This window comes from Ambystoma mexicanum, chromosome 12, assembly GCF_040938575.1.
Source record: "Ambystoma mexicanum isolate Mex_15411 chromosome 12, UKY_AmexF1_1, whole genome shotgun sequence".
NCBI classification, from domain to species: Eukaryota; Metazoa; Chordata; class Amphibia; order Caudata; family Ambystomatidae; genus Ambystoma; species Ambystoma mexicanum.
This window is the reverse complement of record NC_090936.1, coordinates 704595925-704668013: the sequence shown is the minus strand read 5'-3', so window position 1 is coordinate 704668013 and position 72089 is coordinate 704595925.

Sequence of the window (72089 nt, the reverse complement as noted above, 5' to 3'; positions counted from 1 at the left end):
AATTTGCATGTGCATATCACCCGCAGGTCAACGGGCTATGTGAACACCTGAATGGCCTATTGAAAGAAGAAATAGCAAAAATCCAGCAAACCACCAAGAAGAGCTGGTTGTACTGTCTTCGGCTAGCTCTATTTGAGCTAAGGAATAGGCCAGGGTCTGAACACCACCGCACTCCTCACAAGGTGGTGACAGGACGTCAAATGCGCCTTCCTCTAACGCCTACATCAAGAGCATTCACAGACCATGAAAACACTGCAACTGTTCTTGGTGACGAAATGTATCAATATGTGTCTTCTTTGATTACTAGTGTAGCGTTTGTATCTCAACAGCTCGAGCGCACGCGGGGCGGGTCGAAGAGTTCTCAACAAGAAGACACCAACAAGGAACTGGGAAAGGAAGGACTATGCAATATTGCTAAATGTGACCATGTGCTACTCCGCAACTTTAATAGAAAGTGGAATGGCTCACGCTTTACTGGTCCTCATTTGGTAGAGGAGGTAGCTACCAGAGCGGTGAAATTGCAGGATAAGCGTGCCTGGAATCACCTACATGACGTGAATATCTACAAACTCCTGACTCTCCCTAGCGTTAACGACAGGGCCATTGGAAGAGCAACGACAGCAACTGCATCGGCTGCAGAGAAGGAGACGTCGACCAAAGTTGATGACAGTAGTGTCACTACACCTGATCACCCCCCAGATTCCCCAGAGGCAACTACTGAAATAGACATTGGATGCTTGCCCACAGCCCATCCCATGGTCACGAGATCACAAAGTAAACAAACTTCCGCCAATTGAGCCCCAGCCCCCTCCCCTCTAAGGTCACCCCCGATTGAAGGACGCTGTATAACAAACTTGGGTATTGCACACACACACATATAAAACACTTGTATGTTTTCTATTTTTCTTCTCTCGCACATGCAGGTACCGTGTATAATTGTATTGTTAAGAAAATAAGTAACTAACAGTGTACTCGGCCCAGGAGTAGATGCTGCCCACGGATGATAACACCCTTGAAGCCCTATCACACCAATTTGTATATCATATAAGAAGGCCAAAGTACCTAAAAAGAAGGAGGGTAAGCGTATATTACACCGCAATTGTTTTGGCCATAGAACAATTATTTCCCCATCTTCATGAGCACTTACCGGCTCTAAGTGATAGATCACTAAGATTAGTGTGGGAACAGCTCTTTGCCTGGGCACTCAACGATTACTTGATAGGGAGAGCTTAATAACAACGACTAACAATAATAACAAGCGTATTGAGGATTTTGAGGCGGGCACCTTTAACGTCGCAAGAATAAGCTGCCGGACTGCAGCACGGTAAGAGCAAAATGCTGGTGAGACTAGCTCTTGTAATAAAAATGATAGGAGTATTGGTCATCACTGGTCAGTTGGCTGCCTCTGTATGGCAGAAAAGTTATGCTATCAATATTATGGCTGCACCCAAAACTAACATGCCCCCTCCCACGGCTGCAACAGGTATGACGTCAGGTGGTACTAGCAACCCTACGCATAAGGGAAGTAGAGCTAAACGCAGAACATATACAGATAACAAGGGTATTGATAATTACATAACAGATTCAGCACACGTCTCAAACAACATGTGGTACCAGCACATGACCCAAATTGGTAAGCAGACAACAGAAGATAGCTGTTATGTGTGCTCAATGATCCCATACGCCATGAGCGCTTCAAGAACATTCGTTGCCACAGAAATACAAGAAAAGACAGCGCGATGTATAGTATATCTGGCACTATTTCAAACGAGAGGACGATTTCAAGGAACGGTGGTGAGAATGCAGTGGGAAACAAGAGACACATACCCATACGAAAACAATTTCCTCAAGTCATATTTGAGTTACCATAAGAGCAGTTTACACGCTGAAGCATTTAGATACATGACGAGTGGCCCTGAAAAGGGAGAAACAAAGAAAGTAACACTACAATACCTACCATGTGATTGGTACGCCACTGAAGTTCCTGGTATACAAGGATGTTGGGAAAGGCCACTGATAACAATAACAGGGAAGATATACATGAACAATGAATGGGAAATAGGAGTGGTCGGTAGCAACATGATAACAAGAGAAAATATTACCACCATACAGGAACACAACGGCAGATGTTGGATGACATGGGGCAAATACGTACCCATGCTGACATGGATGGAGAAGGATGAAGACCCAATAAGCATACTACCGCTGACCGCGCCCAAGTTATGCTACCAACACAGAGGAGATGTGGAGGTGGAATACAACACCAACTGTGGAAGTGTGTTAGAATGACCAGAGGGGGGTGCTGGAACGGCAGTGATAATGGATCACTATTGGGCCTGCGGAAATAAGGCATATCACACCCTGCCCCCGTTGTGGAATGGTATATGCACAATTGTACACATCAACGTACCATCACTAGTGGTGCCCCAAAAACATGTCAACATGGCCAACTTCCCCAAAATGGATGAAGGGAACAAGAGGAAGAAGAGATCCGTACAATCACAGGGGGAGAGAACAACAACAACAATAATGTCCTAACAAGAACAAGGAGACAAGGAGAACCCCTGACAGTAAACTACCTGTGGGGAAGGTCGGAAACAGCACTCACTTCTATTCCACCAGAACATAGATTATTCAGCAGGGCTGCAATGTTCTTCTCGTCAATAATACACCCTGGACTGCAAGCTTATGCAAGCGCTAAATTGCTCCACATCACCCGATGGGAACTAATGATGACGATTAATTCAACAGTAAACGAATTCAATGCCAATAAAAGAGGAACTGCGAGCGGTAAGAATGGTAGCACTACAGAACAGATATGTACTGGATCTTCTCACAGCGATGGACGGAGGAGTTTGTGCAAAAATAGGACAATCATGCTGCACATTCATTCCTGCTAACGATGCAGATAATGGTACACTTACCGAAGCAGTATCACAACTGGTCCAGATGCACTCCAAGATGATGGAAGAAAGTAAAGGAGTAAAGAAGGATGATAGCTGTTTTTCATTGTTATGGTCATGGATGCCATCATGGCTGTCGGACGGGCTGAAGATAATAGTTGGATGCATAATACTGGCTGCAGCTGTATTGATTGTAATAAGGTTTTGGAAAGCCAGGAAGGCACGCACTACAGACGAAATGATCGAAATGGTTGGCATGCACCGCTTGAGGCCAACTGACGATGACCAGCACACCGACATGATAATAAAGGAAATAGAGAAACTGCACAAACAGATCATCACCAATCACTTAGACCCACCATCCGTAAAGCTTGAGAACCGGAGAAACCCGAGGAGCTATATCGGAAGATGGGTATACTGCAAACCGGGAGGGAGCTGTGTATATATGTACTGGTCATTTGAAGACCATGTCAACCACTATGGACACTTGGGAGGAGTGACCAAAATATGGAGGGTAAGAGGAGATAAAGAAAAAGATATGTTTGTGGTCGACAAGTCGGCCAGAGGGGGGACTGAAGTGGGAGAATGGGAGAAAAAGCTCCCCCCAATCTCCTCGTGACCATGGCCTAGAGGATCGCAGCCCAGACACCCACCACGAGATGAATTTGTCTATCTACCAGATGACCAAATACCCTGGTCAAGAACATAAGGATATGCCCACCAGCCTGCCCTACTCAAGCCGACACCTGCGGCATGGATGAACTCGACTAAGACCACAACAACAAGCTCCCACATCGTTAGAGATGCCATGACGACCTAGCCAACTGCCAAGAACACACGTGCCACCATGCACACTGGACACTCACGCACCAACCCACACAAGGACTATATTCAGTGCTATGATGTAGGTGACGGATGCACCCACTGACGCGCATCTTTTGTTATTTTTCACATAGGTTTTTCCGTAATGCAGAAATGCAAGACGCATAAAGCACCCGTGTATACGCTTGCTGACGCTTCTCCCACCCCTCACATCGTGATGAGAATATAACTAAGACGTAATACTGCCTATGAAGCCATGTCAAACCGCAACACAGGTGCCGTGCATTATACATCCCCACCCATGAACCAGGCCCAAGTAGGCCGCAAGCAAGAACCGCCATGAACACTGAATGAGCGAGAGTACAAGTGCTGATCCCGCAGAACGAGCCCAGCGAGAGCTCACAGCCAAGGGGGCAATGTTGCAACTCGCATGCTACCAGCCGGCGCCAAGGTCACACCTGTAAGCAAAGCCAAGCACACAGAAGCAAAATACAACTTTAAATGTGCAGAATTCTGCCCCAGCCACGGTCTCTCCACACGTGACCATGCCAACCTGATAAGGTGCCAGAGCCACGAGGGAGAAGTCGCCTGGGTCCCACGTCTGGGACACAGGTTGGAACAATGAAATGACCCGATGGACACCTACAGTGATGGGAATGGTCTGCTCTCAAGCCTATGAGCAAATCCGCACATTGTCTGCACGAACACATAGTTACACATTGTTGCTAGTGACAGGTACACCGCGAGCTGGGAACAACGATGGTCCCAGACTGGTGGGCTCGCGGGTGGACCAATCAGAACATGGGGGCACTCATCACTGACGCCACTAACATTAGCCAATCATCAGGGGTCTTCGTGTAACAATTTTCAACTATCTAATAGAAGGGACAACCCAAGTATACCACCTGACTCATCCTCAACCACTAATATTGCTCTCTATATGTATGCTATACTAACCCTACCACTCGAGGAACCAAGCCGGAGTGGCAATAGGTTTTTCGCTAAGTTTCCCAGGTGACGCAAGTAGCACGTCATACTGAGGCAAAAAGGGCCTGCGAGCCCCACGAATTTTGAGAGTCTGGACGGACACGTACAATCCTAGACCCACCACTGCCGTTGTTTTAATAAACAGCAGAACCGCCTTGCTTCTTGTGTGTGTCTCATACTCATTTTTGGGGAACACGGGAGGAGTTGGGGCCTCCCAGCCCGGAGGTCCGCAGACGGCTCAGCCGACCCCGGGATAATCACCCCGACATCCTCATGGATTATGCAGACGAGTACTATGTGGAGCTCTACCCTTCAACTTGCTGTACCCCTACTCCAGCTCAGAGGCAGAGGAAGTGGCAGGAGGTCACAGACCACATCAATGCCTGTGGAATGCAGAGTCACTGCATCAGGTGAGTGTCATGTGTGCTTTCCATAAGAAATTACATTTTTGCATGATATTCTCACATATGTTAGGGTAGAGTTGGCTGAAGTTGGCAGCCATACATGGGCACTGCAGAAATGTTGCCATGTATGCTTCCATCACATGATCTGCATTCAGGGAGGTGGTTATGTGGTGCCTGTGTGCGGTTCACATTGATCTCAAATTACACCTCACTGTATAGAGGATTACACTGCTGTGCCAATACACTGTGTGTGGCAATGGCATGTGGGACACATCTAATTAGACACATTCACAGTAAAATGCATGAGCACCGTTGATTGTGAATGCAAATCGTGGCTCATAAGGTTTAACAGCAACCAGTGGATGAAATCACAACTATCCATTCTCTGGCCCTGCCTACTGGTGTACATGGATGAGCAACAATGTAGGTGCAAAGTTGCATGTGGCAGTCTTCCAGACAGAAGTAGATGTGGATGGCCAATAGATGTTTTAGTGCAGTGCATTTCACATTTTGAGTGGCAATGTAGCAGTGTCCATGCAAGTGTGCACTGGTCATTTCCATGTCACACTGTCCTCGCATGTGGTTGAGGTGCATGTGATTTTGACTAACGACGTATCTGTCCGAGGGAAATGTGGTGATGGGGGTTAGGGAGAAGATGGCAACACATAAGCCTGCATACAATGTTGGGTCAGCAGATGTACAGGTCATACCTCAACATGTTGCAATAAGACAAGGTCAGAGTAGAATAGGGGTTCACTCATGATGCACAGACCTCCATCCATCCTCTGACGGGAATCCCTACAATCATGTCTGTGTGTATGTATGTTGTCCTTATCTTACATACCATGCCATGTCATACGACTTAATATGCCCTGACATGATTGCACAGGTCATCAAATGCCATTTATTTATTTATTTATTTATTTATTTATTTATTTATTGCATGTATTGACAGCACACAAACCCCTAAGTATCACAGCACTGGTACAACTTAGTGAAAGGTCTGTGTACAAGCAAATATCAGTTAATCACTATAAGGCAGATAAATGTAGTCATTTATGATCAGCTCATCGTATTTGTCAAAAAGCAAAGTTGTGAGTCTTTTTCTGAAGATAAGATAGGTTGGTTCTTCTTGGATGTCGGGGGGTTCCATAGGGAGGGGGCTATGACGGTGAAGCTGGCTCCCACTGCTCTTTTCCTGGAGAATCTTGGGATGGGTAATGGCTTGGTGGTAGAGGAGCGCAGACATCTGCCATTGTATTTCATGGTGATGTGTTAACTGAGGAAGGCCAGGGCAATGTTATGGATGCATGTGTGTGTTATGGAGAGGATCTTAAACTCAATGCAGGCTTTGATTGGCAGCCAGTGGGCTTCCTGTCTGGCATGGGATACCTGATTCGAGCATTTTAGACCCCAGACAGTGCGGAAGGTCTTGTTTTGAATCAGATGAAGTTTGGTGATATTTTTTGAGGAGGTGCCTGAGAGTAATACATTACAACAAGCCAATTTGCTTCCATTTATGACCCTGGCAAGGTTGAGACAGTTGTCAGTAGAGAGAAATGTTCTGCTGAAGTTGATGAGTTTGGTGGTATATGTTGCTGTGTAGGCAAGGGACTTTGCATGTTTGTGAATAGTTAGTTCTGTGTCTTGGCAGAGCATCAACGTTTTCACGTGGCCATAGACAACAGTGTGATTAGCGTTGATGAGGAATGAGACAAAGTCATCTGTTTTTACAGGTCACAGTGTGCTCAGTTACAATGTGTGATGTGTGTGGTTTGAGACTGACATGGTGTCAAGAGAGACACAGACTCAAAAGGGTTTGTTTGAAAACTTTATTTACCAAGGTTCCTGGGTTGGTGTAATGCGTGACTTGCCCTATCCTCTAAAAGGGTAATTCCCTTAACTGAGTTTTCTAAAGGCCATCTAATGTGATTTGAAATCTTTTCAAAATAAATAAAAAATAGTGGTTCAACAAAAATGGAAATCAGAGTTGGTTTCAGGTGGTCTTCTTACCAGGTGCTGCTTGGTCAGTATCACACAAATAAGTTAAATCCACAGGGTTACTTGTAAGACCTTCTCCACAGATCCATTGTAGTTATCCGAACTACATTCAGTGTCGATGATTTCCTGGGGGTTCCCTTCCCCAAGCTTCAGCTTAATCAAGTTCCAAAAACAGCATGACAAATTGTAACAAGCTTGCCTGGGTTCCCTTCCCCTCGCTTCAATACTTTATTTATTTAATGTATTTATTTATTACATTTGTTACACACCCAGACCCTGAGGTATCACGGCGTAGTTACAGAATCTTTAGCATAAACAATAGTTACTTACAAATTATCGGTTGGATATTTATTTATTTATTACATTTGTTACACGCCCAGACCCCAAGGTATCACGGGTATCACTTTCAACAGTACAACAAAAACTATCAAGTATCTTAACTTGGCTAAGTCTCTTAGGGTTCTCTTCCCAAAGCCCAGGCCCCTTTCAGTCTTTTAACACAATATCTCTGTTATGAGTATGCTTTCTTTGTTAGGCCTCTCAGGGCTCCTTTTTGTCCCCCAACATATAATTCAGTTTGTTCAAGAGTTCACAGGGTGCCCTTCCCCAGGTTTAGGCCCCTCAAGTCACAACACAAATTGGTCTGGAAATTAGTCTGGATGTCCCTTTTTTATCTTTTCCACATACCATCATTTCCAGGGTAGAATCAGAGGCTTTAGAAAACACCATGCTCTTTGCTTTTCCTAGGCCCGACCACCCTGACCCTTTTGCCCCTCTCTTTGTTTTTATGATCACACTTTTCTAACACTCCTTTATTAAATTTGGATGCCTATTGTATCCCTTTTCTTCTGCTTTTATTCCATGCACACTTGCACTGTCTGCTTCCCTTTCCATACACATTTGTGCCCTCTTTAGCGTGCCCCTAGCATCTTTCTTTGCCTTTTCATCTGTGCCCCTCTCTTTTTACAGGCCACTCGCTGTTTCTTTTCACTTCTCTCGATTTATACAGCTTGTGGCCACATTTTTCACCTAAACTCCCACCCCTGCAGAGTGCACACAGGTCTGGTGACAATCGATGATGACAGTCAACTGTCACAACCCTAACACTCTGAGAATGTTGCCACAGAGTGCAACATTGTGTGCATCCCTAGCTACTTAAACATAACCAATCCTGTGTGACCAAAAGAAACACATGGACGGTGTATATCACACCACCCCCCCAACAAAACATTGTGAACATATGTGAACATTGGCCATGTGTACACCCCAGTATGACAAAACCACAACAATCCCTTGACACCTGAAAAGTAAACACAACACAAGAACAGCCATTGACCAGCAGAACACATCATGTACATATTACCCCACAATGACAATGTCAGAGAGTGCCCAAACACTGTAGCCCAAGGGTACTGTCCGACAACAAAAGGCCCTCCCTCATTTACTCATCACCATGACCTTCAGAAGAACTGTGCCTGGGGTCTGTTGGCTTCTTCCTTCTAGTCTACCTCGCTTCAAGATCCCCCTAGCCCTTGGTTTCCTTGTTCCACCTTTCGTGAAAATAGGGTCCAGCCCCCTCAGAGGCCACCTTGACTGGTAAAAATACCAAATCACAGAGAACTCCAAGGAGCCAAACCCCCAAACCTGGGAAAAAAGCTTGTAGCCACAAAAAAACCATGGAAGAGTCTCCAGTAGATGACTTGAAGTCGCTGAATATTGCCAAGCACATGTCCAAGCAGAACGATAGAATAACTACCAAGGTAGCACAGTTGAACAATGGTTCAACAGGATGGGGGGCTATTTCAGTACACAACAATCAATGAGGATGCAACAACTGATGGGTAGTGTCACAGCTCTGGTTTCCAGTTGCAGGAGTGGCATGAACCAACCAACCCCTCCGCAGTTTGGGTGCTTGCAAGGTAAAACTCACATAGGCCTCCGAGACCCCAGCAGGGAAAGAGGTTTAGGGATCTGTTGGTTGGATAGGCATAGGTATTTAGGATAACCGGAAAGAGGGTCAGGAGAGGAGAGGTGGATGGGCAAGGGAAATTAGTGAAAATACAAAATACAACTATTGACAATTACACATACTCAGAGAAACCATGTACTTCATGCACATTGTACAAAATGGCTCAAAGGCGAGCCAAAGAGAGACTTATGCCTGCGCACTCTCAAGTCCGGTAACAGGAGCAGTTCAATGCTGCAAAGGGAGCGTGAGTTACTATTCTGTGTGTGTTTCCCCACACACACACAACACCATTCATGCCTCGAACTTTGTGACTCCTCCCCAAACAAGCAGTCTTGTCTGCTGCTTTGTTCATATACTTTTGCTTGTCCCCGTAATTGTTCATACACTGTTAATGCGGTAAGGCAGCCACATGTGGCTCCATGGTAAATGGAAGACCATGTGTTAAGAAACACACATGACAGAATGGGCCTTGGGTGAGCTGCTAGACGCGTGTGGCGAGGTGCGACTTCAGTACAAGTTCTGCCAGCCGTGGATTCCTATAGGTAGCGCATGTGGCAATTTGCCTATGCTAATGATATGCACTGCACTCGGGTTTGTGCGTCATTGGGTTCCCACCCTTGCGCTATTTTTTTTCAAATTTCTTTATTGGCATTTATATAAGAGACAGTTGCATCGTACCATTGTGCGATCACATTGGTATAATTCAGGATTAAACAAAATAGGCCAAATAGAGATTAACAATTAAACAGAAACATCAAAACGTAAACAACATTAACAAGTCTCCGTATGGTCAGTGGAGTAAGCAACGTGGGGCGATCCGGCAACAAATAAGTTCAGGTTAGGGACAGCACAAATATTCCGTGTCAGATAGCATGTATCAATAGGGGCAAGTTACTCAAGGGGGTTTATCGTCATTGGGGGGGTTAAGTAAGGCCCAGGTGAGAGTTTTCCAGGCAGAAAGTGCCAAGCTCGTGTCTTCGGGGGATGTGGTAACACCATCCTCCCAAGCAGAGGTTTCTGCCCCTATCCAGCGCTCCAGTTCGTTACGCCATACCTAGTATCGTGGGCCTCCAGGTCGCTTCCAGGCCATAGCAATGGTCCTTTTGACCAGAATGCATACTAGGTCCATGAGCTTAACTGAGTGTTTGAACTTGGCCAGTCTGGGATACGTTCCAAGAAGGCACTCCTTTGGGGTCCACTCATATCTGGTCATGCCTGCCTCGCTACAGAGGAGTTCCACTCTCGCCCAGAGTTGCCGGACCTGGACGCATCCCCAGAACATGTGTAAGAGATTTGCTTCATCTCTGCCGCACCAAGGGCAGTTATGTTGGGGTAGCTCATATATTTTGGCTATTCTAAGTGGTGTCAGGTACGAGCGATATAACATATTAAGCTGAATCAATTTAAATCTAGAGTTTCTAGATACCGCGTTGGGAAACGCTAGTGCTCTGCCCCATTCTGCTTCAGACAATTCATGTCCCAAGTCTCCTTCCCATTTGAGTTTGAGATCCCGACTGCGGGGATTGGGCCTATCGATTAGGTGGCTGTATATACGGGACACAGGCCTCCATCCATCTCCCAAACTATATAGGAGTGTTATGAAGGGGTCAGTTTCAGGTTCTTCTGGCCACGCGTCCCATTTGGTCCGAGCAAATTTACGGATCTTTAAGTACCAAAGGAATTGGCCAGCCGGGACGCCATCGACTGACTGCAAGGAGGAGAAATCCCGGAAGGAGCCCTCGTTATATAGATCCCCCCAAGTGTACACTCCCAGCCTTTCCCAGTATCTAATGGAAGCAAGGTCTACAGAGTTCTGACACAGGTCGGCAAGGAGCGGTGTGTCCGGAGTATATCTATGTTTCAAGTGGAGAAGCATTTTAACCCTTTGCCATATCTGACGACCCAGGGTAGCTAAATGTGGAATCCCATTCACAAGACATTGAGGGGCCCAGATGAGTTCGTTTAGCCGGATCGGAGCAATTGAGCGTTGTAAAAGCATTGTTTCGGGGGTGTCATCATCGGCTAGCCATTTAGCCACGAAGCTTAGTTGGGCAGCCAGGTAGTATCGTTCCAGATCAGGGAGCCGAATGCCTCCCTGCTCATAGGGTAGGGTCAGCGTGGATAATGCAAATTTGTGCCTACTAATTCCCCACAGGAAGTCTTTAAGTATCTTCCCCAAAAGGCGAAAGAAGGGTGTCCTAATATAATAAAAAATGTTTTGGAAACCATAAAGAAATCTGGGGAGAACAATCATCTTGATGATGGAAGCCCTACCCATCATGGATAGGGGGAGGCGAGACCAAAACCTAATCGACTTGCGCAAGGGAGGCAGCGCCGCTGCCGTGTTATTGACGTGCATAAGTTCGGGCGTATGATAGATATTAATGCCCAGATAGCGGAACGTGATGGGGCGCCAACTTATACCCAGCAAGGGGAGGTCATCGACGTGTGTGTTTTGGAGGGCACCCAACGGAAACAGACAAGACTTATGTCTGCTGAAGTGTATGCCTGATACCTTGGCAAAGTTGCCGAGGACCTCCAGCATGGTTGGGACATTCAACTGCGGGTCCCTCACATAAAGGAGGACATCATCTGCATACAGGGAAATTATGTGGTCCACCCCGTCTAGCCTTATACCAGCATCGAAGAACTGTTTCCTAAAAAAAATGGCGATGGGTTCGAGCCCAAGTATATATAGCATAGGGGAGAGCGGGCAGCCCTGCCTTGTGCCCCTTTGTATGTCCCATGCCGTGGAGATGAGCCGGCCAGATTTTACTCGTGCTCGTGGTTTAGTGTAGAGAACTGTGATCCATCTAACGAATCGTTCTCCAAAGCCAAACTCCCGAAGCACCGCAATTAGCCATTCCCAGAAAATAGAATCGAACGCTTTGATGGCGTCCAAAGAGAGCAAAGCATAAGATTCCCCTACATGAGTAGAATGTGATAATACATGTTGTAGCCTACGAAGATTGGCAGTGGTGTTGCGGCCCGGCACAAAGCCGCTCTGGTCGGGGTGCACCACTCCTCCGATCACCCTGGACAGCCGCTTAGCCAGAATGGTTGTAAGAATTTTAACATCATAATTGAGCATCGCAAGAGGGCGATAGGAGTCACAGTCATCTGCAGGTTTACCTGGCTTGAGGAGCGGAACCACCAAAGTCTCGCGCATGCTCCCAGGCAGGATACCCGACTCATAGGCTTCTAGGAACACCTCGTGCAGCAGCGGAGTCAATTCCGGCTCGTAGGTTTTGTAAAATTCGGCAGGTAGCCCATCACTGCCCGGGGCCTTGCAAGTGGCCAGAGACTTGATGGCATCGGTTATATCATCTATGGTGATATCAGCATCCAAAGCCTCCTTATGTGACAGCGGGAGTAGGGCAGGGACGTCATTTGGGGGTCGCCAGGGGTCGCAACTGCGACCTCTGTGGTGTCCCTTGCGACCTCTGTGGTGTCCCTTGCGACCTCTACTAAAAAAAAAAATACTTTTTTTTTTTTTTTTAAGTTATGCAAGCTCCTGGGCTGTGGCTCTTTACTTCTGGGGTGGCTGGCTTTCTTGTTCAGGCCCCTTAAAAAAAAAGACTTGAGGCACTTGTTCTTATTTTTCTTCTAACACTTTCAGCACTGACCCTAAATAAGAAAGGATAGGAATACCAAATAATGTGTCTTTCTGGAATTCTATACAGTAATTGCTGGCCTCATTAAATGTTTATTTCAGGCACACTTCAGGGGGTGAGTCACTGATTTAGTCTGTTCTTAAACGCCTCACTAAGCCTAAGCCGTTCATCCTTCTGAGGTCGATAAATGAGTACCAACACAGGTTGGGTGATATTGGGTGTATATTTTTTCTATATAAAGCGCTTAATGATGTGTTATTATATAGCACTTACGCTTATCATTTGGTCATGGACGTCTGCTTGCATACACAGTCATTTGGTAATACGGGCCAATAAACACTGAACTTAATGATACATATGGCGATCCATTCTGGTATGAATGTACATCATATAGTGATATCATAACTATATTTTTCATAGTGTACAATGCTATGTGATGCCACTTCCTGTTTTGTTAACGGGTGAAATGTCGTGTTCCATCGCTACCCGCTATATCACTTTGGGGCGGGGTCTAATGACATCACTTCCTGTGATGTCATCAGAGGGTCAAGGGTCGGGTGATGTCACTTCCGCTACCCCTGGCATTTTGGTGAAATGACGTCCCTGGAGTAGGGGCAGGCCAATTTCATCCAAGGTGTTTGAAATTTCCTCAGCGGGCACCACGTCATTATGGGAGTATAGTTGGGCATAAAACTGCCCGAAAGTGTCGTTAATCCCATGTTGGGTCCGATGTAGCGTGCCATCAGCATCTCTTAAGGCTGTAGTCGAATGTTTAGGGTGTTCTTTCCTACACAGCCAGGCGAGCAGTCTACCAGGTTTATCAGCGTGGGCGTGCGCTTTATTGGTTCTGGTGATGTAATCAAATTTGGCCAGTCTGTCCCAAGCTTCCTTGCAGGTGGCCCTAGTACTGGCAAGCCTGTCTTCCTGCGGTTGGGGGTCCAGGGTGTTGGATTCTAGCTGTTCTATTTCAGTTTCTAGTAATTCAAGTTCAGTTCTTAGGCGTTTCCTCATTCCTCCAGCCTTTGCTATGACCTCTCCCCTTACAACCACTTTGAGAGCATCCCAGACTGTGCTTAGGTGGTCAACACTGTCTTTATTCTCACGAATGTAGTTCTCTAGGGATTCCCTGAGATCTTCCCTGAACTCCGAATCTTTAAGTGCCTCGGTGGGCATCCTCCATGTAGGTATAGGAGGTCTGGGGCCAGTGATGTTCCATTCAATTACCAGGGGAGAGTGATCAGAGATGGTGCGGCCCAAATAATTGGAAGAAACAATCTGGGGAAAGCTTTCTCTGCCGGTAAAGAGGTAGTCAATTCTGGTGTGAAGATTATGTGGCGAGCAGTAGAAGGAATAGCCTCGATCCCCTGGGTGTTGTTCCCGCCAGATGTCTACCAGGTCTAGGCGGTTCAGCATGACATTCATAGCGGTGGTAGCGGTCGACGGGCCCCCCAAGGGAGGAGCAGATCTGTCAAGCACTGAGTCACTGACGCAATTAAAATCGCCTCCCCAGATAAAGAATGTGTCTCTATACAGTGTAATCTTTGTGTACGACATAGCGAGGTGCGCAGGGATATTGTTGTTGGGGAGGTATGAATTGACGATGCATATCTCTGTTTGTTCGATGTGGCCCCAGAGTATCACGTACCTTCCTTCCGGGTCCTGTTCAGCTTTTTTAAGCTGGAAGGGGATGTGAGGGCTGATCCAAGTGAACACCCCTCTTGCGAATTTAGAATAGGCGGACCCGAACCCCTGTCCACCCCAGTATGATTGGAGCGTCGCAGTGGATTCTTTGGTTGAGTGGGTTTCTTGTAATAGGGCCAGCCCTATCTTCTTCCTGTGTAGATAGGATTTAACTCTGTTGCGGCGTAAGTAGGTACCCAAACCCCTCACATTCCAAGTGGCGATCTTAAGGCGTGTAGACATGATGGTGGCAGAGGAGTTGGAGCGCTGAACTCATGGCAGTCTCGACCGTCTTCAAGCCGGCTTCGTGTGCTGAGCAAATGCCCCCTGGGTCGGCCGTCAGCAATGCGCATTGTGATCTTCCTGTTGACCATGATTGTTGTGATGATATATTAAACGGAGACATATGAACAAATTTAACTTCCACTCGAACAGGTGGATCGAATATGAAAGATAACTGTGTGTTGCCCCCAGCAGCCGTTCTGGGAGGACAACGCTCGGGGGCTTCCGCTACCCATTGGCCGATCCGGGTCGTGAGGTGCGGATGTGGTGTTGGCCATAGGTCAGCCATGCTTGGGGTGGGGTGGGTTGTGACAATGTCCGTGGGTAGACCATACAGCTCCCGTCCTTGAAAGAACTAATTGATCATTACAGCAAAGAGATCTGTTTGTGATCAGCCGTTGGGCGTCAGGGCGTGATCTTCTCCCTCAGCCAAATTATTGTGCTCCATCCACATAGTGGCTGCTGCCGGAGTCTCCATGAAGACAGCTTTGCCTTTGTATAGTATCTTAAGGCGCGAGGGGTACAGTAGCATGTATTTAAGATCAAGCTTCCGCAGTTGGGCTTTGATAGGTATAAATGAGTTCCTGGCGCGCTGCACTTGCGGGGTATAATCTGGGTAGATAACGATCTTGGAGCCATTGCGTCTGATCTCGCCTCCGTCCCTCGAGAATTTGAGGATCGTCTCTCTATCGCGAAAGTTTAAGATCTTGGCTATCATCGGGCGTGGGTGTGATCCCGGTGGGGGTCGTTTCTGTAGGGAGCGGTGGGCTCTCTCGACGGAGAATCCCTGTGTAAGCTTGCCAGCTCCAACCTCTTGCATTAATAGGGACTCAATAAATTCCGTGGGGTCAGTACCTTCCATCCCTTCCGGAACGCCAAGGACTCGGATGTTACTGCGGCGGGCCCTTCCCTCTGCTTCCTCAGACCTCGCCTCGAGATGAGCCACTTGTTTCTCAAGTGCGATAACTTTGTGCTTTAAGTCCTTGGCAGTGTCTGTGGTGTCCTGCAGTTTTATTTCCACCGTGTTTATTCTTTCCGCTAGGTTGCGGGCATCTTGGCGGATGAGCTGCATGTCCACCTTAAGTTCATCTATCCTGGTCTCCATGCACGTTTGGAGTGTAGCAATGGCCTGCAGCACTTGGGCTTTGCTGGGGTCATCAACTGTTGCAGGGGGTTCCGTCTGTGTGGGGATCTCATATTGGCTGGGCTGTTTAGGTTTAGCCCCTGAGAACGAGTCCATGATTGTTGCACCCCTGTTTTTGTTTCGTGAAGTAGACATTAGTCCCTCCTAGTGTTGTGGAGGCAGATATGAGCCCCTAGACAGTGAGTAACAAGGCGAGCGTTATGCAGTGATGCACAGTGATAGTCAGTGATGGCACCGGAGAACACAGGGGGGTGCAATTAAGTATACGCTCCTGCGCAGGGTATTCTCCCGGTTGGGCAATGGAGTGCTCTGCGATCTCTCAGCACGCTGGGCCACTGTCCTGTAACCCTGCTGGGCCCTGCTGTCTGCGGCACGGGCGAGTTCCTGCTCCCCGGTGTTGGGTTAGGGTCTACAAGTCTTCCGGTTCGTCAGAGCGTGGACTGTTCCCCTTTCAACCGCGCGGTTGCCTGTTCAGGGAGGGAGGAGGGCCCCGTGCAGTACGCTGTAACAACAGCGGCAAGGGTCCGCTAACTCTGCTGCCTCTCCGGCTCACGGAGCACCACCGCACTCGCGGCTGGTAGTTCACCGACGGGTCTCCCTCGAAATGGCAGCGGTCCGCTCACCCCCTGTGTCTCCTCTGCAGCGGTCCCAGGGCCTCGGGTGTAGTTCCGTTCGCTCCCCTGGGTAATGCGGAGGCTCTCCTGTGCGCTCGGGGGATTCTGGGGGGGAGGGAGATCCAAGGGCGGCCGGCCCCGCGCTTGGTTTCCACTGGGGTCTTTCCGCTCTACACGCGACGAAGGAGGCAGCGCCCGTTGGACCTTCTCCTCGCTGCCGGCTTAAACTGCTCTTCCGTCAGGCCTCGGCGCCGTCCGCCATCTTGTTTCTCCCGGGGGTATCAGTTCGGATGCTTCATTTTCAGGGACGCCGGCTCCGTTTCTCTTCGTTCCTGCGCTGAGCAGGGCCAGAATCGCTTCCCCCACCGGAGTATGGGTTTGGATCTTGTTCAGGTCAAAAATATCGATCGAATTAAGGATCTAGGCCAGGATCGAGACGGGAGCTCCTCACAGACACGTCTTTACACCATCGGCGCTGGCCACGCCCCCCCTCCCACCCTTGCGCTATATCAGTTTGTGGCTAGGAATGCTACTGTGCTAATAACTTAGCTTCTATGGAGCAGGGTGGACTCCAGGATATGGGCGACACCCCCTGCGTGTGCCCCTGACAACTTGGAAAGCTTCTTGGCATTTGCTCCTCAGCGCATCTTAGCTGTACTGTGCGCATCTTCCCCAACGCCTGGCTAAGGTCCCCAGCACTGACGCTACTTAGCTTGCATGTGTGAGGGGCCTGGAGGAATGTCGGCTGGGGCGAGGCCGCTCATGATGCTCACCTTGCTCGGTGCTCCTTGAAACACATCTGCTTCTGTCGGACGTCTGAGCATAAGCCCCGTGCTACAGCTCGCGCAGGCATGCGCACGTGCGCCCCACCCAACGTGGCAAGGGTTTTGTAGTTCTTGGCCAGGTATCTGCTGGGAAATGTAGTATGGAGGTTCCTTTTCCTGCAGAAAGGGCATACATGCCTTTAATAAGGCAGGGCAGTTTTCTGTGTGTGTGTCTTCATGCTGCTTCTTACTGAGCCATGTCTGAGACCTACATCTGACCTCCTCCCACTCAACTCCAGGTTCTGTACCCTGACAGGTAGAGCTGGAACTTGAGAAGAAAATAACCAAGGAGGCTGGCACAACTGGATGGTTGAGCTGAAACACAATCAATCCTTGATAGCGTGAAGAAATAAAGGCAGAGACAGCACGAGTCTGGAAGGGCACAGAGAATGCGAGATAGTCGGAAACTGCTGACAGCAAGTTAAGAGCCACAACTGTTGAATAGCATTGGTAAAAGCCAACAGTCAACATAAAAGCATGGTTGTAATACATGAAAGACAGGAGGAGCGACAGAGAGATGCAGTTGAACAGAAGTGTACTGAGGCAAATCGAGGCAGTGTAAAAGTACGTGGAAATAACTGCCCGAGAGACGGCGGACAGATCTGCAACAAGGACAGTAGCATGAAGAAGAACAGGGACTAAAGGCACCAGAGTGTGGAAACCAAGTAAAAGTGCTGTAGTCCAGTAGGAAAACTGTACCATCAGGCAGCATCTGAGTCGTAGAGGAACACAGACACAACGTGCCATCCAAACAGAGCAGAGTGTATTAGTAGTATAGGCGGACATCTCAGGTGAGGACTGGACCATGAGTTGTGCCTCTTGGGTCACATTCCTAATGCATCCTCCTTTGCCACAATCCCCAGGGGCTGTACTCAACACGTACCAACTTCACATTGTCATCACCCCGCCCCCTCCCACCATCAGTGTGACTTTGACAGCCACCGTCTACAGCATGAAGTGAATCAAGCATGTACACAGGCAAGAAATGAATATACATCCCAATCAACATGGACAGTTCAATAATGTACTCACCAAAATTGATTGCAGACATGCGTGGAGAAAAAATACATAATCCCCACTAGGGGTGTTAACACAAGTAGTACAGCAGCAGAGAGGCCACTGATATGACGAAAGTCCAATGCCCTTGTGTAAATGGTTGTCACACTGAACCATCCTTGTGAGCCCATGGATAGAGGAAGCAGGAGTGGCATATGTGAGTCTGGACCCCAAGCTGCAAACACATAAATGAGGCAAGCTTGAATGGGCCCAGCTGGAACAGACAGTGGATGCTTTCAAAAGCCACAAAGCACCACACCATCACATGAATGCATAGACAAACAATTTTAAACTATATTAACTAATTAAACTAACTATAAAAATAAAAAATGGCCACATACAACCTGGGGAGTGCACCCAGGAGGGGGAGGTACAGGGTGCACCTCAACACCCACATGCGATGATGTTGAGATAAAAAAAAAACTCCATGGGCTAAACGCCTGGATGGCTCGACCTGTGTGGGAGACAAGTTGTCGTCGGAGTCACCCTCTGGATGGAAAGCAGAAGGTGGACGTGGCAAAGTACCCTGACCACTCCTATGCACAGCTTGCTCCTCATCGGCAGCAAGTCTGCAGGACTGGTAAGACTGGTCCTGTGCGGTGATGACACGTAGGTCAGCATGCAGCACCTCACGTGATACGTGTGCTTCCTCTTGCAAGGTAGCATGTGTAACACTGAGTTCTTCCTACATGGCCTGGCATGACATTTGCAGCACCTCCCAGCAAGCACACAGCTCAGCCGAGATGGTATTCTCAAGCTGCTCCAACCTCTACTCTGTCCGCTGTCTCTGGGACATGTTGAGCACACCCATAGTAGATCTGAGGGATTCATTGTCATCCCTCAGGGCCTCCCTGTGTGCCTCTGTGTGAGCAGCAAGTGCTTGACACAGAGACACCATTTCAGCCCGGCGTGCCCTCTCTGAGGATGCCATGCCCAGCCTGAGCGAGCGCGCCATGGACTGTGCTGCCCGCTGCTGGAGATCCACCTGCCGAGCAGGGGGGGAGCATGGATTGGGCCACACGTTCCATGCTCTGAGCGAACTTATCAATTGCTGACCGCTGTTGTTTGGAATTGGCAACCAAGGTTTGCTCCTACTCAGTATACCCCGGTGGCGCACGGCCACCACGTTGCTGGTCTTGACACCCACAGGGCCCAAGGAGCCGCAGTCCTCGTTGGGTTGGCACCACCCTCGGCTGCAGGACTACATCCCTCCGTTGATGTGATGCCACAGGCACATCAGCAACTGGTGTGGAGTGTGACCGTGTGTCCCGATCCACCACAGGTGGAGGTTCCAACACCATCAGGCCCCTCAGTGCAGGTGTCACGGAAAAAGGATCGTCCACACCAGAATCACTCACCATCGACGAATGAACATGAGGCGCATCCAACTCAACATTGTTGTCCGAGTGATCATCCGAGCTAGACCCATTGCAAGCCCTGGATACTATGGTCTACGGCACAAGTGGGTTCTCGTGGCCTACCACCGCACGACTCCCACTTCTACTGGGTTGCCGATGTAATAGCTACCCCGTGTCAGGATTGACATCACCATCCTCTGGCTCCATTGCGTCACCATCTGTAATGTTGAAAAAACAAACATGTGTACACATGTCAGATGCACATAACACACACACACACAGACATCACATCAACAGCCAACACATGAAGCAGACATGTCACACACAAATGAATTTCTGGCATGTATCCAGTGGCATCGATATGCAAACACATCCCAAAAGCAGAAATGGATGTGTGTAAATAGCGAAGCCTACACATGTACTGAATGTAGTATATCACCTCCATCACACACCACCTCTGTCAGGCACATGTCACAGGCAGAAATGACAGATGGCAACAAAGAGATGGCACATACCATAAGCATGTCTGAACTGCCAAATGGCCACAGCTGCAAGTGAATCTAAACACACCATGACTCACGTAATATCCATGTACACATGCATCACTAAATTATCATCACCAATATTGCTTCATCCATCTACAGCTCGGCCCGTATCGGGTGTCATGGGCCATGTAGACATAGTGCATGTCCCGAGCAAAGCGAGGGCCTGCAAACAGGCATGAGGGACCATAACGCCCAGTATGGTCCGAGCTGCCATCCATGAAGCCTCCAGAATAACCCTCAGGGCCTGATTGAGCGCATTGTGCTATAAATGTATAAATGTGCCCTGTTCGCTAAGTGGGTCCGGGCATACACATACTGCACAACAGTGCACCTTCAGGATTGTGCCCGTTGAACATAAATCTCACCAGAATTAACGTCAATCAACTACATATCAGTCAGTCAACAAAAAAGCTGCAGAAGACACATGTGTAAATTAACACTTTCACACACACATAAGTGAGTAGCCGCAATGTTGCACTACACAACGTTAAAGCTGCTTGCATATGTACATGTGGAAGTGTTCCAAAACACCAGTTTCCATATACACCTCTATTGTGAACATGAACAGCAACCAATACAGCAAAGCAAGCAGCTACAATGCTGCTTGCTTTGATGTATGTGAAAGTGTACACATACACATGTGCAGACAGCTCCACAGTCATTACAACCCGATTGTCAGGCTACAGTCAATCTGCGGCCTATACCGGTTAGTATAGGCCGCAGATTGACATATCAACTTTGCTAAACACCCACTTCCAATACTGAGTAAATGTGTCACAGGATGCACCTGTGTCTGTGCCTTTCATGACAGTGAAGGGATGACAATCTGACCAAACATGCCAGGTCACTTTGACATTGCATCAGTGAGTAGGCATGTAGAATGGTGTAACATAGCTCAGAAGTGGGTTGGTGCAGTGCAGAGCATGTGCATGTTACCGACTATCTACATCAACAAGTATATTATGATGTCTAACAATAAACAAGAAGGCAGTGTAAGTGCAAGATTAGGCATCACGTGCAATGTGCATGCAAGGGGTTGCATGGATAAAGCCCCCCTCCTTAGTGAAAATGCAGGGAGGCATTGCATGGAAGTGAAAGGCTGACCAGATAACTGTGTATTGGCAGACAGTGTTGAGTAGTGTCAATTGCATCATCTGAGTCAACTGACAACACAGCCGATGAGAATGGGACAGTGAGCAAGACACATGATGTACCCTCTGTAGTACAGGGGGAAACAGAAACGTGATGGCTGGAAGGTTTTGAGAGAATCATAACCACGGGCAAAGCTCTGGGCAACCCTCCAGACCATCGTTTTTCAGCCTGCCAAGCCATTACAGAAGGGGAAAATCTGTGGGGTGGGGCCAAGCCTGATTTGCATATGGTCTTTCCCGTTCTGTAATGGCTTGGCAGGCGAAGAACGATGGTCTGGAGGGTTGCCCCGAGCAATGCCAGTGGTTAAGATTCAGTCTAAACCTTCCAGCCATCAACTCTTTGTTTTTGCTTTGTCACCCCAAGTGGGACGGGTATGCCCAGACGTGGGTCCCGTGCCTGCTGGGCCTAGAGACCCAAGCTACTCCTCACTGATGAGCCCCAACAAGGGTGAAACATGTTTGGGGATGCTTGTGGTCTCGTGCAGAAGGGATGTGACCTAGCAGTTCGGGCTGGACTTCCCCTTTTGGGGTGGGGCCAAGCCTGATTTGCATATGGTCTTTCCCCTTCTGTAATGGCTTGGCAGGCGAAGAACGATGGTCTGGAGGGTTGCCCCGAGCAATGCCAGTGGTTAAGATTCAGTCTAAACCTTCCAGCCATCACCTCTTTGTTTTTGCTTTGTCACCCAGAGTGGGACGGGTATGCCCAGATGTGGGTCCCGTGCCTGCTGGGTCTAGAGACCCAAGCTACTCCTCACTGATGAGCCCCAACAAGGGTGAAACATGTTTGGGGATGCTTGTGGTCTCGTGCAGAAGGGATGTGACCTAGCAGTTCGGGCTGGACTTCCCCTTTTGGGGTGGGGCCAAGCCTGATTTGCATATGGCCTTTCCCCTTCTGTAATGGCTTGGCAGGCGAAGAACGATGGTCTGGAGGGTTGCCCCGAGCAATGCCAGTGGTTAAGATTCAGTCTAAACCTTCCAGCCATCACCTCTTTGTTTTTGCTTTGTCACCCTGAGTGGGACGGGTATGCCCAGACGTGGGTCCCGTGCCTGCTGGGCCTAGAGACCCAAGCTACTCCTCACTGATGAGCCCCAACAAGGGTGAAACATGTTTGGGGATGCTTGTGGTCTCGTGCAGAAGGGATGTGACCTAGCAGTTCAGGCTGGACTTCCCCTTTTGGGGAAAAACCGTGCACGCAACCCCCGGGAGCCCACGTGGGTGGAATTAACCTCCCGCAGTACACAATGGCACCCAGGGACATGAAAAACATGTACACGTGGGACACACAGGCTACTATGACCTCAAAAATGGGTATGCAATACACAGGGGGACCCACAGTGGGAAAAATAGCATGTGTGACTTGCCGTCTGACTAGCGTGGTAATGAAAATCATGCATAGCAAATACCCCTGCCAAAAGAAGAGATCCGCTGTGAAGTAGTGATGGTGCGTGAATGTAACGCTCACCTGATTCCCACGGAGGCGCCGGTCTTGGCAGGATGGTGTCTGTGACTCGAAAAGTGAAGTGCAGGACTCGATTGGCTTCCGGGGCTGAGCCTCTTCGCACTGTGTGTCTAACTCGAAGAGTGAGATATCTGCAGGTGAAAGAATATGGGGTTAATGATCTGGGGTTGTCGGGTATCTCTCTCCCTTTCCCTTCCTCGCTTTTCCGTGGAGCCCCAAGGTCAACGTGCTCACCTTAGAAAGGTGAATGCTGGACTCTCCATCTGCGTCTGGTGCAGGGTGCCGTTGCCAGTTCCTTCACTGGGTGAAACGTAGGCCTCTTGACATCAGAGGATTGCTACCGTCGTTAACTGCACGAACGGTGAGTTTCCGGACACCTTTTAAGTCCTTACAGTCTTTAGGTGCGTGGGCACGTTAATGTGGAACAGGGCTCTGTATAATGCTTTTTCTATTTATCTTGCAGGGCTCTTGAGGTAGAAGATGGTGTGAAGAAAGCCGAAGTTCGAGCCAGAGTCTTGGAATGAAGCGCTTGGAAATGCGTAAGTAAATGCCGGTTGCCTGCTTTTCAAAAGCTCTCTAACTGTCTCTTTTCCCTTGCAGTTGTGAGTTCGGGTGTTGAAGAGACGCTGGAAACGCCGGAGTACTTGCAGGCGCCCTATTGTGGCGGGCGCGATGGCGCGTAAGTAAAATACCTGTCTAATGTCTCTTCTTTTGTCTTTCAGGTGCAGGATTTCAGTGTTGAAGAAAACTGGAATTCGCGGAGTGCTGGTAAGTAATTCCACACAGGAATAACTATGCTTTTGTCTTCACAGGCGGAGGAGCAGCGTGAAGAGATGGTAGCTGCCGACGGATCAGGTGAGGAAAGCGCTGCGCGTGAAGGTTGCCGTGCTAACCTGTTGTTTCTTGTCTTTGCAGGTGCTACTGAATGCTGGATACAGGAATGGTAAGGGTTTGTTCTTGCAGGTTCATGATCGGATAGAAGAAAACTGGAACAGACACGGTGAGCGTTCTGCTGCAGATGCAGAATAACGCGAAGCACGTTTCATCAATCGGGTGTGGTTTAAATAGCCTTGGAGTGATGAGGCGTCTTCCTCCACGGCCTCGCCTAGGTAAGAAAAGAGTTCCTGTTCCAGAAGAGTTCCAGTGTTGTATCCAGGGAGTGGAGCTTGCCCCACCCAGGTAAGAAAGTAGTCCCGGCTGACAGTGGATTCCTATGTGGCTGGTAAGTAAGCAGCATGGTCTGCTGCAGGTAAGTCCACCCAAGCATCTTCATACAAATTATGAGCCCGGCGCTTCCAGTGCCGGGACCAGTGACTTTGATGAGCCTGGTGCCACCGGCGCCAGGACAAGGTCCAAAAGGTCCCAGTGGGGACCGGCTGGTGCCTAGAATGAAGGTTAGGGGCCTGCTTCCAAGGACGTTGGGCTGGTCCTAGCTCCTTGGAAGCAGTGATCATGACAGTGAAACAGCCATAAGTAGCAACACACGCGTCGGTCTTCACGAAAAGCACGTAAAGTGAACTGCTGGCCCTGCTCACCTTTAATCCGTGCTGAGGGAAACGCCTGCGCACGTCACGTCACTTACGTGCTTAGGCCGTTTCCTGGAATTACACGCATTAACACGCGGACGTGCAGTTTTTCATGTGCTGAATCACTATGCACATGTGGGAGGAAAACGCCCACGCGCGTTACGTCACATACGCGCTTACATAGTGTGGGCCTTTCTCGAATTACACGCTGATGTGCTGTTTTTTCAAATGCCAAATCACTCCATATCAAGCTGGCCACGTGACAACACACGTAAGACCATGCTCCTGCCCAGAATGCCATTTTCTGGCCCCCCAGAGCCCCGAACCAACTCCCATGAGCCATCAGCTGCTGCCTGCATGCCTGCTGGCCATGTGCCATGCTATTTGGTGCCTGCATGTCAGCCATCTGCATGGGTCCAGTTGCTGTGAACACCCCTGATGGAACTGAAGACTCCCGACTGCAGTTCCATCGCTCCACAGCCCAGCACCAGGACCTAGTTGCCCACCCACACCTGCCTCAGGGGTTGTCATGTCGAGGGAAACACCATCAGAGACCACTGGCAAACCCCAGCCAGAGAGGCAGAGGGCTGCCAGCTTCACAGCAGGAGAGGTTGGCACCCTGGTGGAGCAAGTCCTGGTGCATTATCATCCCCTGTTCGGAAGAAAATGCGCCGACAAGGATGGACGGAGAAGGATCTGGATGGACATTGTGGTTGCCATCAACGTGGAGGGGGTGGCAACCTGCAACCTACCACACGTCGTAAGTGCTGGGAGGACTTCAGGTCCAGGACCCTCAGGAAGGCCCTGCACCTGTTGGACGCAGTGGATGCAGAGGGGTGCCAGGTCCACCTTACACGACCAGATGAGGGTGCTGGAACGCATATGCCCAGCGCTTCACCTCCAGGTCCTTGAGAGGCAGACCCGTCCGGAGTCAAGCGGTAAGTGTACATGTGTACTGATTGGACGCAGTGCATGATGAGGTGTGCCAGGAGTGTGCAGCATGGACATATGTCTGGAAAGGGCCATGTATGGATGTCTATGTGCAGGGACATGAGCCTGTGGCATGTGAGTCCAGTCATGTGTGATGCACATCAATGGTGTATGCGTTCCAAAGCATGATGCACAAATGCATGTGGAGACGCACACGTGTTAGCATTTCTGTGTATGTACTATGCCATGGTTGAGGTGTGACACATGGATGCTGGTTCCACCTTCATGCACGTGCACGGTGTACATGTGCCTGTGTGTGTGTTTGACATGTGTGTGACTGTGATACACCATGGATGCATGTGACACAGACATGTAGTGAGCCGATTGGCAGATGTGACATAGTTGCCGGTGATTGCACTGTGACAGGTGGTGGAGGTGTACAGATGCATATCTGTCTGGTGGCGTATGTGCATGTGTTTGGCACTCCCCGTGTTGCTTGTGATATCAAACTGACCTTTTTGATGTTCATGCTGTTGTGTGTGTATGGATGCTGCTGCCTGATGCACCATTCCTGTCAATTTGTGCATGTGTGTGGGTCCAAATGATATGTGTGTTGGGGAGTGTTATTCTGTCTATGAAGTTTGACACTGCCACTCATGTGGAACTGTCATGTGCATATACGAGCATTGTACAGTGCCCTGATGCCTGTGTTTCTTCTCTCCCTGTCTGCAGCATCAACTGATGAAGAGGACGGAGACAGTGTTGTGGAGCACAGCGGCAGGGAACCCACCGCCAGCCGGAGACGCAGGGCCCAGCTCCCCTCCTGGGTAGTCATCTCTTTGGGGAGTGAGGAGTCTGGTACCACGTCCAAGGCCGCAGCTGCCAAGGATACGTCCAAGAGGCTGCGTTTGGAGGTGGACTCCTCGGCAGCAGTAGGGGCAGCTGAGCCCACACAGGGGCCTATGGAGGAAGATGGAACGGAGTCATCCAGGTTGGTAGGGGATTTGGTTGAGGAGGAGGCTGCAGAAGGCCCATGCACGGGGCCTGGAGGGGGGATTCCAATGGTGCTAGTGTGGCAGTCCAGTGGCAGGAACAGGAGGCAGCACAGGTCACCGCGGAGGTGCCTGTGTGTAATCCTGTCCCTGACCCTGTGACTGCATCATCTGTCTCCGTCCAGACCCGTTTTCAATGAGGGGGTGCGCATACAACAACTGGCCTTCCTCTCCCTGCAGACGTTGCAATCTGTGACCGTATTGAGCCTGTCCTAGTTGGGGTGGCGTTGCACCAACGTGGGATTCGGGATGACATGCAGGGTTCTCGTCAGGACAATGCATGTCATTTTGGATCCCTCATTGGCCCCGTCGACCTACTAGGACAGGTCATCAGCACTGCGTTCATCCATGTGCTGGAACTCCTTGCGACCCCCTCCTCAACTGAACACCCTATGCGCCAGTCGTCCTCTGTGCCATCTTCCCGCCCAAGTATCACATGCATCCCCTGTGGAGCTGCCCCTGAGCCAGCAGCCAGGCTGGTGGAGGACACATCCCTGCCACAGTCGGGAGTCGGAGGTCCAGCAGGTGTGGCCACCCCACCAACTGGACCCCAGCAGATGGAGGACGTACAGACATCATCAAGCAGGACACGTGCACGGCGGCCCCAGAGGATTCCATCAGCCTGGGGGCCGTTGTGGTGCCAGAGGCATTTGCATTGGAGGCAGCAGCAGGCTCAGCGTGGGAGCGATCAATGCTCGGGGCCTTCAACATCCCAGGGGCAAGCATCGGCCAGAGGGCAGGAGGACCCAGGATTGGGAGTGTCTTCCGTGTGGCAGTGGTTGGGCCAGCAGATAGATGCAGAGCGGCATTTGGCAGAGGAGGCATGGCTCACAATGTTCAGGGTGGAGAACTCAATGTGCCGGGCGTTGAGGCGGGCTGAGTGCCTCGAGGCAACTCACAGGGAGTTGGAAGAGGCCATGGCTGCATCCCTGCGAGACCTCGAGGCTAGGGAAGAGGCCAGCCTCAGGAACATCGATGTGGATTTCGATGATGCCCTGGCCCAGAACATCAGAGAGTGAGCCGTTGGACTAGCCTGCCGCCTTTGTACATAGTTCTTTAGACTTAGGTTTCCTTTGTTTTATATTTATTTTGGAGTTCATGGATTTTTCTCCACTTTATGTATGTAGTCGATTATTGATAGGATTTTTGGTAGGTTTGCTTTTGTTTTGGGATCATGGACCCTTTGGACTTGCATTGTAAATAGTTTAAGATTTGTACATGCTTTCGTTATTTCAACTTCCCATGGATCAATGGTTTTTTATTTTATTTTTTTTATTTCCTTTATATCGACATTGGCGATGGACCACTTTTCAGTTTTCATGTCATGGATTTTTAATTGGATTTTCCTTTTTTTTGGTATTGCTTTCATTATTTCTTAATTTGCAAGTTTGATTTTCATTATGTTATTTCATTATGTTTTTTAATACATTTCATATATCTTCATTATTGGTGTTGTGTACTCTCTGGTTTTGTGCATGTCTCTATGAGCATTGCCTCAGTCATGTGTTGCCTCTGTGTGGCTCTGTTGTACATTTATGCATGGCTATGCTGGTTCTTTTGAGACTCTCATGGCATGGGTAATTTGGGAGTGGGTGCAGTGGATGGTTGCATGCTTGTACTGGGGGACATGGGGGATTTGGGTTGGCATTAGGGCCATGGGTCTGTTTTGTTATGACATGGTGTTTGGTGGGCCAAGAGTCGGAGCCTGCTGGAAGGTGCCTGTAAATGTGGGGTGGGTGGGTGGGTGTGGGGACATGAGTCGGGGCCTGCAGGCAGGTGCTCGTAAATGGGGATGGGTGGGTGGGGGATATGAGTTGGGGCCTACTGGCAGGTTCATGTCAATGTGGGATGGGTGGGGGGCGCATGACTCAGGGCCTGCTGGCAGGTGCCCGTCAATGGGGGGTGGTTGGGGTGTTGGGGGGACATGAGTTGTGGCCTGCTGGCAGGTGTCCGTCAATGGGGGTTCGGTGGGTGGGTGGGGGTCCATGAGTCAGGCCCTGCTGGCAGGTGCCCGTCAATGGGGGGTGGGTGGTTGGGTGGGGGGACATGAGTCGGGGCCTGCTGGCAGGTGCCCGTCAATGGGGAGTGGGTTTTGGGTGTGGGGACATGAGTCGGGGCCTGCTGGCAGGTGCCCGTCAACGGGGGTTGGTGGGGGGATGGGGGTATATGAGTCAGGGCCTGCTGGTAGGTGCCCGTCAATGGTGGGTGGGCGAATGGGGTGGGAGACATGAGTCAGGGCCTGCTGGCAGGTGCCTGTAAATGGGGGCTGGGTGGGTGGATGGGGGGACATGAGTCGGGACCTGCTGACAGGTGCCCGTCAATGGGGGGTGGATGGATGGGTGGGGGAACATGAGTCGGGGCTCCCAAGTGCATGGTGACATGTGGCCTGCCTGCAGGGCATGCCCAGGGGTGATGGGCTGCCTGCGGGGCATGGCCAGGGGTGATGGGCTGCCTGTGGGACATGCCCAGAGGTGAAGGGCTGCCTCTGGAGCATGGTCAGGGTGGATGGGCTGCCTGTGGGGAATGCCCAGGGTTGATGGGGCCCCTAGGGCATTATGGCCTGCCCTATTGATAATATGGAGGGTCCCTGTCTATTAGTTAATGATGAACTGACAAGTATTAAGGAGGTAATTATTGGGAGATGGTCCACACCGCATAAGAATATTAAATGCCTTTGATTCTACAATATGCATTTGAAATCACGATAGGATCTGCAAGGCAGCTTTCCTAACTGCTTTAAAAAATGGTGTTATGGTTTGGAGATGCAATCTTTATGGCAGAATATTCAATAATCAACTTCCTGCTCTGTTCCAATTGGTTCAAGCTCCTATGACAGTCTTTTACGAGACTTAAACATGTGTCAATGTTATTAGTTTAGATGTATGTTTATCAATATCTCATAACAGAAATATGCAATTGTTGTGCTACTGCCCCCTCTTAGATGAGCCTTAATTTAGCTTATCAACTCTGATCTGGAGCAAATATGGTATCGGTGTATGCAAGGTGCTAATAGGCTGGAAAGGGGACTGTATGGCCCAGTTACCAAGGGCACTGATGTGTGATAAATGAAGACCTCGTCTTTATAAATGTACGTCTCTTGATAGTCCTACAAGCTGTGTCAGTAAACTCTGGTGGATATAGTTACCCTGTCTGTGATATCAGCACAGTGACGTTATGACATAGTAGAAACATATTGGCATGTTTTAAAATCATTACAAAACAACTGCTGGCAGAACATATCGGCAGAGGTTGGGCATGTATGTCAATTCAAAGAAAGTCCTTAATCCTTTTGTGGGCAGAACGTGGGGTGCAGTGCTTAACTGGCAGGGCAGAGTTAACATGCAACAGAGTTGTGCTCTTATGGGTGAGAGAGAACTTAAGTCCACTACCAGCAACACGGCACGGGTAGCGGATGGAGAGGAGTGGTGTGTGTTGAGGTAAATGTTTAAACACATGAAACATGTTGCATTTCTTTTGGTATGCACTCGATGCGTGTGCGATTTGTAAATGTGCACTTTCACAAATACAACGCGAGGACACAGAATGAAAACAAATATATAGCATCAAATCAGGGCTACACAAAACAATATATGTCCGTTCATAAATGCACTGTACGCCATGAGACACTATAATTAATATTCAAAATGAATGTTCTGAAATCATGTGCGGTATTGTCAAATACTGTTCGTATTTATGTGCTGAAGCTGAGCATTTTACCGCTCATTGTCCTGGCCTTGGCAATAACTCAATGTTGCAAGTTATTGGGAAATCCGTTCCAGAGTTGCCGTTTTTCGTCTTCTGTAGATCAACAGGGTTATCTTCCTAGCGTGTTTAAACTTCAATTAAAACGGTGAAAAGAGCCGAGGATGCAGGGGTGCAGGGGTCAAGTAGTCAACGAGCAGGGCTGGGATGCTGAATGGCGATCTTTGCTGCTCTTTTCCTCTAATAGAAGAGACTACTAAAGTCATGAATTTGAAGGTGAAGGGACTGCGATTACCATGCTCTTCCCTAATGACATGAGAAAGGTGATCTTGAAGGATTCTATTAAATACGTGTTTAGATGGTGGTTTACAAGGCTAATACTTTTTGAAAGGAGGAAGCGACTCCCTAATGTGACTAAGTGATAAAGTAATGGCAATCAATGGAGTGAGCAATTTTAAAATGAAATGCTGACATTTTACCAGAACACACAATGTCGTATGGCTGACAGTAATTTGAGGGAGAAAAATCACATGGTGCCAGAAAAATACAGGTGCCAGAGGAAATACATTGTTTAGGTATCACAAGGGAGATGTATTTCAATAAATTCTCATAAAGAAGGAAAAGCACATTTTTTGGGTATGATTTTTACATTGGAAGTAGTAAAAATTGCTCGCTGTAATGTATGCATTAAGAGGTAAACACACCATTACCAGCCCATCAATATGCACTGTTTTAAAGTTGCCTAGGATTTAAAGCCTGTCAGAAAAGGTTCAGCAAAATAAGTGGATTTTGCATGAGATGTATGCTTTCATGCAATACATTCGTTTTCGAATTTTCATAGGCTTCTTCATCAGATGGTAGCCACCGGAAGACATCACTAAGTCCACCTGCTGCTTCACAATCATGCCTTTTACATCTTACATTTCAAGATTGATGTACATGACCAGGAATATTTGTCCGGATAGTTGTACTTACGTGTGTATACATGTAGCAGTGCTGTGTGAGTAATGTGCAGCTGCTAAACGTGTTCCTAATACCGCTGGACTTGAGAACAGTTGTCTGATCGAGAACCATTATATGCCTTTCCTAGTCTCACATTTCATTGCTCAGAAGATAAGGTGAATGCCACAGAACTGCATTCCATGCAAATGCTTCATGCCATCAAGGGAGTTTGAATTGAACATTCTCGTTATTTTGCATGAAATAAATGTCAGAATATTTTTTGTTCATTTCTTTCTGTCGCTACCACATAATGACACTTTCTGTGGGACAGCTGACATTATTTTCAGTTAGTTCAATAAACAGTTTCCATATTTTGAATGTTTGTGATTTGAAAACAGGGCTAATATATCTTAAACTTGATATGCCCATCTCCAGATAAAGATATGCAATTCACAACGGACCTGATTTACAAACAGGTTTTCAATGGAACTTTTGCATCTTAAATGTGTTTTATAAAACAGGCCAATGCCTTTTTTAGCATTCCCACATAAATAAATCACCATTATTGCTATATTCCAAGCTGTATTCAATTATGCAGACAGCTTATATCTAGGAGCACTGGTGTTCAGATGCAGGTACCACCCCGCACATGAGCGCATGTACCGTCTGTGGAAGACTGTGGAAGATCGTCGAACAGGGCATCAGGACCTCGGCAGTCACTCAATGACCACTTGCCACAAGGACAGCCGCATGGCTCATAAGTTTAGGCTAAAGGGCAAGATGAGATAGCATAGCACACAGTAGTACGTGTTTTTCCCATAACACAGGCATTGGTTGCATTATAAATGTGCTTTTGGCAGCATTGTGGCATTTACCATTGGATTGCTTGCATGCACTTCCCATCATAGAGAGGGTGCAGCACATCATTTTTCATGTAGCACATTTTACCGCGCCTGAGCACAATCCACAACACATCGCATGACACTATATTTGTCACCCCTTGCTTGCACAACATGATTGCAGAGAATACATGGTGCATGGAGCCACATTCTCGCACGCATCATACTCCATTGAAAACACAACACCCTGTTTGACACACCTGCCCACAGCCTAGCTCATGACACCACAACTTCGAGTTACTTCACAGCTGGACAGAAGCTGCACTGCACACAAGAACACTCTCATTATCTGGCGCAGCACACGCTAACACACATACAAAGCTCACCACAATATTTTTTTTTTACATAATGGCCGTAAAAGACACTTTGTGCGGTGATATTGTTGATTAGGTGTTTGTCACAATGAGGGACCAATCTAACATATTGGAATGTGGTGCTCCACTTAACTCAAGAATCTTAGAAGCACAGCCACAAGAAGTACCATCAAATGAAAGGCAAAATTCTCTGGTGGTAGCGGATAAACTAATTAAAGACCTGATAAGAATTAACGACACTATAGCTGATTCCGCTCCAAAACCAGAATCTTTCAGGAATAAGACAAACACTCAGATTATCCCAAATGAGGATGTAAATGGCAAATCTACTCACAAGGATAAAGAAACAGAAAGAAATGCTCTTGTGGTACCCCAGCAGTCATGTCGGCCACTCAAACGAAGAAGACTAGATTCAAATTTAATTCATCTGATGTATCGAACAGCAACAATGATTCCTCTTCTGATTCTGACTCATCAATAGTGGAAAGAGTATTTCCTAAAGTTAGACGATTAAATCAAGGGGCGAATGGAAGGAATGCCCGAAGTTTCACGAACAAACTACCAGATTGCACTGAAATGATAGAGCATGTAGTGAACGAATTAAGACCAAATATAATATCCGCTCTAACCATCACTATTGCACCGTTGATGAAACTATATGAACACTTAAGCAAGAGCAGTAAAGATCAAAATACACTCATCCTAATGTTGAATTCGAAAATGTCAAATATGGAAATACTCCTGCCAGAGATGAGACTCCAGGTGGCTAACGACTGTAGGAAAAATGAAAACTCTGCAAATCAAGCGACTCTTAGCGGAAGTCGCTAAAGAAGCCTTATTGATCCTAAAAAGAGAACAATCTACTTATGATGGAAGCCTCATCATAACAAATGAACAGGCACAAAGTAATATATACAGAAACGGGTGCCGCCCTAAGCCTGCTGAAACGCACCATGAGACACCTGAAAGGGAAAAAGAAAAGGCAGGTGTACCTGAGATATCTGATACTTTACCTTTGGCCAATAAGGATCAAACCATAATTGTCATTGGAGAGAGTTCTGGCAAAGAGCTAACAAATGAGCCTCAAAACATGATTTCAATTATTCAAGCAGGACAGGCCGAATTTAAGATCGTTGAAAAGGATAGGAATCTTGCCCTCCCCTCTACTTCTGCCAATGAGGATGGTTTATCTAAAATCTCACTATGCAAGTAAATTAAATTGTTGTGATAGTCACCGAAAAAGACAACACATACACCATCTTTGACAAAACAAAACGAGGAGCCATGCCAAAGTCAGTAGAGGAGAGTAACCTACCCTCTAAATGATTGAAGAAAATGAAAAATATTCCAAACAGAAAAAAAGTGAAATTCAAGAATTCCTGCACATTTTTACGGAACATAAACATCTCTAAGTGAAATGATACAAACAGATATGGCTAAAAACTATGGAAGATCTGACACAGTAGTAAAACATGGATGCTCAAGAAGAGCCATTAAAAACGATTATGGAACCAGTCTGTAAGAAAGTGTCTCTAGAAAATGCAAAAAATGAGGAAGATCAAATTGTTGAAGAGCTGACTAATCTCTCGACGTATAATATAGAGAGTGATGATCTAGAAGACGAAGCAGAAGATGAAAATGAAATAATTCCGCACCTAGAAATAATAGGGACCGACATAAAAATCATAACCACAGAATCGATTTTGGAAGAACGTATACGATCAAAATAACTCCAAAGAAAGATAATAAAGGGGGTCATAAGGAACTTGAAAAAATTTTGAATCTGAACAAATTCTTGACACTGGATGAGATAATAGAGAGTACCAGTAAAGCTGCCAAATTCAACCAACGTTCTGAGAATTGCGACTTACAATAGCCTGAGTACAAACAGAACTTGTGTTATGACTGACATTGTCAGACGTAAGGATGGCAATGGAAGCAGTGAAGGCAAATTTACCTCAAGTACACCAGCTAGTGAGGATTGCCACAAAGACAGGAGATTGCCTGCCAAAAATTCTAGCAAATTGGCAAACAAGAGGAAAACAATAACTTCAAATGACTGTCTTCTGTTAGAACGAATCTATCAATCTGACGATGACCTAATGTTAAATAGGTATATTGAGCTTCAGTTATTCAATCATATTCAACAATTGAGATCAGTATAAACAAATGATATCAAGAAAGTAGAATTTGTTAATGATAGAATGACAGATCGAGTACTCTGACATATTTATTCAAGAGCCATAAGAGACATCATAATATCGAATGACAGAGCATTGAAATCGTGAGGCTTTGACATAAAAGAACTGTATGCAGAGGATCCTTCATCAATAATCTTGACCCATAGAAACTGTCAGTATGATGCTCCCCAGAGCTCGCTAAATGATAACACGTCGTCTAAACCACTGACGACTAACAGAGCAAAAATCCAGCTACGAAATGAGCATAATCTGCATGAGAGCTCCGACGATGCCAGTCAACCAGAAGAGTCAATGATAGACATAAAAGAAACAATTAAGATCACATAGAGAATCCAGGAAACTCCTGATATGGAGGGCAACAACAGGAATGCTCAACAGCGCCAAAAATACTGGAGTTGGATTGCAGGCAGCCTAAATACAGTGACAGTTAATGCCAACAAACTAATGAAGAAAACCTTTTACAGGTGGGATCTTGGAGTACACAAGGTTTCGTCCATCTATTTAACAACAATTTAGAAGCTGTAGGGATGCATGACATCATATGCCTACAGGAAACTTGGCTTGTGGTGCCGCCAACTGCGGAAGGCTTTGAGATTGACATCAATCCAGCTATTAAGCAGGTGTTGGGTCGACCAATGGCTGGACTGTTAACAATGGTCAAATTACAACAAGGTTTACGTATAGTAAATACAGTCAACCATTTGCCATACAACCAACATGTGAACATTGAAATGCAAGGAAAACACTTGAATGATAAGCTGAAAATTAACATAATCAACCTGTATTGGCAGCATAAATCAACTAACGAGTGGGAATTCCTGGACCAAATAAGAGAAGTGATTGACGTAATTCTGTCCAAAGAAGATCATTAAAAAATCATTTTATGTGGGGATTTAAATATAGAATGCATCATCATCAAGAAAAAATTAAATGCAAAGTCAGCTAAATATGAGAATTAAATTAAAGTAGCTTGGGAAGAAGAAATGGATTATCGTAGAATGGTACTAGTTAATGGAAATGTCAGAAGTGATATACCCCCAATACCTACTTGGGAAATCTTGGAATACTTTTACGTTTCTGAGAACTTAATGAGAAAAATTCAAAAACTAAATGTTATACCGATGCCATATAGTGATCATAAGTTGGTCAAAATACATCTACATTGTATAAACTCGACTTGTGACGACAAATGGAATCAACTTATTGACGTAATGCCAGGGAGAAACAGATTGAGAATGGATGGAGACCAAATACAGCACTAGCTAAGTCGTTATCTAGAACCACACAAAAGATAACAACTGATCGAATTGAATACCCAGCCCTACTCCAGTTATATTATCAAGAAAAAACTGGAAATAGGTTAACATGTCTATGACTCAGTTATTGTGACCAAAAAACATGAACTAAGAAAAACGCTCAGAAGGTTGAAGAATGACCCTGCGTGTGACATCCGAAGTGAACAGATGCAAGCTAAAAGGACATATAAAAATTGGTTAGGTTCTCATAAAAGCACCATGCTACAGAGAGATTCTGAAGAAATGCTTAAGAACCTGAAATTGAAGAACCCCAGGACATTCTGGAATATGATCAACAGTACAGAATCTACTCAACAAGCTATTCAAACCAATATGGTATCCGAAGCCCAATGGATAGAACATTATACAATGCTGTTCAAAAAGAGAATGGAGTCTGTATATACAAACTCTCAACCACCGAGCCCATGGAAATTGTGTTTCGATAAGGCTGAAATCTTAGGAAACATCTTGAAACTCAGCTCTTCTAGAGCTTCTGGCCCCGATGGGTTGACAAATGTAATTCTCAAACTTCACCCAGAAGAGTGGGCTTAGTTCTGTACCAATCTGTTCAACAATATTGCGGATGAAAAAAGGATCCCGACCTCGTGGAAAAGTACTATAATTGTGCCTGTATTTAAAAAAGTTGTCCAATCAGATCCGCAGAATTACAGGCCAATAGCACTTTTGGATGTTGTAGGAACGGTTAAAAATGCTGACAAAGTGGATATGAGAAAGCAATGCCTTTGACATGCATCAAACATGATTCTTTAAAGTCATTGGCTGTGGGCTAAATCTGTTTCTAATCAACTGGTTAAAAATGGAGGCTATTAGTAAAAGAACTAAAATATATTTAAAACGCGGGGGTCTGGGAAACTCTCTACCAGCACGAAAACAGCCCATTGACTTGTTCTTGGGTGGGTGGCCCCTGGGAGAGTCTCAACCAAGTCTTTAGCTCACTGTTATTTTCACAGAGAAGAAACGTTCCCGCATATCATTCTTTGTCCTGCCCAGCGGCAGTCCAGCACCGAAATGCTAGGCAATTCTCCTCTGAACAAGAGTACCACAGCAACCCCATACATGTGTTTCAGCCTAATTGGGCATCATCAGTGAGGTGAAGCTGTGCCTCTCTAGGAGCAGTGAGTAAGGGGTCCACGTCTGGGTTCCCATGGTAACTTAGGGTGAGACCCAAAGTTACTTTGTATGCAAAACAGAAGGGGGTCTGGGAAACTCTCTATCAGCACAAAAACAGCCATTGACTTGACTTGTTCTCACTCACCTTCAGCACTACTCATCTCAGCAGCACATCGCCATCCCCGGATGCCGGCCATCATCTAAGGAATGGAAGGAACGAAGTTAGAGAACTGTTCAAAAGACTCATTATACATACCTGTCAGACTCTTGCCAGTGAAGTAACTAGGCAGCAATGAGCCTGCATCAATCAACACGCCCCTGCACTGAAAGCAGGATGGAGAGCACACTTTCCAAGAAAACAAGGTGAGCTGTGGATCAAAGGGAAGGGTTGGACCCTGGGGAAGAAGGGGTTCAAGCACACCAAGACAATAGGGATTTAAACTCTACCAATCCTGTGTTTCAGGCCCAGTCTCCAGTCGAGTAGACTCCAGGGAAGGGTTTGAGGTCGTAAGAGGTCAGAACAGGCTGAGTGACGTCCCTGTGGATACCAGGTGAGCGTTACAAAGGCTCAGCATGATATTTGATTGTCCTTTATCGCTTTTTATTCTTCAGTAGTGAAATTAGTTCAGAACCCGTAGTTGGGGAAAGACTGCGTTATGTAGTTGTGCAAGTGGATTGGAAAGTGGATCTCTGAAGAGGTGGAGAAAGATGGTGCAGCACAGTGGTGTATAAGAATTTGGTGATGACATCATAAGTAGTGTAATATTGCCCCTTATCAACTTCTTTTCTTCTCCTTCTGTTCCCTCTCGTCCCTCTCTTCCTCCTCTGCCTCCTCTGCCTCTTCGGTTCTTGACCACCTCTATAGCTGCCTCTGCTGCTTCTCCGGCCACCCTGTTCCCTCTTCCCTTCACCACCAATTTAGCACCCAACTCTTCTTCCTTGGCTACCTTAGCCTCTCCTCCCTCCTCCTCTGCCCATCCTCTGGCATCTCCAATACTCCAGGGCATACCGTGGAACTGTACCCCTACACGGAAGTCTTTCAAAGGGGGCAACCTGCTCCACATTGCTACTCTCAACTCTCGCTCAGCTGTCAAACACTCCTCTGACATCTGCCGTCTCCTCGAAGTACTCGACCTAGATGTACTCTGTATGACCGAGAAATGGTTCACGGCCAGCTCTGTCACAAGCTTTGATACTCTCTTTCCTGATGGCTACAAAATCCTCTCCGAGCCCAGAACCAACCGTCCCAGTGTGGGTGTAGCCATGATCTTCCCAGAGTGGATCCCTACTTCAATCATTCCAACGCAGGCCTACACCTCATTTGAATGGCTGGTCTGCAGGTTCTCTATGTCTCCTGGCCTTTATCTCATTGTGGCCACCATCTACCAACTGGCCAGCCATGTACCCTCCTTCCTTTCAGAGTGGGCAGACCTCTCCTCATCCCTCCTCGCTTCTACCTCTCAACTTCTCTCTCTCTTTTGCAATCTCTGCAACTCGCTCTCCCTCTCTATTCTTCCCTCTGTCCCCATTCTCTGTAGGGCACACCCTGGATGTTCTGATCTTTGCAAACCTCCCCCTCTCCAACCCACTCAGCACTCCTCTTTCTTGGAGTGATCACTTTCTCTTTTCTTCACATCTTTCTCTCTCTACCCCTCAGGCCAAGCCGACCCCCACACTGCCACCTATCTTCTCGGTCATCCGCCCATGAAGCATGTGTCATTTGAGGCTTTTGCTGCCACTTTCTTCACTGTTGACTGACTCACATCCTGACACAGCCCTTTCTAACATCCATCTTTCTATCTCTGACACTCTTGATGTACTTGCCACTGTCATGAGGATCTGCTTGAAGCCCAAATCCAAGTTCAACTCTTGGTACAATTCCAACCTCAGCACTTTCAATTGCAAGTGAACGGTGGCTGAGAGAAAGTGAAGGGCTGCAGGTACACCCTCTGACGAACTGGCCTGCTGCTTGCTCCAAAGGCAGTACGGACTCTCTGTCCTCACCAAGAAGAGACCGCACATCCAAGCCTGCATCTCTGCAGCATCTAACAACTCAGCCAACCTCTATAAAATCTGAACAGAATAATGGCATGGGTCTTAGACACAATCGAGTGTGCTAAGGCCACTATTACTGTGTATGTTTGGCCGACTGCGTCGTCCGATCAAGGTACAGGTGCACCCATAAGTACCTGTAGATAATATGAGCAAGAAGTTTCTAGATTGGTGTATCGCGTCCTGCCCAATGTTTGTCAGATTCGCCACATTATAGACAGTGTAACAAAAGTCCAATGATTATAAAACATTTTTTTTAACAGAAATCTCTTTAATTTTCTTCAACAAATTCAGCTGACACGTGTTTCGACCAAAGTCGTTTTTCAAGGCAGTCATCCAGTATTCCGTGGCAAATGGTCAATATGGTTATCCTCCATTAGATGGATACATCCTAATAAAGCTGTTCATCAATATCATGTGTGTACGCTGAAGTACATATCACTAATGCTGTTGTTGCTCCCCAATCCGTAATGTAATTGGATTAATATTTCATGTCCTGTCATCATTTATAAGCATGTTGCTAGATACAGGTATCAGCCATCATGTACCAGTGGTGGCAAGGATCAAGTTGAAGACCCTTTTCATCATTCACAGGGCTTTCTGGGGCCTGTGGCCACTATACCTCCAACGGTCTCTTCCTAAACACCTCACTTCTCAAGCTCTCCGCTCATCCACCTCCATCTCTCTGAGGGTCAGTTGCTGCTCCAAGCAGATAGGTGGGGGAAGATCTCTTTCTTCAGCTGAGGCCTCCCTCTGAAACAGCCTCCCTGTCTCTCTCAAACTTGAGCAGAACCACCTCCCATTCCGGAAGCAAATCAAAACCTTTCTTCTCACTTCTGCTTTCTCGCTGCCTCTCCCATGCTAATAAACCGTCTGGTCTGTGCACTGGTTGCCTAGCTACCCTCTGAACCCAGGCCCAGGTCCTCACTTATCCAGCCGCCCCTACCTTGCACTGTTGCCTGGCTCCTACAGTTCTTGGGTCTGTATCTGTAACTCTATAGTCTCCTCTCTCTGCACTTAAGAGCCACCCTTTGGCTGCATTTTCCTGTACCTGCTGTAACGCTCACCTGATTCCCGTAGAGGCGCCGATCTTGACTGGGCGTATACCGTATCTTCAAAGGTGATGTGTAACACACGGCTGGCTCTTTGGGCTGGACCTCTGTGCACTGTATGTCTGACTCGAAGGGTAAGATGTCTGCAGATAGAAAATATGGGATTAATGAACTGGGTTATTGAATGTCTCTCTCTTCTTCCCTTTCTCTTCTCCTGTAGAACCCCAAAGGTTAACGCTCTCACCTTGGTAAGTGAACGCCGTGCTCTCCATCTGCCTCGGGGCAGGGTGCTGTAGCCAGTTTGTTCACTGGATAAGGGGAGCAGGCCTCTTGACTTCAGAGGACTGCTGTCCGTCGTTTACTGCACGAACGGTAAGTTTCGAGTAATTCTAATGTCTTTAAAAGTCTTTAGTAATGATGTCTCTTGTTTTGCAGGGTTCCGGCGATGGCGGATGACGGGCTGAAGTGAGTTGAAGATGGAGCCCGTGTGATGAATAGAAGCGCCTGGAAGCACGTAAGTAAGCGCTTGTTGCCTGCTTCACGATGCACTCTAACTGTCTTTTTATTTTGCAGGTACAAGTTCGGAGCGGCTGCAGGGTGCCGGAATACCCACTGGGTTAGATGTGGAAAGGAGTAATGGCACGTGAGTATTAAAGTTCCCCAATGTCTTTAAACGCACCTTGTTTTGTCTTTCAGATGCGGGATGCAGCGCCGAAGGCCTCCGGAGCGTGCGAAGAGTTGGTAAGCTTTTGTCTTTCAGATGCCGGAATGCAGTGCGAAGACCTCCGGAGCGCACGAAGAGTAGGTAAGCCTTTGTCTTTCAGATGCCGGAATGCAGCGCGAGGCGTTGGTGACAGCCGATGGACCAGGTAAGTGAAGCGCTGTCACTGAAGACCGTAATGCTAACCTGTTCTTTCTTGTCTTTATAGGTGTTGCTGAAGACTGGATTCAGGATGGTAAGCCTTTTTCCTTAGGCCCAGGATCAGATGCAGAAGACACGATGAGCGTTCTGCTGCAGAGGATGCAGAATAACGCAAAGCAAGATTCATCCATCGGGTGTGGTTTAAATAGCCTCCTGTAGTGCTTAGGTGTCTCCTTCCACAGCCACGCCTAGGTAAGAAAAGAGTCCCTGCTTTCCAGAAGAGTTCCAGTGTTCTGAACCTAGGGAGTGGCTCCTGCCCCACCCAACAGGAAAAGTAGTTCCAAACAGAAGAGGATCAGAGGCTCAACTGGCAGGCAAGTAAGCAGCATGGTCTGCTGCAGGTAAGTCCACCCAAGCATTATGAGCCCGGCGCTTCCAGCGCTGGGACTGGGCATATTTATGAGCCTGGTGCCACTGGCGCCAGGACTGGGTCCAAAAGGTCCCAATTGGGACTGGTTGGCACTCGGAACCTGGGTTATGGACTGCTTCCAAGGGAGTTGGGAAAACCCTGACCTTTTGGAAGCAGAGATCATGACAGTACCCCCGCTCAAGGCCCCTCCCAAACCGGGCTTCTCCGGGGGTTTTGGCTTGTCAGGAAATGTTCGGTGAAATCTTTTGATTAGGCGAGGAGCGTGGACATATTCAGCAGGTTCCCAGGATCTCTCTTGGGGGCCGTAGCCTTTCCAGTCAATTAGGTAAAATAGTTTAGATTTGGAGATCTTGGAGTCCAGAATGCTTTTGACTTCAAACTCGAGTTCTCCATCAACTAGGATGGGTTTTGGAGATTTAGTTAGTCGGGTTTGAGGTTGCACGGGTTTTAATAGAGAGACGTGGAAGACTGGATGTATCTTCATGTGCGGGGGCAAGTCCAACTTGACCACTACTGGGTTTACTATGGTAGTGATGGAATAGGGACCAAGGTATCTTGGGTTGAATGTGCGTGGCCCTTTTAGAGGTAGATATTTGGTGGATAACCAGACTTGATCCCCTACTTGATATTGAGGGGCTTCCTTCCGATGTTGATCTGCTCCTTTCTTGTATTGTTCTTTAGCTCTTTGAAGGTGAGAAACAGCTTCCTTAAAGGCTTGGGTGATTGTAGAATGCAGGTAGTCTACTGCTGGTGTTTCAAGATCTTGGAGGGGATCCAACTCCGAGGTTCGAGGGTGACTGCCGTATAAAAGAAAAAACGGGGTTTTCCCAGTTCCCGAATGGACAGAGTTATTGTAGGCATATTCGGCTATCCAAAGGATGTCTTTCCAAGTTTTTCAGTTTGTTGCAGCATGCAGCGTAAATACTGTTCCAGAGTTTGATTGGTCCTCTCGGTTTGTCCGTCGGTCTGAGGGTGGTGACTGGTCGATAGTCTCACATCAATTTGAGCCGACCGACAGCAACTTCGCCAAAAATGAGAAATAAATTGACTACCTCGATCCGAAATTAGAACCGAACGAAAACCGTGCAGTCGGACGATGTTTTCGAGAAATTCTCGGACCAGAGTTGCTGCTGTTGGCAAGCCTTTGAGCGGAATGAAATGCGCCATCTTGGAGAATAAGTCCACGATTACTAGAATCATATTGTATCCGGAGCATGGAGGTAGATTGGTGATGAAGTCCATAGAAAGCGTATGCCAAGGGCGAGGTGGGATGTCAATAGGGCGTAAGAGGCCTGCTGGTCTTTCCTTTTGACTCTTGTTTTGGGCGCATACTCCACAGGACATTATAAAGTCTCTGATATCTTTTTTCCAAGACGGCCACCAGAAGTAGCGCTTGATCTTTTCTGAGGTCTTGGCCATACCGGGATGTCCTTCCATTAAAGAATCGTGATAACAAGAGATTACTTTTTTCTGTAAATCTGTGCTGGGCAGGTATAATCGTTCTTGGAAATACAATAAGTTGTCCTTTACTGCAAAGTCCTTTCCCTGCAGATGCCAATTCTGTATGTCTGCTGGAGCTACAAGTTGCCTGGCTTTATCCTTAACTTCCTCTATGGCTTGTGTGGCGATTACACCCAGAATTCTTTGTTCGGGAATGATTGGTACAGGTTTAGGGTTGATCAAGTGTTCTTCCACTCCCATCCGAGAAAGGGCATCAGCTTTACCGTTTTTTGTACCAGGTCGATAGGTAATTATGAAGTCAAACTCGGCAAAGAATAATGCCCAACGGAGTTGTTTAGAGGATTGGGCTTTTGCGGTTTTCAAATATTGCAGGTTTCGGTGATCCGTAATCACAGTAACGGTGTGTCGGGCCCCCAGCAGATAATGCCGCCAAGCCTTAAAGGCAGACTTGATAGCCAGAAGTTCCTTGTCAGTAATCGTGCAATTGATTTCAGGAGGTGAGAATTTGCGGGACCAAAATGCCACGGGATGCAACTGATTGGTTACCGGGTCCTTTTGTGATAGAACTGCCCCCATGGCAAGGCTTGAAGCATCAGTTTCCACGATGTAGGGGAGTTCGGGGCGAGGGTGTTTTAAGATTGGTGCAGAGATAAATTTAGTCTTCAAATCCTGGAAAGCTTGTTCCGCCTCGGTAGACCATTCAAAACTTTTGTTTTTCTTTAACAAGGCAGTGATGGGCTGGACTATTCGAGAAAATTCGGGGATAAACCTGCGGTAAAAGTTAGCGAAGCCTAACATGCTTTGCACACCTTTCACGGAGGATGGTGATGGCCATTTGAGACTGCATCGACCTTCTTTGAATCCATACGCACTCCGCTAGGTGATAATATGAATCCCAAGAATTCAACTTCAGTCACGTTGAAAACACATTTTTCCAATTTAGCGAAAAGTTTGTGTTGACGCAATCTTTCGAGGACCATTTTCACGTGTTTCCGATGTTCAGATTCCGATGAAGAATAAACGAGGATGTCGTCAATGTAAACAACAACACACACATCTATGAGCTCTTTGAGGACATCGTTCATAAAATATTGAAAGGCGGCCGGGGCATTGCAAAGTCCGAAGGGCATGACCTGATATTCAAATAGCCCATATTTGGTGCGGAAGGCCGTCTTCCATTCATCGCCCCCTTTTACTCGTACCAAGTGGTAGGCTCCTCTAAGATCCAGCTTTGTATATATGCATGCTTTTCTGACTTGGTCCAGGAGTTCAGGGATCAAAGGTAACGGATATCTATTCTTGACGGTGATCTGGTTCAGGGAGCGATAATCTATACAAGTTCTAAGGTCTCCTTCCTTTTTTGGAACGAAGAACAAAGCTGAAGAAGCAGGGGACTTGGAAGGACGAATAAACCCATTTGCCAGGTATTGATCCAGGTATTGTCGAAGGTGAAGGTTCTCAGGCTCGGTGAGGGCATAAATTCTACTACAAGGAGGAATAGATCCAGGTATCAGGTCTATCTGGCAGTCATAAGACCTATGAGGAGGTAGAGAGTTAGCCTGATCCTTCCGGAAAACATCTTGGTATTCTAGGTATTCGGGAGGTAACTGGGGAGTCTCTGAAGAAATTGCTGCCAGTGCAACACCAGGTGGAGGGTGACAAGTAGAGACACATTCTGGAAACTGGACCGTTCTTGCTCGCCAATCGATCAGAGGATTGTGTTTCTCTAACCAAGGTATTCCTAGAATAATCTGAAACTGAGGAGCCTTGATCACATCGAACACGATCTTCTCATGGTGTCCATCTTGACTTACTAGCGTCACTTCTTGAGTGGTATGCGTTTATGGTCCGGAGGCTATCTCCGTTCCATCCACCGTAGTAATGACGTCCTTTACAGCCTTGGGACAAAGAGTTAGATTCATCCTCAAAACCATTTCATGATCCACATAATTGCCGATGGCACCGCTGTCGACGTAAGCTTCAATTGCATGTAATCGATCCGGATTATTAGGGCTAATGAGGACCATAGGTATCACGAAATGCGAGGTCACGGAACTGGTTTTCACGCTCGGCAAGAGGACCTCTATTCTTGTCGGGCGAGGTCGTTTCCCTGCTCAGAGTTTGTAACTTTGGTAACTGCAGCTCCTACTGCCTTCTTGGCAGGTTTCACCGGACAGTCTCGAAGAAAGTGCCCTGAGTTTCCGCAATAGAGGCATAATTGCAACTGTTTTCTCCTTTCCCGCTCCTTTTGTGTTAGAGGACCTTTCAGGCCCCCTATTTGCATGGGTTCCCCGGAGTCTACTCCTTTGGAAGGAGTTGGCGGTTTGGAAAATACTCGAGCATCAAACTTGGAACGATCGGCCTTCCTGTTCTGCAGTCTGTGATCTATTTGAACGACTAAGTCTATATAGTCCGAACAATCTTGTGGGGGATTCACTACTTGGGCTAACACATCTTTGAGCTCTCCACGTAGACCTCTATAAAACAGCGTAATCCTTTTGTCCTCAGGCCATTGAGTTTCCACTATCAGTCTGTTGAAAGACGCAATATAAGCCAAAAGGTCTTGATTACCTTGTCGCAACGAAAGAAGCTCATTGTCCAAGGCCTGCCCCTGTGAATGTCTTGCGAACAGTTTTTCCATACTGAGCTGAAAAGCTTGAAAATCATGGAGGACCGGATCATCTTGATTTACTAGAGGGATCGACCAGTCTGCCGCATTGCCACTAAGGTACGAAAGCACGAAAGCTACTTTAGCTTGATCAGTTGGAAAGGCTGCTGGCCGGCATAAGAAATGCAACCGGCACTGATTGATAAATACTGCAAACCTCTTTGGGTCACCAGAAAATCGTTCGGGCGGAGCCAGAGGTACATTCCCAGGTAGGTTGATCTGCACTGGATTCATAGAGGATGTAGAAGGAAGATTTCCCCCAGATGCGGGTAACGGGGTCTGTCCGGCTTGTGACTGTAGCAATTGTCTAGCGAGATCATCTGTTCGCTCCTTGGAAATAATCAGTTCCCTTCTTAGAGCGTTCGTTTCCTGACGGGCTGCATGCACTTCTGCCCTTAGTTCCCCAAGTAACTGGGCTAGCTGGTCGGTATCCGAGGTTTCCATAGCGCCTGGACGGGAGTTTTGCGGTAGGCTTTGCGTTCTGTAACGCTCACCTGATTCCCGTAGAGGCGCCGGTCTTGACTGGGCGTATACCGTATCTTCAAAGGTGATGTGTAACACACGGCTGGCTCTTTGGGCTGGACCTCTGTGCACTGTATGTCTGACTCGAAGGGTAAGATGTCTGCAGATAGAAAATATGGGATTAATGAACTGGGTTATTGAATGTCTCTCTCTTCTTCCCTTTCTCTTCTCCTGTAGAACCCCAAAGGTTAACGCTCTCACCTTAGGTAAGTGAACGCCGTGCTCTCCATCTGCCTCGGGGCAGGGTGCTGTAACCAGTTTCTTCACTGGATAAGGGGAGCAGGCCTCTTGACTTCAGAGGACTGCTGTCCGTCGTTTACTGCACGAACGGTAAGTTTCGAGTAATTCTAATGTCTTTAAAAGTCTTTAGTAATGATGTCTCTTGTTTTGCAGGGTTCCGGCGATGGCGGATGACGGGCTGAAGTGAGTTGAAGATGGAGCGCGTGTGATGAATAGAAGCGCCTGGAAGCACGTAAGTAAGCGCTTGTTGCCTGCTTCACGATGCGCTCTAACTGTCTTTTTATTTTGCAGGTACAAGTTCGGAGCGGCTGCAGGGTGCCGGAATACCCACTGGGTTAGATGTGGAAAGGAGTAATGGCACGTGAGTATTAAAGTTCCCCAATGTCTTTAAGCGTACCTTGTTTTGTCTTTCAGATGCGGGATGCAGCGCCGAAGGCCTCCGGAGCGTGCAAAGAGTTGGTAAGCTTTCGTCTTTCAGATGCCGGAATGCAGTGCGAAGACCTCCGGAGCGCACGAAGAGTAGGTAAGCCTTTGTCTTTCAGATGCCGGAATGCAGCGCGAGGCGTTGGTGACAGCCGATGGACCAGGTAAGTGAAGCGCTGTCAATGAAGACCGTAATGCTAACCTGTTCTTTCTTGTCTTTATAGGTGTTGCTGAAGACTGGATTCGGGATGGTAAGCCTTTTTCCTTAGGCCCAGGATCAGATGCAGAAGACACGATGAGCGTTCTGCTGCAGAGGATGCAGAATAACGCAAAGCAAGATTCATCCATCGGGTGTGGTTTAAATAGCCTCCTGTAGTGCTTAGGTGTCTCCTTCCACAGCCACGCCTAGGTAAGAAAAGAGTTCCTGCTTTCCAGAAGAGTTCCAGTGTTCTGAACCTAGGGAGTGGCTCCTGCCCCACCCAACAGGAAAAGTAGTTCCAAACAGAAGAGGATCAGAGGCTCAACTGGCAGGCAAGTAAGCAGCATGGTCTGCTGCAGGTAAGTCCACCCAAGCATTATGAGCCCGGCGCTTCAAGCGCTGGGACTGGGCATATTTATGAGCCTGGTGCCACTGGCGCCAGGACTGGGTCCAAAAGGTCCCAATTGGGACTGGTTGGCACTCGGAACCTGGGTTATGGATCTGCTTCCAAGGGAGTTGGGAAAACCCTGACCTTTTGGAAGCAGAGATCATGACACCTGCACTGAACAACCAGCTGGCTGCACCTTTTGATTACCTGCACTTGACCATCCCCCTGCCCCCTTTTGGCACTTCTCCCCATTCCATCCCTGCACTTGCACAATCTGAATAACACAGGGCCTAGTAAGATAGTTGTTTTGTTCACCCTCTGTTCCCCCCCTTGTCTTGTCGCACTTAGAAACACTTGTGTACAGGCGCGTTATCAATGCCATATTATATCATATTGTTTTTAGAGCATGCAGAATAAGGAAGGGGATGTCCCCCATTGAAAGGAAAGATGATGTTGAGAGTAGAGTAGTCATGACATTTTGATGTTGAGTCATTTTTGTTGTAAATAGCTACCATGCTGCACAGAAGTGATTTTTGGGTTTGTGAAGGTTAATAAGAAGTATTTGTGGCATCTAGAAGTGTATAATCTGGAGGTGTATTGTGAGGATAGGGGTGTGTTTTAAATTTGTAAAGCGAGAGGAGAGAAATGTTTTGTTATGTCAAAGGTTGTATTGGGCAAGGTATTTGGTTGGACTGGTTGTGGTTTTTGGTGTTTTTTGGTTGCTGAAGTGTGTGTTATTGGAGTTTGGTGGAATCTGTGTACACGAGGAGTGTGAAGATGTATGCATCATGGGAATTTGATGAAGTGAAGAATGACATGTGAGTCTGTCAAAGACGTCTAGAAAACAACTGGTTGACAATTCGCGATGTGAAATTGTGGATTTAAATTGGCTTGGGGTTGTAAATGTATGTCTGAATTGTTTTGGATTTAACATTGACAAAGGGAGTTAACACAGAGGGAAGGGGCACCAGACACTGCTGGAACAGGGGATGTCATGGTTAGATAGACATCAGCACTATGGTGAGCTCATTGGAGCACATGCGTAAGATATTTCCACAGCACTGGTACAAAATATTGAAATATAGTTTTGAGTGGGTAAGGGACACAGCGGGGCAACTCTTCACACCATGTCCTAGAGAGGGTTCCCATGATCAAGAAATCATAGGGCATATGTATGCCTATCTCACAACAAAATAAAAGAGGCAAAAGTTGAAGAAAAGACAGGGCGTTTTGGAATTGTTTAGGAGAGTGAGCGCCCATTGACAAGGTGGGAAGGGTGAAAGAAAGCCTGACCCAGGCTTCCCCGTCACAGCAGCAAATGCAGTGGTTGCCATGGCACAGTTAGCCCTGCCCATAGCTGGCTCCTTTCCTCTAAAGGCCTTCATGGGTTCTACCAAAAACAATATGCTGCAGACAGACAAAAAGATACAGTAAAAAGTGCTACCACACATGGCAGAAGTATGCAGAGATGGATATATGAGGTGCTGAAAGGGGCAGAGGAGGAGCTTGTCTGTGCAGCAAGGGAGTAGGAGGAAGGGCAGTGATGTGTGACAACACCCCTCTATCAGTGGAGATCAGGGCAGATAATGTTTACATCAAACAGCAAGCCAATTGTTGATTAGAATTTTCCATCACATGAGCAATTCGAAACCAGTTCAAATTGTGAGGCCAGGAAGGAAGAGGAGATGGGGGAAATATGGGCACACAAAGAAGGGGGAGTACTGGATGACACATTGTCGGCAGAGAGACTTAGAAGGTTGACCTGCATCGCTGTAGCCACAACCAAAGGGGGCACAGAGAACTGAGTGCTGAAATTGCAGCTCCCCTTATTGCAGAAAGGCTGAATGGGTACTCAGTATGTACCTTGGCTGAATATGAGCAAACCGCATTTGATGGGTAGTTTGCCATCCCTCACTGAAGTTGCAGGGAAATGCATTTATGCCGTGGAAAAAGAGACAGCACAGATAATTCTGGCAGTGGGCATCATGACGAGTTTGTGAACCACCCTATTGGGGGAACAAGTTAATGACTTATGTTGCAATGTGGGGTCTGAGGGGTTGACAATTAATAGTGATGCTCACAACAGGGCACCATTCAATAACTGCAAGACACATGTATGGCAGGCATTAAGGGAGTTGTACCCAGATTCGACCGACAGGCAGTCTGTTAGGTCACACGATGGGTCCAGCTGAAGAGCCTGCACACTACATTCAAGAGATTAAATAAAAGTGGCCTTTAGAAATATAACACACAAGGGACACTAACATACCCGTTTTTTACCACATCCTATTTCAAAGGCCTCCCAGCAGAAGTACAGGCTGAATTAGGGAAGGTAGAAACAAGGGGTGGTTTGTCCCACAAGGAGAACACGTGGAGGGTTACAAAGAGGAAGGGTATTGGATATGGAGGAGCAAGACAGCAATACAGAGGGCTGTGTTGGGCTTATGGAGGAGTAGGTGACTTCGCGAGGAAATGTTGGTGCAGAAATCAAGCACAGTATGGCCCTGATGGTAACCCGTACTACCACAACATGCCTTGCTAATCACAGACACAGCTGCAAACTCAGCTCATAAAATACACGTTTCCTGAGAACATTCCGAGTATACGGCTGCAGCAAGCACTAAGCACACATTTTCTCAGACCATCCAGAATATGCCACCACAGCAACCCCCAGTTGCCCTGAGTTCCCAGAATACACCAGTGATTCCCCAGCAACAGCCCCCACCAGTGCCAACCACACAAGCAGTTCCACAGTCGCAGTCACCATTCGTCCTGCCCACTGGCAGTGCCCCACAACAATATCAGACACCAAATCCTCTTCAGGCACAAGCACAGGCACAAAGCGAGGTACAAACACCAGCACAGCAACCAATCAGCAATGGGGCACCAACTTGTTACTCCAGGGCACAGGGCCACACTTTGCAGGAGCAGTGGTATTGTGGCAGTTCTTTCCTACCTTTTGGAACAAACGTAAATTCACAATTGGATAGCCCACAGAAGGCTCTGGCATGCCCAGTCCTAGCAGTAACTGCAGACCGGGAGAGGAACTACAGGTGGCAGAGAGCATAGGCGGCAAAACGTTCTCATTTTTTAATCACATGCAGGGAATCTTTGGGGCTGTTGTAACGGTTCCTTTTACACAAGATCTACCCCTTACAATTGGCGATCAGGAAATAGTTGCATCCCTATTGTACTACAAAGATACACGTATTTATATATTGGGCAGAGATATTATGAGCAAATTGAACATGCTAATGTCATTCACTGACAAAGGTATAGTATGTTACACGCCTGGGTTGTACTACAACAGAGCACACGCAGTACTACAAACACTCTGCGCCATCAGTGCACAGCAAGGGATTCTAATATACCCCCGGTTATTCCTCCATGGGCAGCAGGTGCTGTTAGGATGGATACCTAGGATAAGAAGCCACACCTTCTAATTGCCCACATAATTTTTGTTTAGACGATCAGTGCACAATGAAGTGGCGCCAGGGACTGTCATCACCATACACCTGGATGTGGTGATATCACAGAAAGCTAATCTTACAGGGGGTAGATGAAGACAGTATTGAATGGCACACTGTCCTGTCTATTGACCCCACCCAGCGCTTGACTGACTTGACCTATGAACAACTTTTTCATGGCGACCAGGACATAGGAGAGAGGGTGTCTGAGATTAGCATACCATGTCACTTGCACGTACAGCATAGGGAGGTTCCACAACTGGCTTGTGAGGGAAATGCCAATCCATCTGTAGGAAGATTAACAGAAGGTACCTGCAGATATTTAGACCAGCAGGCCCCGTGATGTAGGGCATTTGGAGAGGATAGGGCAGTACGCATCAAACTGAAGCAATGGCCCATGTCTCCCCAGGTCAAGCAGTACCCCTTGTTCGGGGAGGTGTATGAGTGGATATATGATACCACTGTAGCATTGTGGCAACAGCACATAACACACTATTCAGATGTTCTGTTTTTCATGGCTGTCTACTGTGAGAAACCTGAGGGTGTCTCACTGTCCGAACCCTGGGGATCTCTTTCTCACTGGCCAGGGCATGGTCATCGTCTTTGGATCCAGACCATGGGTATGGACAAATACCAGAGGATCACATGGGTGAGGGGTCCTCAGGGAGTGGGGGTGAGACATCTGATGGAAAGACACAGTACTCCCCCCTTTCTGACACTTCTTCCACCTTTATAGGTTATTCTGAATCCTGTCCCATTGCCCCCTTCCCAATTCCAGCAAGTACCAATTCAGAAAGGAGGTGTGGGAGAACCGCAAGAAAGAAATGACATATGTTACCCTGTGTACTATAAAAACAGGATTATCCCCTTTTTTCCAAAAACAATTTTCTGGACTTAGCTAACATCATTAGTGAACACTACAATTCCCATCATTCTTCCACTCTGTTCTTTTAAAAAATCACTGGAATGAAGAAAAGGAGGGTCGGAGCTATTAAGATTGTCCATACGAACCAAAATACCATGGAATCCTATGGGCAGTCCTTTTTTCCCCACTAATGAGGACAAGCAGAATCAGGCATTCCTTTTCAACCACTCACACCTGATTTCTATTCAACTTCCCCACATGGATAAAAGGCAGAGCAGGAAAACTCACTTTGAGCGAGCTGGGGATGCTGGAAGGGGTCAGGAAGCCAGAGAGAGCACTACAGAGCTGAGAGGAACCTGAAAGGCCTGGAGGAGGATGGACCACCTAGATAAGGGGCCTGACTGTGCAGGGGAGGCTGCAGTCTGGAGTGCAAGCTGTGCCTCCCGGAAGCCTAAACCAGGAGCAGCTGGGTTTGCCTGGTGGCACCCACAACAGAACTCCTCCCCTGGGCAAAACAGTAGAGCCAAGGCCTCTGGGGGGCAGGTGGCAAGACCCTGATCCCAGGTAAACTTCCCAAGTGCTCCTGCTGCTCCTGAAACCATGAGAATGCCATTTTGGGGAGCTACCGAAATGGGAACAAAATAGAAAAAGAGAATTATGGTACTGGAAGTCCAACAAAACTTTTCCAGTTTTTGTATAAACTGAAAAAGGGTCCGAGCCCAGCAGAGGAGACCCTTTGTGAACTTTGAGAGGGGTCCAAGAGAAACTAATGCTGTGTGTTCGAGATACCCAGAGCCCTCCTGCATGACTGGATGAGTCACAAATGGAAAGCAGCTGGTGTGATATCATCCTTGACTCCTGGACCAAGATAAAGCCAAATCTCTAACACATCCAGTGAGTCGGAGGCAACATTCACAAAACTGGTCTGTGAATGAAATGACTGAAGGTCGAGCAGCAATAACGGATGGATAGAAAAACAAGTGTAAAAGCATTGAGCTTGGCAGAGGGAGACTAATTAAACATTGTGTTAAAGAGGATCTGAGCCCAGCTGAGGGGGATCCGGGGTGAACCATGAATCACTCGAGAAATTGGCTGCATGAATTTCCTACTAGCATTGTGTTAAGTGGATATGAGCCCGATCGAGGGGGATCCGAGGTGAATAGTGAATTGCCTGAGAAATTGAGTACTTGGGAAATCCTAATAGGAAAATAACTTATTGTTTGTTTGTCACATCAGACCCTGTGAAAGATGAAACTTTGAAAGGCAAAGAGACTTGGGCACGGAAGGCCCTGATGCTAATGATTGAACTGTATCCTCATGCTAGAGAAACTAGAGACTGTGGAAAGCTCAAGTGACCGCCTTGTTCCATGTTGAGAAAGTGGGGAAGGGAGGACAATGGTCTGAACATCCTGACATATCATCTATCTGTATTTAGATGTAAGGATTGGAAATAGGTTTAATAGTGTAGGCCCTTATATTTTGACAAGACACCTCTAGGACTGCATTATTATTATTTGATGATCACAGCTTGCTCCCATCTGTAGATTTAGGATTAGAAAGGTGTTTTTCAAATCCTTTTTGAAGTTCAATAAACACCTTTGAACTGTGGTCACTTGTGTTTGTCTTAATGTTGATACCATGCCTTCCTTATAGTACCCTGTGAAAAACGCAGAAGTTGGAAAGCAATATTGCCAGAAAGAGGTAGATTACTAAGGGCAAATATTGTCATCAGAGAGGAGGATATTGACACCTTAAAGGGCAGCAGCAGTGCGGAATACACCCCAGCCAAACAGAGTAAAAAAAATGCACCCGTTCCTGGGCTTTTGCAATTACATCCGGTCCTAGTTATTCAACATCTCTAGTTACACTAAACCATTACTGTAGGGGCTCAAGGCAGCACAGAAGGTGAAGGTCCCCATCACCTGGACAGCAGAAATGCTAAATTCCTTTAAGGTTCTAAAAGATGTACTAACACATGCACCAGTGCTAGAAATCCCAGATTATAACAAAGATTTTTTTTTTGTTCTCCCATTCTAATGGAAAGTGATGATGGGTACCCTCACTCAGAAAAAGCTTCAAGGGCACATGCCCTAGGGTTATTAAAATTATATTTTAAAAGAAGTGATGCAGAGGCATTTTCCATGCAAGAAGGTGTTCACAGCAGGAGCTTTTCCAATTGAAAAATCATCTTCCATAACACTAGGTTGTCAAGTGACACTCTATGCAGAACATGCAGTATTTGAAATTCTGGAAAAATCCAAGTCTGCCCTCACTATGAACGAGTGTCAGGGTGCGAGGTTAAACTTTTGAATCCAGCAATTCACCTTGTGAGATACCACATAGTCAACCCTGCGACTTTCATCACTGAACCAGTACAGGAGGGTGATGATGTTTATGATTGCATAATGTACGAAGAGGGACCAGCGGGTCAGCATACAGTGAGGCAAGAAGCATTAGAGAAGGGGTAGATTTTCTTCATTGATGGTTCATCAACGATTGAATAGCACATACGTTGTCACCACACTGGGTGCAGTGGTGCGCTTTTATTGGGTGGATTTTGTGCTGCAAGCACAAATGAGATTACCATCACATTATTCAGCACAAGCAGCTGAATGAGTAGCATTGATATCAGCAGTAGAGATGTGCTAGGGCTCTGTGACACTGCCAACTCTGATTCATTTCTATTACCTCCATAGTGCATTCTGAATTGTCTAGATGGAAGAGGAGGGGTTGCCAGAAAAGTGACGTGGCCCCAGTGCAGCATGCACTCTTTCTATCACGATTGATAAAAGTGTTGCGGTTAACATCAATTCTAGCAGCAGCCAAGCATTCTGCGCACAGGGGAGGTACAGACATTTTGTCACGTGGCAATGAGACAGCACCCCTGGTGCCATATGTTACAGATCAGCCATCCATATTCACATGCATGACACAGCAGCACGTACAGTTAGCAGACTGCTATAATGATCTACCAATCATGCAGATAACAGAGTTGCAGGGCAGAGCCTAAACACAGGGACAGGAATTATGGAAAAAGAGTGGGTGTTCCTTCTCCTCCACCGATTTCATTTGGTGTCAGAATATTTCATGGAAGCTAGTGATACATGTAGTTTTACTAAAGGTGGCTCTTGAACAGCTGCACCACCCAGCACACACATCGAAAGAAAGCATTGCAGCTGATCTCCAGGCAAAATGTAGCAGAAATTATTTCCAAATGTGTAACATGTCAGCTGTTTACAGCAGGGCATTCACTGCACACTATTAAAGCAAGCTTACCTCGTCCTTCAGGGCATTTCCACCATTTACTTGTTTGTTTGTTTGTTTATTCATTTGTTATGCGCACCAATCCCATAGGTAAGAGGGCGCAGCAAGTATGAAGATGCAAAGCTTACATAGTTACAAAATATACACCAGGTACAGATCTTACATGAATACAGAGAATACAGAATGTACACATATATACAAAAATAAAATAGCCTAGGTAGTTGTAAAGGTAGGCGTGCGCCGTGAGCAGCGATACACAGTGCAGAGTCAAAGCTTCCAAAAAAACTGGGGCTTGCAGATAGACAGGGTTAGTGGGCATGTCATGCAGGGTTGGAAGCTAGGGGTCTGTGGTGATAATGTGTTTTATAACATTTTTTCTGAAGAGTAGGAAAGGTTGGTCAGCTCTTCGGTCTTGAGGCAGAAAGTTCCAACGTTTAGCAGCCTGTACAGGGAAGCTATTACCACCAATAGTGGTAAGCTTGTATTTAGGAATGGTCAGGCAGTTGGAATTACCAGCTCTGGTTAGTCTATACAAGGTTCTTCTCTGCAGTTTGTCTGTGAGGTAGCTGGGTGCAGCATTATTAAGAACTTTATGAGTCAAATATAGCGTCTTTAGCTGGATTTTGTTGGCCGTGCTAGCCATTTGTGGTGGCGTCTAATGGGGGAGATATGGGTTCTTTTATTTATGCCTAAGGCTGCTCTTAAAGCGTTATTTTGGCCAGGATCAAGCAGCTGTCATCAGAAAGGAATGGCTTACCAGCTCTGAGTAGCTTACACGTGTATGCCGTAGATGAGTTCAGACATTTAATCTGTTTTTCAAAGGACAATGTGGAGTCCAAGTAGAAGCCAAGGGTTTTTACCTCCTTGGAGACTTTAATGGAATTCCCATCAATGTTGAATGAAGAAAATTCCTGGCCTAATTTTTTAATGTTGGCCTGTGAGCCCAAAATTAACAACTCGGTCTTATCATCGTTCAAACATAAGCCATGAGTGGCCATCCATGCTTGGATGATAAGATAAACTTTGTTCACCAACTCCGTGTCCTTACTGTGATCCCCAGAAAGCGGGAGGAGAATCTGGATATCATCTGCGTAGTTGGTGTAGGTAATACCCAGATGGTCCAGATCATCAAACAGGGGTTTGGTGAAAATGTTGTAGAGAGTTGGTGAGGCACAGGATCCTTGAGGAACACCGCACCGGATAGGGTATGAGTCTGCTGCTGCTGAGGGAGGGAAGGCTCTCATGGTTCTCTTGCTCAGAAAAGATTCTATCCATTTGATGGCATCTGGGGAGAAGTGGGCCGCAGAGTCAAGGTGTCAGCAGAGGACCTTGTGGTTGACCAGGTTAAATGCAGCTGAGAGATCAAGTAGGAGCAGAAGTACTGTTTTCCCTTTGTCTCTCAGTTCATCTATTTGGGACTTTAGATGTATTAAGTCTGTTTCCGTTCCATGTAGAGGGCGGAAGCCGGATTGTCTGTTACCTAGGAGTTTATGCAATTCGAGGTGTTTTGAATTTGGTTGTATGCGGTTTATTCTAATATTTTGAGTAAGAATGGGACTGTGGTAATAGGTCGGTAATTGGTAGGGATGAGGGGGTCTAGGGCCTGTTTCTTAAGGAGGGGGAGCACCCAAGACTGTTTCAGGTTGGCAGGGATGGAGCCTGTGGCAAAGGAAGCATTAATCAATTTAGTGATGAATGGGGCTAATTCTCTGGCAGCATCTTTTATTAGTTGAGCAGGGCAGATGTCACCTTTTTAGTTGGAGGGCTTCAGTGACAGGATGATTTTTTCTACCTCCAGAGTGGACATTTTGGAGAAATTGAAAGTATTATTGTGTGCCAGTGGTGGAACACTAGGCGTTGGGATATTAAGTGGGTGCTGTAGATTCAAGGCTTCTTTTTTTTTGCTGAATTTTGTTTTGGAGCATGTCAATTTTATTGGCTAATGTGTGTTGGATATCTGTACACCAAGGTTTATCTTTGGTGCAGATATCACGTGTAGCTATTGGGGACTCAAGTTCTTTAAGAATGGGAAAGAGTTCTTTCATACTAGAATTAGATCTGGCAATACGCTCATCGTAAGAGTTGTGTTTGGCCTGGCAAACTTCCTTCTTATAGTGTGAGGAAAGTGAGGTTAGTTTGGCTTTGTTCTCACTAGATTGGCAGAGTCTCCACTTAGTTTCACTTTCCCTTTTTAATGTACGAAGGTCTTTAAGTTGTGGTATAAACAATTTGTTTAAATGGGCCATTGGTTTGCTAGGTCTAAGTTTGAGAGGGGCAATACTGTCCATAGTGGTGAGCATAATGTTGTTGAATTTGTGAACTAGGCTGCTAGGATCAAGATTTGCTAGCAATGCATTAAGAGTGGGAAGGATGGCCGGGATACTTTTCTCTGCTGTGATGCTTTTATTATTTCTCGTTAGACAAGGAGGAGCTATTGGGAGAGCCAAGGGGGTTGGTTTTATGGTAGATAGGTGGAAGGACACCAGTGAGTGGTCAGTCCAGGAGAGCGGCAGGATAGATGAGCTAGTCGCTGTACAGTTGTAATCTGCTATCCAATCCAATATTCTTCCTTTTAGGTGAGTATGTTTATTAACTTTTTGAGAAATACCTAGTGTGTTAACTGTGTTCACTAAATCTGTGGCATTTTTATCCATTTGGTCATTAAAGCCTAGGTTGAAATCACCTAATAAGAGTAGTTGCGATGAGGGTTTGAGGTTGTTAGTAAGTATGTTATGCAGATCCTCCTTGAATGTGCCAAGTGGATCAGCCGGTCTATAAATTAGGTGAATAGTGAGTGTTTGTGAGTTATTTATTTGGAGTTTGGCCGAGAGAGCTTCACATGATTGTGACAGATGGAAGGGTGCTAGTCTTAGGCCGAGACACGTTTTAGAGATAATGGCAATGCCGCCTCCCCTGGTGCTATCGCAGTCTTGTCTAATTATAGTATAGCCGTCAGGGATAGCTAGCATGAGTGAAGGTCTTGCTGCGTTATGGAGACATGTTTCCGTAATTGCAAGGAAGTCCAGATTGCCTTCTGTGATTAGGTCTGCAATGTCAGTGGCATAGGCGATGAGCAATCTTGCATAGAGAAGTGCTCCTTTGAAGGGGGGCTTCAGTGGCTATATTGACTAGGGTAGATTTGTCTAAGTTATTATTGCATGAGTTGCGCTTTTGATTAATGGTCTGGTGGCCATTTGCGTTCGAGGTGGACAGTGGTGGTGACAAGTTAGAACGACAAGGTGTCAGAGTAAACTTATTGTTAGTTCTAATGTTGCTGGTCGGAAGGGATCTTCTTATGGGTTTGTGTAGTTTGGATAATCTGGCGCAGAGTCTGGTGTTTCTGTTGGTTATGGCACAAGGTAGTGAAGCATATGTTACTATCACAGGGACCCTATTATGTATAGGTTGGCTCATGGTAACAGTGTTCATTGCTGTGTTTGTTGCGGAGGGCAGGCTAGGGTCTAAGATATGTGCTAGCGGGTACTGTGCATTGTTTGCTTGACATCTAGGGTCAGCGTACATGGTAGCAGTAGCAATAGCAGTCATTGTACAAAATAGTAATGCTAGGGTTATCATCTTTCCGGTTGCAATGTCAAGGAATATGGCCTAACACATGAGGCAGTTTTAAATAGACATTTGCAGATTGGGTGGATTCAACTTTGGGCTGGGTATTTGCAAATAGACAGATTCACTTAACTAAGAATCCACAGAGGTGGGCAGATTCAGCTTTGGCTAGAAGTACGCAAGATGCAATGGTGTTCTTAAAGGTAAGCAGATTAAACACTCTATAATGCAGTGGACTAATTTCAATCAACAGAAGAGAAGATATAGTGCAGCATGGTAGTACAGTGCAACGTGAGGGAAGACTAATGAATCAGGTAGTAAATTGTGTTCTAGTATAAAAGAGTGGTCGCAACAATTACATACATTGTGAGGATACTCACTGACATGGCATAATTCGCATACAAGAGACAAAACCGGACTTCATAGGGGACAAAAACTTGCTGATGCTAGTCCATCAATGTCTCAGACGCTGGCCACAAGAGGGGTAGTTTCAGGTCTTTGCTGGAAAGGCATTGTGATTGTGATTAATGAAGCTTGGTTCGGATTCCCAACCGCGTGGGTGCTTTAGACGCTATTCCGGTGGCTTGGAAGATACAGAGCTAAGGGAGTGGGCCACGCCACGCTCCCATTCGCGAACAGGCGCAGAACAGCCCTTGTCGCTGCGGGCCTTTGCGGCGTAGGGCCGGCTTCCGCCTGCCGGTGGGGGGTGTGGGCAAAGAGTACTGGCATTGCTTAGCAACGAGAAGCCAGCCTCCTTTTCACGCCGTGGGTGGCGGCCATCTTGGAAGCAGGCATGTCGAGGACACAGTTCCTCTGCAGATACAGGTGCCGGGATTCCTCGTGTTGGGGATATGGGTGAGCAGGGTACAGGCTCACCTTAGTGCGTGCCGGATGAAATAGATGATGGAGGATCAGTCTGAACACATTAGAAGTAGTGCTGAGGTTGAATCAGCTTGATGCGTGTCAGCTGTGATCGATCAGCTGTGCATGATTTGGGGCTGGTCGCTGACTCTCTCTCCATCGTCGCGCATCTGTGCTGCTGACTAGGTGATATGCTCTGTCAAGGAGGGGGATCCTGCCCACTCCGGGTTCCGATGCAGAGTGAGGCTGAAGGGCGCAGAACAGGCCTTGTCGCTGCGGGCCTTTGTGGTATAGTGCCAGCTTCCGCCAGCCGGTGGGGGGTTGTGGGCAAAGAGTACTGGCATTGCTTAGCAACAAGAAGCCAGCCTCCTTTTCACGCTGTGGGTGGTGGCCATCTTGGAAGCAGGCATATCAAGGACACCGTTCCTCTGCTGATACGAGTGCCGGGATTCCTCGTGTTGGGGATATGGGTGAGCAGGGTGCAGGTTCACCTTAGTGCATGCTGGATGAAATAGATGTTGGAGGATTAGGCTGAGCACATTAGAAGTAGTGCTGAGGTTGAATCAGCTTGATTTGCATATTGCTTACAATGATATGTAAAGTGGGTGTGCCAACTATCGCTATGCAATATTTTTGGCTGGTTCATTCTCCCATTGGCTTGAGGCAGGAAGGTGTGTCCACTGTGATGCTCAATCTGCAAATAATTCCTCATGTGCTAGGTTTTCCTACAGTGGGGAGTGTGCGAAGTATTAAGGTCTGACAATGTCCCATACTTCTCCAATGAGCTCTTTAAGGAACAAACTACACTATTAGGCATAAAGACAAGCTTTGTTCCATTTATTAACCTCAAGCCAACAGTCGAGTGAAATACCTCAATGGCCTGCTTAAGGAGTGCCTTGCAAAGTAATGTGAAACACTTTGTAAGAGCTAGCTCCACTGCTTGCTACTTGCTCTCTTTGGTCTGCACAGTCAGCCGGGGCCTGATCATCATCTCTCAAGATGCTAACACCTCATGCCCTTGCTTGAAATGCTTGCCCTATCTCTGATGACCACAGTTCCACTGACATATCGAGAGACGAGTTTAGGGGCTACCTTAGGGAGATTACTCAATCTCGATCTCTCAGATTTGTCATCCCTACAGACCGGGCCCCGACAACACCAGCTGGCACCATCATCGCCTGAGGCATCAACAGAGCAAGCGTAGCAGGACTTCCTGCCCCTACTGCAACTTAACTTGGGGAACAAAGGGTTGATCAGGAACTTTAACACAAAAAGCTGGATCAAAGCTTGTTTTGTCTGGCCCGTACACCGTCACATTGGTGACCACCACCTCAGTAAAAGTAGAGGGAAACAACAATAGGTCTACCTCTCCGATGTCTGCCTGTGCAAAAGCAGTGCCCCTCCCTGTAGGAGAAAAAGTTGAGGGTGACAAAAGAGAAGTTCTGACCGATTAGTGATTTTTGTCTTTTCAGGGGATAGAACTGTCTTTCTAGTGGGGGCAACATAAGGGAGAGGAATGTTGACAACAGTGATGTATAGCATTGGATTTCTTTTTCTTTTGTCTCTCCTCATTTCAAGTGACTGGCCTGGTGTTTTTGTGTATAACAAGGGGAGAGTTATTATACCCTCCTGCAATTGATAATAAGGGGCCAAATGTTAATGCACCGGCAACAACTTTCCACACCATGGCATGAGCTAAGAGAGATGTATCACACTCTGATTTGTTTTTGGGCCAAGCACCGGCCAACCTCACACCGACTCTGGCAATATGTGGTACGGCCATATGGCAATACTGTGGAGAGGTGCAGGAACAAAAGGCACAATGTCTACTTCATATGGTGCAGTATGAAGTTACAGATGTTTTTAAGGACCAAACGGTCACTGTGCAGTGGGTGGAGGAAGAGGAGGTAGTGCATGATGACAACAACATAAAGATGATGATAGAGGACCCCGACACAAGGGACATTGTGTTGCATTTCAAGAGGGAGGGACCAGAATTAGGGGATGTCAAATTCAAACACATGACACGCACACGTGCCTCAACAAGGCAGGGCCTTCCATACCTTGGTATAGGACACATCCATTGATGCACATTGAAGGGACAGTTTTCTTCATAGATGAGTGGGTGGATGGGATAATGAGGTACAGGGCAAGGGTTTGGTGGGATTTCGGCCTGAGGTGGAAATTGCCATGAACACATCCTCTTTGAAAACAAGGGAGGAAAATGCATATGCCCTCACTTGGATAACAAATAAAAAGCATATGTAACAATAGAACCACTCACACTTCCTTCTTTGTGTTTCAGAGCATGACACTCCATTTACATAGCAGAGAATGAGGATTACACCAAGAGGATGGATTGAGCTACCCAGTATGCGAGATGGGAACTCTACCACTATGGACATTTGGTGGGCTTGTGAGCCCAGCTCCTATCTACAGTTATCTAAAGTTGCCACCACGTTGGGCTGGCTCATGCTCCCTCATTGCACTAGACACTCCAGACTTAGTAGTGCCTCATTCAGATGTTGCCCCTCTAACTATCCACATTGTTGCCAAACCTTCTACCAACACACATGCCTTTAACGAAAATGTGTTTGCGAAAATGTGTGTACTAATGGTTTGCCTATTCATAATTATTTTGGACACACGGGACCTACGCATACCATCGAAAGACTGTGAAATGCGATGTAAACACACTCACATGCTAGGCAACTTTTCTCCAACATTGGGAATGATAGCTCTGCTGGTGCTAGCATTGTACAGGAAGATGGAATATCTTACAATGGAAGTAGAAGAAGGAGTAGGAGGGAGAATAATTATACAGCTCTAAAATCATCAAAATTGTTGCATGAAATACCAAGAAAGTTTAGATTATTTTTGTTGAACCGCTACCTTTTTTGCATTTCTTTTAGCACCACATTTTCAGGTAGATGTGAATGCCAAATGGCTCCAGATCACCATGTGGGAGCTTTCAAAGCTAATGCAACAGAGAAGGGTTTGAACACAATACAAGAGGAGCTTAGAGCAGTGAGATTGATGACCCTGCAAAACAGGTACATCTTGGACCTGTTAACAGCTATGTAAGGGGGGGGGTTTGCACAAAGATTGGTGCAAGCTGCTGCACCCAAGCACCAGCTAATGATTAACAAAATGTGCATTTAAAATCAGCTTTAAATGCTTTGCATAAGTTGCACACAAAGGTGGAAGAAGAATCTAGCAGAGTCATCAAGGAAGATTGGTATGATGCCATTTGTTCATGGCTACCCATGTGGTTGGCTCAGATCCTGATGGTATTGGTCCCTGTCCTTGTGGTGGTGCTCATCATTTTTTGTGCGAGGCAAGTAGCACTGGGTTGTGGTTCAAAGGCGGGAAGAAGCTGGGGAAGAGAGTAGTGGGTACATTTGAGAGAGGAAGGGGAAGGATGTTTAATTTGGGAGTGAGAAAGGAAGATGAGAATGGGGAAAAGGATTGCTAGGCTAGTGGGGTTAGAAAAATGGCTGAAAGTGCTGATGTACTATTTATAGAACCACCGGACACAGAAAATTGTGAAACACAATGGGTGAGTTGCATTGGTGGGATGACTACGTTATTTTCCCAGTGTCCCTAGAGGAATGTGTGGATGTGGGTGAAAAAGAAGGATGAAAAAGGAGGGCCGGGGGAGGAGTTGTTTTTTACTGACATAACAAAAGGGGGGAGTGTTCAGAAGCAGGTGCACTGCCCCCCACAAGAGCATAGCTACAGTCTGAGGACAATCATCTAATAGGGCATCGGGACCTCGGCAGTGTCGTAATGACCCAGGGCTTATAAGTTTAGGCTAACAGTCAAGAGAAGCTAATATAGCACACAGTACATTTTTGCTCTTCCCATAACACAGACAGTGTTTGTATTATACATTTGCTTTTGCCATCATTGTGGCACATAACATTGCATTGCTTGCATGCACTGCGCTTTAGAGGGGGAAACATGTCATTTTTCATGTAGCACATTGCCCCACATCTGAGCATAACCCAGAGCACACTGCATCCACTTTTTTTTCACCCCTTGGCTGCAAAACCTGATTGCAGAAAATACATGGTGCATGGTGACACATTCCCACATGCATCATACTTCATAGAAAACACACAACATCACATTGTGTGACACACTTGTCCACAGCCCAGGTCATGACACCACATTTTCGAGTTAAATGACAGCTGGAGAGAAGCTGCACAGCACACACACACACACACATACACAGAGCACCACGTTATATTTTCTCACATAACGGGCATGTGCACCTTTTGCTGTTGGTAGTTTTAGAACACATAGTGTGAAACACAAGACACAACACTATTGTGTCTTGTGCCTCCTGGAATGCTAGGTGCTATGCGCAAGACCTCCAGCATTTAGAATAGGTCTCATTTTGAGGTGCTAAGCTGCTTTAATAGTGTATTAAGCCATAGTTGTTAGCTGAGAGCACTTGATAGAATTTTGTTTTGTCCTGCGAACAGGCTGGAAACTGAAGGGCAGGTTGCAAGTAGTGTGAGTAGTCTTTATTGCATGGGAAGCACTTCTCAAAGGTCAAATGCCTGGACCCAGACAACAAGTACTGCCTCATCAGATTGGGAAAAAATGAATTATATTTGTGAATGTGGCAGCAAGGGTTCTCTGACAGCCACAATATGAAATGGGCTGAACAATATGGAGGAATTCACCAAAATCATGGCCCAGGGGCAATGTTCAGCAGTGGACTGGTCCCATTTTTTCTTGAAGGCCATTCATTGCAGGAAGGGTTCTAGGATGCAGTGTACCAGGACTGGCAACTTGTAACAAGATAATGTGATGAATCTGATGGTGTCATCACTTCTTTCCTGGCGGTGACCTTTGCCCATGTGGCCAGGGAACTGCAGCCGCTGTCTGATCCTGACCCTTTGGGTAGCTATATGAGTGCGGACACATTGGAGGAAGGTTGCCCCTGGCAGAGGGTCATGATAACATTGGATGAAACATGGTATCCCCTTTTTCTTTTGAGAATGCTCCCATCATTGCTCATGCATTGATGGCATATTGTCATACCTCCATCACCCACCTAGCAAGGATTCTGAAAACACCTTACCAAACTCTACATTTAAGTCATCAAGAACTAACTTGCCTTTTAAAATTACTGAGAACACTTTTTCAGACTTTGCATATTCATCAAGAACGGTCTTGCCATTTAATATCATTGAGCACACTTTTCCAGACTTTGAATATATAAGTTATGAGAAACAGACTACTATTACCATAAGTACCTGTTTGTAAGTGTATACAGTACACCTATAAGATTAGACCTGGCAGAAAAGCACATGAAGCAGATTCAAGGCATAACATAGCAGAATACATCTAAGAAATGTTCACTTTTGTAAATGTGCAGTGTACAAATTAGAAAAGCCCTGGCAGAAGATTATACCAGGCAGCTCCAAGACAGAACAGAATAAACCTAAGAAACAATCAGGTCTGCGAGTTTCCACAGAACACACATGAGAAAAGCCCTGATAGGAGCCTATACCAGGTAGATTGAGAGGTGCTAGATTACATATAAATTAATCTCTGGCAGGAGAATACACTAGGTGAATGTAAATTATGAATGTGTGCAAATAAGAAAAGCACTGGCAGGAAAGTATACCAGACAAATGCAAGTTTGAAGAATACATTTATAAGAATTGAGATTATACCAGGCATATGCAAGAGTGTTCATATAAGAAAAGCCCTGGCAGGAGAGTGTAACAGGCAGCCATCACCATGCGTATAAATGCCGGCCCGCACCCAAACCTCTCAAGGGTAAGTTGCAGGTATCCCCAGTGCCTGCTGTCAAAAGCCTTGGAGGCATCTAATGCTAACACAGAGAACCTCTGCCTAGTCCTCTGCCCCCATTCTATTGTATCTATGGCCCTGCGTATGTTGTCATATGTATGCCGCCCTTTTACAAACCTGCCTGGTCCGGGTGTATTATTTTTGGGAAGATTCTTGCTAGTCTACGGGCCAATACAGTGGAGTAGATTTTTGCATCCCCGTTCAATAGTGAGATGAGGCGATAACTGGCACAATCTAAGGGGTCCCTATCCGGCTTTAGCAGGAGGACCGTGGTTGCTGGGCCCATATCCCCTGAAATTCACCTGAGTCCCTGATAAAATTGAATACGTTTGTTAGAGGGCCTACCAAGATCGGTCTGAACGTACTATAGTATGCGTTAATTAACCCGTCCAGGCCTGGAGATTTATGACCCTTTAATGCCCCTATAGCCTCCCCACTTCTTCCTCGGATATGGGTTCTTCCAGCATTTATCTGTCCGTCTCGCTGAGTTGTGGCAGGGTTATCCGGTCCAAGAAGGCCACCTGTGCTTCCTTTTCTCGATTCTCCCCCTTTAGGATGTCAGTATAGTAGGAAAGCATAACCCCTTCTAGTTCCTTCTCTCCCCTCACCAGGATTGGACTCATAGGGTCTATTCATCGTTCCAGCTAAAGAAAAACTTGATTCCGGATGTTTTAACCCGAGTGCATATGGATTCACATGTTACGAATATTCCCCGTCATCAGGCTGGGAATCCTCTGTAAAAATAAAGCAGTGTAGCTTTAAGCTAAAGCTGCATTGTCGCTTGAATAGCTCATTGCTGTCAATTTGGGTCATACTGCCCCATCCAATGATATTTATCATACTTAGTTTCACCCCTACTGGCCATCTTTGATTTTTACCACAAGTTTTTGTGTTGGGATTCCACGAGTTTGCTCCTCAACTTTCTCTAATATTTTGCAGATTTTTTATAGTTTTGTCTTCCAATTTGTCTTCAATCCTTCACCGTTGTGCCTTGTCAGCAGCTGGGAACTGTTGCCAGTCTCAATTCCACAGTTGGTTTGATTGCTACATCATGTGAGGCCGCAAACCGAGTTTTGGGCTTAGTAAACATGCCATGTCAGAGGCCGAGAAGAAGAGCCTCTTCAAGGCCTGTTCCAGATGTGGTCAGAAGAATAACTTCATCAAGGACCGCCATCAAAAGTGCATTTGCTGCCTGCACCCAGACCTCGATGTGGAGGGATGCCCTATTTGCCAGTCTTTCTCCTCTAAGATGAGGAAGGAACACCATTGGAGACTAGTCACATGGCTGGATGAAGGCAAGGCCTCTGATTCAGCTGCTGTGCGCAATCATGCCTCTGCCAGGGTGCGTAGGCCCAAAGATCGCACTTCCTTTGGCAATAAGTTGAGATCCTGTGAATATGCTATCAAGGGGAAGGCACCTAAAAAGACAAAGCCATCTCATGCTACAACTTCTTTGTTGAAGAGAACCGCAGATGCAGTGTCTCAGTCAGCTGGATCAGTGATGGGCACAAAGGGATCCCAGTCTTCGGAGGGCCAGACTTTGTTCAATTAGTAACTGTCAACCCTGTCGGTGAAACATTGATCATCGCTATTGGCAGCATCATCGTCGATGACCCCGACTCCTTCCTTGTGGATGACACTAAGACCATTGTCAAAATTGTCATCATTGTTGACAAATACTCTGTCGACAACATCGTCGACGACAATGTCCATCAAGCCGGCAGCACCGGTTTTTGTCACATCTACAGGCTTGTGCAGCCACCATCTCGACGGTCATAATGACTATCTCAAGGGTAGCATTGCCTGGAAAGCCTCTGTCAGTCCTGGTCAGGTCTGTTTCATCCGTACTACCTTCTCTGGGTGCGCCTGTGCTAGGCACCTTCCTGAGACGATCCAGCATAGAGAGGGAGACTCCTCCAGATCTCTCTTTTCTAAAAATAAAAAAGCCCACAAGGTCCCCTCCTCTGCCACCACATTCCCTGTGAAGCCTCCCAGCATCTTGTCTCCAGCCTCTGCATCTGCTCCTGCCATCCTGTCAGAGGAGGAAGAAATCTTTGAAGACATTGGCTCACACCCTATGGAGTGTGGTGTTGGACTGCTTCCACAGCCTGCCCTGCATGCTGCAGAGCTGCTGCAGCCTGCTCACTCTACGATCCCCTGGCATCATGTGCCAATCTTGATGCCTCAGGCTCCAAGAGATCAAATGGCAAGATATCTTTTTAGACATGTTGTCAACTCTACACACTGTTATCTCAGATATTCAGCAGCAACTACCACCTGTGACCCCTCTGGTTCCAGGCCCAGTTCCTGTGGCCAGTCCACCAAGACTCTCTCAGCCCCCCTGGTGTCACCTCTTCCAGTTCCTTTGATCCCACTGCCACCTCCTTTTCCACAGGCCTATATTTTGGAGGAGTTGGTCCTGACAGGAACAGACACTAATATGGACACCAACACAGATACAGATGGTAGCCAGGGGACAGATGTGTTTGAGGACTACGTCCCTGCAGACAGTGAACCACCAGATGTAGACCTGCCATCTAGGGACTCTCCCCTGGATGAAATGTGATCTTTCCAGGTGATGATTTCCTGAGCAGCCAGAGGAAAATAAGGAGGGATTACTTTTTCTAGTGATGTAAATCTTCCAAAAAGACTGTGGTCCCAGTCCTGTTTCTAAATGACGTCAGGAAGGACGTGTTGCTGGTGATGCAAAAGACCTTTTCTACACCAACAAAAAAGGAAAGGCTGGAGATACAATATAGGGTCCTGGATATGGCTCTTAAATGCCTCAGAGGCCATCCAACACTGGACAAAGTAGTCTCAGCTGCTGCAAGGAAGAGGTTGTCTAATTCTTCATCTTCTTTCTCAGTCCTGCCTGACCTGGAGGGAAGGAAAGTGGATGGGGCTGGAAAGCACATAACCACCTCTGCAGCCTCTAAAGTCAAGGCTTCCAACCCCCTAGCCTTACTTGCACGCTATGACAGAGAACTCTGGTACATGTTCGAACCCATCCTTGATTTCCTGCCAGAGGACAAGCGAGCGAAGCCCATGGCCATCTTTCAAGAAGGGGAAGTGGCATCTGACCATGCAATCATGGTCACCCTTGACATTGCTGGCAGATGGGCAACAAAGTCACTGTCAAGTTTGGCAAAGGGCCACAAATTTCAGGCAGGACGTCCAACCAGAAGTGGTCAACATGCCTTTCGATGTGGATAACCTTTGAAGCAAAGCAGTGGACGATTCTCTTCTTACCATCAAGACAGACTTGGAGATAGGAAGCTTTTGTATGTCTATCCCTACCTGGACAATTGGTTGGTCCAGTCTCATCCTCACTCCGAGGCAGTGCAACATACATCAGAGACGGTCCAGACTCTAACCTCTCTGGCATCCTCTAGATACTATCCAAAATACTGCATGGTACCGTCCCAAGACGCTCTGTTGCTGGGGGCCCAACTCAACACAGTTTTTTTCACGCCTCTCCCCTACACTCTAGAATGCCTATACTAAACTCCTCTTTTCAACACTTGATGATATGGGTGTCATTTATACTAATTTGGCGGATGGATGACACCCAGATCCTCATACCCCTCACAGGTAACTATGACCAGGACACTGTTACCATCAACAACATATATGTTATCATACAGAATTGGATGGCACTAAATAGTCTCTGTCTTAACGACGAAAAGACTGAAGTTCTCGTTGTAGGATACCCAGCCAAAATTGCGGCCCTCCACCCGGACTATTCTTCTATCAAAATCGATGGTACCTTTATTCCAGTGTTGAAGCAAGTGAAAACGTTAGGCATCTAGCTTGATGCCAGTATCACTATGACCAAGTATATTAACACACTCGCCTCTTCCACAGTTTACACCTCTAAACTTATTGCTCTCAGCCGTCGATTCCTGACCCCTTCCAACTGCCTCACTTTGGCCAGGGCCCTAGTCTTTTCAAAACTGCACTATTGCAATGTGCTGCTGTTAGGCACGCCCAATACTAACATCACAAAATTGCAACTCTTGCAAAACAAAGTCTTAAGGGCAGCACTAGGAATAAAAAAATCGGGCCTCATTACCAAGACAAAGAAGGATGTTCACTGGCTTCCCATCAAAGCCAGAATTATCTTCAAAACACTTTGCATCACGTACAAATTTCTCTCCAAAAATAGCCCAAAATACCTGAATAACACCCTCCAGTTAAAAGAATCCAACAGATCACTAATATCCAACAATAACTTCCTGCTGCCACCCCCACGGTACAAAACGAACAGAGCACGGGGCAGCAGCTTCTTAGTCTTAGCTCCTAAGCATTGGAATACCCTCCCCATCAATATTAAAAAAGAACACTCCTTCCCAGGTCACAAGAAACTGCTAAAAACGTGGTTATTTAACCAATATTAGCATAAGGATCCCTGCTCATGTAACCACTCCAGTGGAATCTGTAAAATGTGTATATTGTTGTTCCTACGATCATCTTCCATGTACTATGTAATCATCTGTTAATAATTTCTGTATTCTGTAACGATGTATGAATAACTTTTGTATTGTGCAATAATGTATGAATAATGATTAAGCCTTCATGTAACCACGCTGTGATACCCGAGGGTCTGGGCGTGTAACACATAACTAAAAAAAAAAAAAGTAAACGTGATAATTAAGAAATGCTTCTTCCTCCTTCACTCAACAAAAAAAATCCTACCTTTCCTGTCCTTCACCCCACAAAACACTAACAATAGTCACCCTCATCATGTCAAGAATCGACTACGCAAATAGCCTCTACATCGGCATGCCAGAAAACCTCCTGAAGAAATTATAACGCACCAGAACGCAACAGCTAGACTCCTCCTTCAAACTATCTACAAGAGATCACATCACACCACTCTAAAAAGGCTACATTGGCTTCCAATCGAACAACATTCAATACAAAGTGCATAACACACAGGGCAATCAGCGGACAGGGAGCGGAATTCCTACAAAAGAAAATTACAATCTACATGCCAATGAGACTCCTCAGATCAAGCAATGAAATCCATCTGGAACCAAAGCCATACCCCAAGAAAAAAACTAGGGGGTGCCTCTTTCTCCCACCTGGCAGAAAAAAACCTAAACAACCTCCCGAAAGGAATAAGAAATACACAAGACCATCTACAATTATGAAAACTACTAAAAACCTGGCTCTTCAACACCTTGGAACCAGACGGAAACAACTGAAACAATAAAACAGGAAATACAAAAGAACAGGCTAACAGAACCTTGGATGGCACAGACCACACACAGAACCAACAAAAGGGGAAACCCCCACAAGAACAAGAGAGACAATGCTAGCTGGAACCGACCACAAGTGACAACCCTATCAGGACAGAACAATAGCAAACAAGGCTGACACATACAGGCACTACCACTAACCGTACCCACTCAGACAGAAAGATGGGTACGGGCATAGATCATAAGTAGATAAATCCGCGGGAACCAGTCTGCATCAACCACAGACTGGGATGTAAGGACTGGAATGAGTATGAACAAAGATAGAAATGTATAGGCTAAGGCAAATTATGATAGCGAGATCAGACAGCTGTATTGTGTTGAAACTAGAGCACTGTAAGGAAGACAACTCTGTCTAAATCTCAAAGGACACACAATAGGAGTAGTTGTTTCTCTGGGCAACAGTGCAAATAACCAACCCTACAAAAACTAACAAAACCTCACCCATCTTCACACACCTCTCAAACAACCCTAACTAAACACAACCAATACCTCTTAAACCACAGCAACCTGCACACACTACACCACAACAACAAACAAACCACACAGACCCTCACCCAACAGCACACAATGGACTCTGATTGGGTACAACACCAAAAGCTTAGTGAACAGTGTTACCCGAACTGAATCTGCCAACAGCACATCACAGCTCCCTTGTTCCTTTCCAAAATTTGTCCTACTAATACGCCCTATCCTACCCCCTTTTCTTTCAGATCTGCCAGAGTGCCAGGGGACCATTCCGGTGGTGATAGTGTGCCATACAAATATCCTTTAACATTAACATTAACAACATGACCACCATTTATTACATCAAGAAGCAGGGTGGGGCGAGGTTACCTGGCGTCTCTCTAGGCACAGAACCTGTGGCGCTGGGCCATTACCTACTGGATGTTTCTCTTCCAGTTCCACCTGGCACCTGTTCAAAACACCATCACAGACTCCCTCAGCAGGGAGCTGCAGTCTTGCCATGAGTTGGAGCTCCAGCAAGCTCAAGCATCTCAGATTGTCAGCATGTGGTGTCAGCCTCAGATCAACCTGTTTGCAACAGCAGCCAATACCAAGTGCCAACTGTTTGCCAGCAGGTACCCTCAGGCAAGGAATAGGGGTAATGTTTTCTTGTTCCCGTGAGATTGCCTATTCCTTTACCCGATCCCACCAATTCTTCTGCCCCTACGTGTGATCAACACACTCAACCATCCTGCTGCAAGATGATCCTCCTTGCACCAATGTAACCTAGACAGATTTGTACCCTTGACCTAAAAGTGATTCTGGCCATCAAGCTGCCTCCTCTACCGGACCTGCTATCTAGAAAAGGAGTCCCAGCATCCCTGAACCTGTCTGCCTGGCTCCTGCAGCCAAATAATTGGACATTTTGTGATGCCGTTGGAATGCAAGAATATTCTAGCCAAGACCAGGGTTCTGACTACACTTGCATGCTACAAACACAAGTGGAAGTGCTTTACAATGTGGTACCAGTCACAGAAGATCTCTCCACAGAGCGTCACAGCACCACGACTTCTGCTATACATGCTCTCGCTGGCTAAGGCTGGCCTTGCCCATGTGTCCATCAAAGTACACTTAGCCGCTATATCTGTGTATTCCCAGGCTCCTGGCAAACTCTCCTTATGGCCTCACAGGCTCATGAAGTAGTTCCTCAAGAGCCTTTTCAGAACATTCCCTCTGGTGAAGGCAGTTTAATGTGGTCCTGTCCAAACTGATGTGTGCTCCATTAAAACCAATACATCAGACTTCTTAGAAGTTCCTCTCGTGGAAGACCGCCTTCCTAGTGGCGATCACCATTTCTAGACATGTTGAAGAAATCCAGGTTCTATCCTGTAAGCCTTTATATATGTCTTTACACTAATGCAGGGTGGT